Genomic DNA, 72,089 nt, shown 5'->3' with positions numbered 1-72,089 from the left:
GAACGTTAGAAAATTCACAAAATGGAAAAAAAAAAGACATCTCTCTAATCTTTACATCTGTGTCATTCTCATTTGTTCTAACTCACATTGAGCTATCAAATTTTGTGGCAAGCTATAAACTTGTTGAGTCATTAGCCTGCCTGGTTAATGGAGGAAAACTAAATTCCCGTTCCTGCATAATGACACTTATTCACTGTAGATATTTGCATCACTGGGAAACGATAAAACCTCATCCTTCATAATGAAGTTCTGGGCTGACAAAGAGAAAAATATAGTGTTGTGGGACAACTATGAATATAAAACAAGCTTAATAAAGAAATAGTGACAAATTATATTATGCAAAATGTAATGCAATAAAAAACATTACTAACTCATTGGAAATGTCATAAATAATCTAAATAGTTTTTGACTGTCAAGGCCCTGAAAAATATATTCCTTTTAAAAATGAGGTGCAGAAGAGATGTCAATTTAATTGCCATCATATTTTGACAAAAACTTGGAAATTCCTGTATTTGCCTTATTTGCTAAACTTAGATATTTGTTCATGGTGAAATGAAGTGGAGGTGAATAATTCACCATTAATCCTTTATTAACCATGAAGCCATTCTGCATAGCTTTTTACATCTTTTATTTTTGAAATTTTATCTCATGTCTAGTGGAGCAGCTTAGAAATAGACAACTTCAACATGTATGATATTTCAAAGAACATTCTCATTTTGCTAATAGATCATCAGGAAAATAAATATTCTGTAATTCAGATTACTGTTCAGATCTGCTGAGATTACTTTACCTCCCTCCCCATTACCTAACCAAAGCAAGAGTGGACACTAAACCTGTTTTTTCTTGCTTATCATAATGCACAAAATGGGGAAAAGAAGACAAGACTTACCACCTTGCTTATGGCACAATGAATTTATTTATCCATGAAATTTCTATCTTGGAATGTTTTGTAATTAAACTCTTGACTTATGTAGGATATGTTTGTTTCTGAGCATGCTTGATGGTTGAAAGGGATGCTGTGAGTATTCTGTCCCAAGGATTCCACTGCTCACCTATCACAGCTTTCTTTCTCATTGAGCCTTCTCAACTTTGCTTTCATTGGTACTTCCACCAAACTATTGGAGTTGACATTCAAGGGGTGGCCAGTATATCATTTGGTCCTAGAAGATTGATTGTAATTGTGAGACACATGAAATATTTAATTTCCTGTAAAATTCAAAAATTAGTTTCCAGACATACACCTTCTAATGACATTTTCACCACAGTGGATCTCCCCCCCACCCCACACACAGTGGTGGTCCCATGAGTTTGTATCACCTAGTGACATCAAACTATCTTATTCTGTGTAATTTGTGATCACACAAATCACCTAAATTTCTTAGACAATAGCCCTGTTGCTAAATGACTCATGACTATGTGTGGATATGTGTATGAGTATTGATATGACCTAATAACATATATGGTATATTTCATCTAATAGAATATCTACAAATATCTAATAGAATATCTACAAATATAGATTTGTTTTTATTTTTTACAAGTTGATACATATTTCTCAAAAAGCAATTTAAATTTTCTTATTGTGCTTCTCATTCGTTTTAGGTTCTCCTAAAATTGTTTGTAGAGTCAGTCTTCATATTTCTATGTAATTTTCTTGGACCATTGCTAATAATAGCTATGTCTTCATGCCATTGTCCTAAAATGTAAAATATTATTGTAGTTCAACATTATTAAAATAATTGAAGCATAATTTTCTTGATGCTGTGGCATTATTTAGCTTTTTATCCATTGTGAACAATTAAAATTAAAAACCTCTGTTCTGTGAGAGACACTGTTAAAAAAATGAAAAGACAAACCTCAGACTAGGAGAAAATATTTACAAAATACATATTGGTAAAACATTTGTATATTCAAAAATACAAAGTACTCTTAAAACAACAATAAAAAATCATATTTAAAAATGGCAAAAGAACTGAAGAGACATTTCATATATATTCACTAAAGTAACATATTGAAAACACTTAGCATAACTTTTCATCAGAGAATTATGAATTAAAAGAACAAAATATTACTGCACACTTATTTGAGTGGCCAGAATCTCCAAAACCTCTGTGACCAAATATTGGCAGAAATGGGGAGCACAGCCAGTCTGGAAGGCAGTTTGGCAGTCTCTTGTGAAGCTAAACATAGCTTTAACATAGGATTCAGCACCTGCATTCCTAGATATTTCCCCAAATGTGCTGAAAATTTATGTCCACACAGAAACCTACACACAAATATTTATAAGGAAGCTTTATTCATAGTTGTCATAATTTGTAAGCAATCAATATGCCCTTCAATAGGTGATCAGACAAACTATGGAACATCCTTAACAGCGCAATCATCAATGCCAAAAATGAAATGAGCTATCAAACCATAAAAAGACATGGAGGAAACTCAAATGCACATTACTAAGTACAAGAAACCAATCTTCAAGGACTCTTCACCATATAACTTTAACAAAATAATGTTCTGGAAAAGAGAAAATGATAGAGACCGTGGAAGTATTAGTGGCTGCTGGGGTTTGGAAAAAGGAAAAGAAAGACGGACCCTTGTACCTCAGTGGATTCTTCTAGGGTAGTTAAATTGCATTATAACCTTAATAGTAGCAAAATGGAATTGTCCATTTGCTACATTTGTACAAAACAAAAATAAACCATAATATAATCCGTGAACTTTTGTTAAAAAATACAATATTGGTTAATCAATTATAGTCATTTCCCATACTAAAGAAAGATGTGAATATTTGTAAAATAATTTGTGTAGGTGAGTGGGAACTCTCTATACTTTCTTCTCAGCCTTTTTGAAAATAAAAAAAATTAACTGTAAATAATAAATCTAATATAAAACAAGAACAAAACCCTGAAAAATTTAGTAAGTTTTCTTTTATTTCTATTATTACTTCAGTCTTTTCCAATACTGTCTCTTTTATTTTCATTTACTTACTACATTTTGACTAATTTTTAAGCTGTAAATTTGTATGCACCATATATATGTTGTATGACCAAATATTGCCTATATTTCATGTATTCTAGGTCCCAACAACCTTAATTCTAATTACTTGTAATTTCACAAATGTAGTACAAAACGAATTCAGTACAAAACTTCAATGCAAAATGTATTCACAAACAATATAAAATCAGAAAATATCAATTAACTGCAATTGACTTCAGCCTTTTGCTCTTTATCAGAATGGAAAAGTCCTTATCAACACAAAGTGATAAGCAATAATGAATGATTGATTGGAAATCATTAATGGGGATAAGATGCTAAGCAGCTACCATCTCAACACAAACTTCGGTATACAGTATGACTCTCAAGTAGCTTATGAAGGTGGTAATTCCACTTGCTATGGTATTAGTGGTATAATCACTAGTTGGCTAATAATAGGTACTGACAGAGGGTTTGGCAGGTATAGACCATTAACTCTTCACAATAATACTATGTGGTATAAGCATTTTTATTCCCATTTTACCGATGATAAAATGGGTAATGTAAATTAAATAAGCTAGAGCAAGCTTTCAGAGCTGAATGAAAAACAGGATGCCAATTTAAGCTTGGTCAGATGAACGCTGATATACATGCTCCTCTAAATACCAGAGAGTTTGGACCCAGATGATTATTGATTTGAAAACATAAAGGCCAGTTTGTCTTTTAACTGTGGACATTTATTGTTCAAAACATTTTTTTTTCAGTGTCTCTACATGCCTCTGTGTACAACCCCAATGTAAGAAGAGCTACTTACTTTACTGTGTTTTTGAGAGAAAAACAAGATCACAAGGTATTGCTGAGAAAAGCCAGCAAGATTGCCAGGTAGCTAGACAATCATGTGGGAAAAATGAGTATTTAAAAATACACAAAAGAAACTATTATTTATCAGTCAAAGCTACCATTTTTGCTTAATACCCTTTAAATTGGCTCACAGTGAATTTTAGTATTTCAAGTTTATTCTTTGTAAACTGCTATATATTCTAATTTTTTCCAGATTGCTAGTTATATATCAAGCAAACGTATCTGACAGAGACCTTTTCATAAGACTGAAGAAATTGAAATTCTTTTTCATGATAAATTGAAAGAAACTGAAAAACAACTGGGAACAAATACTGCAACTTTTTATTGTCTAAAGTTCGCAGAATTCTAAATGTAATCTTCTCACCACTCTTACAGAATACAAAGCATACATTGAAACATGAGGGAGGAAGCCATCACAAAGAAGGTTAAAGATCCTATGAAGCCAAGGAACAGCACACTCGCTGAGCAATTACTTTCACTTCCTCTTTGTAAAATGGGTAAGGAGATATAAATTATATATATATATATCAACTCCCTACAAATTTCTTGAATTGAGTTATAAGAATTTTAAATGGCAAAAGAAATACAGAAGTGCAAATATACCAAGCTATTTTATAGGCAATGACCATTAAATAAGATGACCACTGAAAATTTATGATCAGATACTAAGAATAAATTTGAAACTAAAGACCATAGGAATTTCTCTCCTGTTTGAGGGTGAAGGAATGAGACCTTCTGAATATTAAATAAGTATTTAGAATTCTAAGTGAGATTAAAGCAAGTTGGTGGGTAAAGACTAGGCAAATTAATCTAAGGTTATTTCTCAACCTACTACACAAGCATGACTCAACTCCAGACTTGCTTTGATTGTAATTTTTGGTTAAATTTGTAATCTTTGGTGCTCCTCGTACAAGTAACTATCTTAACACATCAAATATAATGTGCACCCATATGGAATGTTATATAAAATTAACTGGAGAGAAGGAAAAAGTTGTGTGGAGCATGGAAACATAAAAATGAAAAAGCTTTAATATTATAAATTCATGTGGGAATTTGACCCTTATGAATTATTAGTGGTAAATCTGAATCCACTCTGGATAGTAAGTTTAGGCAGACTTTTAGTGATATAATATTGGGGGGGAAAATGGAAGAGGAAGCTGGGCGTGGTGGTGCACGCTTGTAATTCCAGCACTTGGGAGGCTGAGACAGGAGGATCGCACAGGTTCAAAGCCAGCCTCGGCTACTTAGTGAGGCTCTCAGCAACTTAGTGAGACCCTGTTTCCAAATAAAAAATATAAAATAGGTCTGGGAGTATGGCCCAGAGGTAGAAAGCCTCTGGGTTCCACCTGCAGTACCACAAAAAAAAAAAAAAAAAAAAAACAAGAAAGAAAAAAAAAAAGAAAGCGTTAAAAAAGGAAGAAGCTGCATAAAATAAGCAAAATCAACTGGGCATGGTGCACATGCTTGTAATCCCAGCATTTGGTAGGCTGAGACAGGAGGATCATGAGGCCCTTTATAACTCAGCGAGACCTTGTTTTAAAATAAAGAATAAAAAATAGGGCTGGGGGTGTAGCTCAGAAGTAGAATGCCCTGAGTTCTATCCCCAGTACAACACACATAAAAAAGCAAAATCATTCCAAAAGTATAACAGTGATTGCATTAATGTAATTATACAAATAAACTGAACAACTACATTTATAGAAACTTGCCATTACTTATATTATTATATGGAATTATAGAGATATGACAGCCACTTATTTGTATACATGCTTGCATACATATGTATATATATATTCATGAATGAAATTAAAGAAATATATGTAAACATGTGAGAATCTGGACTATACTTGGAATAGGTTAAAAACTAGCAACTTACATATAAACTTACTATTTACAGTTTATACTATATTTGTTCATATCTATTTTGATTATTTCAAAACGTTTTCTCACTGAATAGTATAATCCATTTTACTTGTGCATAGCTAGAAACTGGAAAACCTGTGGCTCAGCCTAATTTACATGGCCAGTGATTGAAATATTTTTGGTCTATTGAACTGCTGTAGTCAAAATTTAATGTGGCAGCTGCCCCTCTTCTTTCCCCCTGGGGGCCCAGGAGTAGCATGAAACATCTCCAAACTAATTCTGGCCCTACCACATCTTGCTATAGGTCTTAGTTCTCTATATTACCCGATGCTTTAGTTCAAGAGATATAAGTACCTCCGGCCTTTCACAATTTGAATTTCCTGAACTTTCATATAGCATACTAAAACATTGGAGTTTGTTGGCAATGCCTCCATCCAAAGAAGATGGGCCACACAGCTTCTGCTAATGGAATGTGGCCATCCATGCAGATGATGGCAGATACAAGCAGATCACCCCAGTGGAGACAGTTGGTTTCTGGTTTCATTACTTCTAGCTTTATTTTTTTATGTATTTTTATTAGTGCATTGAAATTATATGTCACTGCGAGGTTCACTGTGATACAATCATACATATACACAGCTCTTGCTATACTTCACTCCACATCTCACTTCTCAAGTTTTTCTCCAGAGAGTACTAAATAGAGTCAGGACCAAACAATATGTTCACCAAACTGAAAAATATTAAATATATTAACTTGTATACCATGCATGTAAATGTCTAAATGGGCTGAAGTGGTAGATGGATGTAAGTTGTCTTGGGACAGAAGCACTGATAATTAAATGCACAGCCCTTCTTTTGCTTCTTTATTGTGTTTTTAAGAACCACAATTCTTAAATTGTACATGTGCCATGGAATTCCATTATTGGTTTTACATATTTAAAACACTAGAGAAATTTATTATACATTTTTGTCTGTTTTTACATGAGTGTAAAGGTTTCTACATAGCTCTTAGAAAGATACTGAAATATGAAAATCCATCCTGTATGACAAGGTGTCCTATGAAATGATCATTGAAATGACTCTCTGATGGCTGTATTCTCAGTTTACCCATGTTTTAAAAATTCAGGAAAAGAAAAGTACTAGACATTTTGCTGTGGTTTCAGAGCCTCTGGCAATTTGGAATACCTAAGTTGACTGTCACCTTTACTTTTTTTTCTTTTCCAAAATGTATTCTCACTGGGTTCTGTTGTGACATGTGCAATATCACCTTAATCTCAGCATCACCACTTCTAGCATGAAAACTTTGCTCTTCAAAGAGAAATAACTACATTGTTATTGGAAACAAAATTACATTAGGTCAGAAAACTGAGCCTCATGAGCCTGCTCTGGTTTATCAACTTTAGAGAAAAATCAGATACTGGTCATTCTGATTTGGAATGAGATTGTTTGGGTAGAGAAAGAAGATTTCAGAGCATGCCGGAGGGAAAATGTGCTGCTTCTTAATAATTTTCTTGTATTGTAGAATGAGTTTTACCAAGAAAAATATAAAATATCATAGTTTCATGTATTTTAATGAAACTGTAAGTATTCTGATGTGGTGAAATGCAGTTATCATTATATCCTAAAGATTAGAAGGTACACATTACATAAGCAGGCACCCAAATATAGCTAGTGGCATAGTGGTATATTGTTCTTTGGGTCCTAAAACCTCCGTACAGTATCTGCTATATGATAGATTTTTTAATAAATCTTGTTTGTGAAGTGCTAGGGATCAAAGCACTCTTAGCACTGAGCTACGCCCCCGGTACCATTGTTAAATAAAATTTTACTAATTGAAAATATTTGTCCTTCTCACTATCACACAATTGTACATGCAATCATCTCTGTAAAGACTCCTTTCTTGATTTTCCAGAGTTTCCATGGCAAACTTCTATATAACCTAGAGCCATGTATCCATGACTACCCCTTAAATCTATAACCTATTGTCATTCCCTCTACATAACTTCTAGAATGTACAGTTTCATATTCCTGCACTTCATTGTTTTCTACCTTGATGTTTCTGAGCTGAGTATGAGGTTTTGGAGGACACGGGACATCACCTTGTATTTTGAGTGCCTAGTGCTATGGCATACAACACAGCAAAGTGACCTGTCCCCTCCTGATTAATTCCAAGACCACTAAGATTCACTAAAGGTTCCATATTTGACCTCAAAGCACAAGATATACTGGGAAATCACTTAAGGTTGCAACTGTTTGTTATGATGTCTATAATGATAAAAAAATGGATTTTTTTCCTGAAGGTTAAAGAACAGGAATTTTCTATCTCCTATGTCCTGCTTCCCCCAGTAGAAAAAGAAAACTTCTCATGTCATCCCATATGGTAACTAACACAATTCCTGAGGGATTGTTTATTTTGGCAAATGGATGCTGCAAATAAACTAAACACCACAGATTGTTATTGAAAATGGCAGGTATTTCTCCAGAAGTCTGGGATGGCTGCCTCTTCTCTTGGGTTATCTGTGGGATGAAATAATGTTCTTTAAAACTTCTAATTTTTCCAAATTGTGTTAAATTGTTTTAAAATAAAAAAGAGCTGAAATCTTCTCTATATTACAATGGCAATCTATGTCACATGAAATAACTTATTAATGTATCACATTAACAGTTCATAATAAATTCATGTTTGCAAGTAGGATGTTTAATCATGTCAGTGACTAACTATCCAATCTCTGCAACTAAAATGCAAACTGTGATCACAAACAATGAGCTCATATAATACTATTAATATAATGATTTCGATTATATTATTTACTATTTATGGAGCTCTGCATGTTCTGAGGAAGGTTAAAGTATGATATTACACAGAAATAGAAAAACATCAGCTCATACTTTAATCTCCTTCTCCACTATTGCAGCTCCAAGAATTAAAGTTTATTTTTATTTAATTTTTAATTTTTTATTGGTGCATTTTAGTCATACATCTTAATGGGATAAAAGACTTGTGTAGAAACACAAGCACACATAACTCCATCACATCACTCTATTATCCCTTACCCAATCTCCCCCATTCACCCCCCAATCCTCCTTCCAATGCTTGGCTTAGTGATTGATTTTGATATGTTTATTTAGGTACATAATATGCTTTAGGGAGTTTTCCTCTCCTCCACTCCCATCCCCTCAGTTAGATTGCCTTATTTCTTTCTCTATAGGGTCTCCTTCTTCATATAGAGTTCCTCTTGTTACCCATTTCTCTTAGCTTAGGGAAGCACCCTATATCTTCTTTTTTGTGACTGACTTATGTCACTTAGCATAAATTCCTCCAGTTCCATCTATTTCCCTGTAAATGTTGTAATTGTGTTTTTCTTTATGTCTGAGTAAATTCCATCATGTACATATTCCACAGTTTGTAATCCATTCATTTATTGATAGACATCTTGGCTGGTTCCATAGTTTGGCAATGGTGAATTGTGCAGCTATGAACATAGATATGCATGCATTAGTTTGGTAGTTTGGTTTCCTTTCTTTTGGGTAGATACCCAGAAGTAGTATTGCTGGATCAAATGGTAACTTCATTCCCATTTTTCTGAGGCTCCGCTTTAGAAAGTTTTCCAAAGTTATTGTACTAATTTGCAATCCCACCAACAATGTTTTATAGTTCCCACCTCTCCACATTTGTTGTTGTTTTTTGAATGATTGCCATTCTAGTTGGAATTAGGTGAAATCTCAGCTTAATTTTGATTTTCATCTCTCTGATTGCCAATGATGTGGAAATTTTTCATGCATTTATTGACCATTTTAATTTCTTTTTTCATGAAGTCTCTAATTCACTTGCTCATTTTTTGATTGGGTCATTTGTTTTTGTGGTGCTGAGTTTGAGTCCTTTGTATATTCTTGATATCAGTCCTCTATCGGAGGAGTAGATGGCAAAAATCTCCCATTCTTTTCACTCTCTATTGAGGTTCTTGACAATTTCCTTTGCTGAACAGAAGCTCTTCACTTTCATGCAATCCCACATATTGATTTGCCTTTTAGTTTCTTGTGCCTTTGGGGTCTTGTTGAGAAAGATTTTATTTGTGCCTGTGTTTTGCAGTGTTGGACCTATGCCCTCTTCAAGTAGCCTCAAGGTCTCTGGTCTAATTTCCAAGTCTTTGATCATCTTGAATTGACTCCTGTGCAGGGTAAGAAAGTGGGATTTATTTCCATTTTTCTGCATATGGTTAGCTAGTTTTGCCAACACCATTTGTTGGACAGACTATTTTTCTTCTCCTTTTTGCCCCCTTTGTCAAAAATCAATTGGCTCTAGGTATGTAGATTTGTTTCTGAGTCTTCTATTCTGTTCCATTGGTTTATGTATTTGTTTTTGTGCCAGTACCCTGCTGGTTTTATTACAGTGACTTTGTAGTACAGTTTAAAGTCAGGTATTGTAATTCCTCCTGCATGGATTTTGTTGATGAGAACTACTTTGGCTATTTTTGTTTTTGTTCCAAATGAATTTAAGGACTAATTTTTCTATGTCTTCAGGGAATGATCTTGGTAATTTAATGGGTATTGAGTCAAATCTGTAGATTAGTTTTGAAAATATGGCCTTTTGATGATGTTTATTCTACCTATTCTTGAACATGGAAGATATTTCCATCTCCAAAGATCTTCTTCGATTTCTTTTTTCAGTGTTTTATCATTTTCTTTGTAGAGGTCTTTTACCTCCTTGGTTAAGTTTATTCCTAAGTATTTTATTTTTGTGTGGGAAATCATGAGTGGAAGAGTTTTCTGAATTTATTTTTCAGTGGATTTATGATTGGTGTACAGAAAAGCTTCTGATTTTTTAAAATTAATTTTGTTTGTTTGTTTGCTTGTTTTTTGGTGGTACTGGGGTTCCTGGAAACCTTTCTATCTCTGGGCTACACTCCCAGACCTATTTTTATACTTTTTTATTTGGAAACAGAGTCTCTTAAGCCAGCACATATGCCTGGCTTCGAACCTGCATGATCCTCCTGTCTCTGCCTCCCAAGCACGGGGATTACAAGTGTGCGCCACCACGCCTGGCCCTTAAGATTGATTTTGTAACCAGATATTTTGCTGAATTTGGTGATCAGTTCTTGAGGCCTTTTGGTTTAGTTTGTTGGGTCTTCTTAGTATCATGCCATCTGCAAATAGTGAAAGTTTGAGTTCTTTTTTTTAAATTTGTACTCCTTTGAGTTCCTTTTCTTGCCTTATTGCTCCAGGTAGAGTCTCAAGTACTATCTTGAAGAGAAGTGGTGATAATGGACATCCTTGTCTTGTTCCTTTTTTTAGGGGAATTCTTGAAGTTTTTCACCATTTAATATGATGTTGGCTGTGGGCTTATTGTAGATTGCCTATATGATGTTGAGGTGTGTTCCTTCTATTCCAATTCTCTATATAGTGCTTTTATCATAAGTGGATGTTGGATTTTATCAAATGTTTTTTCAGCATCTACTGAAACAATTTGTCTTTGGTTCTGTTTATATGATGAATTACATGGATATATTTTCTATGTTGAATCAGCCTTGCTTCCCTGGGATGAACCCTACCTGGTCATGGTGTACAATCTTGATTTTTTTTTTTTTTTTTTTTTGGTGGTACTGGGGTTCCTGGAAGCCCTTCTAATTCTGGGCTACACTCCCAGACCTATTTTTACATTTTTATTTGGAAACAGGGTCTCCTAAGCCAGCGCGCACGGCTGGCTTCGAACCTGAGCGATCCTCCTGTCTCAGCCTCCCAAGCGCGGGGATTACAAGCGTGCGCCACCACGCCCGGCTTGATGTTGTTTTGAATGTGTGTTGCTAGTATTTTGGTTACCAGTTTTGCATCCAAGTTCATCATAGATATAGGCCTGCAGGTTTTCTTCCTTGAAGTGTCTTTAATTTGTTTTGGTATTAATGTGATGTTGGCTTCATAGAATGTATTTGGGAGAGTCCCTTTTTTTTTTCTATTTCACAAAATAGATTTAGAAGTATTGGGATTAGCTCTTCTATAAAGGTTTTATAGAATTCACTTGAGAAATCATCTGGTCCTGGGCTTTTTTTACGGTAATCTCTTTATTGCTATTTCAATCTCTTTGATTGATATTGATTTGGTTTAAATTTTGTTTAGGAAGGTTTTATTTATAAAGAAAGTTGTTAATTTCCTCCACATTTTCTAATTTGTTGAAATGTAGTTTTACAAAATAGTTTCTGATAAATTTCTGGATTTCTACAATGTCAGTAGTGATATCTCCATTTTCATCTCCTCATAATTTGGGTTGATTTTCTCTTTTTTTAAAATTAAGTTGGCTAGTGGTTTATCTATCTTGTTAATGTTTTTGAGGAACAAGCTTTTGGTTTTGTTGATTTTCTGTATTGTTTTCTATTCTCTACTTTGTTGATTTCTGCTCTGATTTTAATAATTTCCTATCTTCAACTGGCTTTGGGGTTAGATTGTTTCTGTTTTTCAAGGCCTTGAGGTGTTTTATTAGGTTATTTATTTGATGATTTTTTATTTTTTTATGTGAGCACTTGGTGCTACAAATTTTCCTCTTAATACTGGCTTCAGAGTGTCCCAGAGGTTTTGATATATTGTATCTCTATATTTGTTTCTTTCTAGAAATTTCTTGATTTCACCCCTTAAGTGCGGTGTTCAGTCTCTACATGTTTATGTGGTTTTTCTGAGTCCTCTTATAGTTGATTTCTAATTTCATTCAATTATGATTGAAAGACACAGGGAAGTATGTCATATTTTTTGAATTTGCTAATGCTTACTTTGTGGCCCAGGATGTGATCTATTTTGAAGAAGGTTCTGTGAGCAGCTGAGAAAAATGTGAACTCTGCTATAGTTGGGTGAAATATTCTATATGTGTCTAACAGGTCCATTTGATTAATGGTGTTATTTAGGTCTGAGGCATCTTTACTGACCTTTAGTCTAGAAGATTTATCTAATGATGTGAGAGGGGTGTTGAAGTCTTCCAGTATTATTTTATTGGGATTTATAGTGACTTAATGTCACAAAGTGTTTGTTTTATGAAAGTAGCTGCACCTAAGTTTGGGGCATAAATGTTGATTTTCGTATTTCCTCTTGTTGGATTGTTCCTTTAAACAGTCAAAAATGACCTTTTTCATTGCTTCTAATAATCTTAGGCTTGAAGTCTAACTTATCTGATATCATACTTGCTACTCTGCTAGTCTTCAAGTTCCATTGACATGGGTTAACTTGCTCAAGCCCTTTACCTTAAATTTGTTTCTATCTTTACTTGTAAGGTGTGTTTCTTGCAAGCAGCACATAGATAGGTTTGGTATTTAATTCATTTTGCCACTTTATGTCTTTTTATTGGGGAGTTGAGGCCATTTACATTCAGAGTGATTATTGAGAGAGGATTTTTAATTTCTAATATGCTGAGATTTTACGTCTGCTTGAAATACTGTTTGTTCTTCTTTGCTTAGTTGTCTGCTGGATGGAAAATTCTTGTCTCTCTGGTTTTGGCATATATCACTCATTTCTTCTTTGTAGTTAATCTCTTTGAGTATTTTCTCTAGTGCTGATTTTGAAGACATAAATTTCTTCAGCTTATATTTGTCATGGAAGATTTTTATTTTCCCATCTAATATGAGAGAGAGTTTTGCTGGGTAGAAGATTCTTGGCTGGAAGTTGTTTTCTTTCAGAGTTTGGAATATGTTACTCCAGGCCCTTCTGGCTTTTATGACGGTTTGGAAAGTCTGGAGTGATTCTCTTTGTTTTCCCTCTGAATGTCACTTGGCCTTTTGTTTTTGTTGCCTTTAAGAGTCTCTCTTTGGCTTCTAGATTGTTCATGTTTACTATTATATGGTGTGGGGAACCTTTTCTCTGATCTTGTCTAATGAGGGTTCTATAAATTTCCTGTACCTTTGTGTCAAGCTCTTGCTCTATGCTTGGAAATTTACTGCTATTACTTCTTTGAAATGATTGTTGAGACCTTTGGTTTCACCTTCTTTTCCCTCCTCTATGCCAATTATTCTTAGGTTAGCTTTTTTAAGATGGGACCATATTTCTTCAATGTCCTATTCCAGCTGTCAATTTTTTTTTCTGAGTTATAAACTATGTGTTTATTTTTGGAGTGTTCATCTTCTGGGAGTGAGATTCTGTTCTCCCTGTGGTTTAATAGATTGTTTATAGTTTGAATATATGCCTTTACTTCCGTGATTGTATCCTTTATTTTTTTCAGACTCTCTCTAATTTATTTTTAGAATTCCTATATTATTTCTATAGTTACATTCCTGATTTGACCTTCTGAAGATCTCTGCAATTCTGTTATCAGGTTATGTTATTGTGGGGTTTTGAGAGCTCATTGATCCCTTGTTGTTCCTTCTTCTCATGGTTTTAGAAGTTTGTTTCTGTTGCTTTTGATAGATTTCTCTCAGTTTCTAGATATCAGCTGGTATATCCAAGAGAAGGTTTTATTGTATTCCACAGTGAAGGTTGAGTAGGGAAGGAAGTGAAGAAGTAAATGGAAGAATAGGGTAAAATCTCAGATAGGGTTGAATAGAATGAGAGTTTGAGTTTGGGAAGATCGTATATACTAGAGTTTAGAGTTAGTATAAATGTAGTAGTATTCTAGTAAACAATGTAGAGTTTGTGGTATAGTAATATGAAGTGGATTTAATACAAGGCAAGGGAGAGATAAAAAAAGGAAAAAAGATTGAAAAGGGATAATGAGAATAGAGTATGTATGTACAAAGGAAGAAGCTTGGAAGAGGGTTTGGAAAGAGAGTAAAAAAAAAAAAACAACAGAAAAACAACCAAACAACAAACCAACCAACCAAACAAACAAACAAAAAAAAAACAACCAGGCATACACACACACACACACACACACACACACACACACACACGGAGAAAAAAACAAAACAAGCCCAAGAACAAATTAATGCAACTCTACAAATAAATGACTATTCATTAGATAGGACTTCTGCAGTCACTCTCTGTGCAGATTCCGAATGCCCCTGGCACCTTTCCCACTGTAAGTATGATTCTCTAAGTCTTTCTTAGTCTATGCAGATGGTCAGCATCATTGAAGCTGGATTTAGTATTATGCACAGGTCACCCTCCATGTTTTCCACAGATTTGGAGTCTCAGTCTGTCCCTGCCACCATTGGTGGTATATTCCTCTGAGACCAAACTCAATTAAGGAGTTTTTGTTCTCCACAGGTAGGGCTGGGCTAGTCTGACTTCTCCCTGTTCACCACAATTGGGAAGTCTTTGGTGATCCCAGAGATGCTACTAGTTGGATCTAGTGTTAAGCACAGGTTTTCCCCCATGCTTTCCACTGATCAGAGCCTGAGTCTGTCTGAGTTTCTGTTATGTCCAATAGCAGACCCCTCTCACACTTTCTCTGGGTTGTATCAGAAAGTATCAGACCCAGGGAGTTTGTCAGAGCTACAGAAGTCCCTGGGTGCGCCAAGTTGGGTGCTTTCTTGCAGGAATCACTACTTCACTTACTTTGAGTACCACTCTGGATCTCTGGAAGGTGTGGTAATCTCTGCCACCCCTACTCCTTCCCTGGGTTGAACAACAAAATCTTAGACTCAGGGAGTTTATCAAGGCTGCACGAGTCCCTGGGGGCACAGTGCTGGGTGTTATCCTATGGGGACCGCAGTTTCACTTACCATTTTGGTACATGTTGGTCTTGATCTCTGGTGGGCATGGTGAGCTCGGCTGCTGATGGCATTATGGCACCACTGTGATGCCGTTGGCTGCAAGGCTGGCAGGTTTCTTTTCTGGTGTTGAGCTCTGCTCTGGATCCCCGAATGGCATGGTAAGCTCCTGGTAGTTGTAGCAGGTCTTTGCACAAGAATAACTGATTATTTATAACCTGTGGATCTGCAGCTGCTCACTTCAGATACTTGTTTCTGACTGCCCTGTTCTGTATCACAGGAGGGCTCATTGTGCTGCTGCAGGTGCCACCTCTGGTTATTTCAGGAGCTTCTGGATTATTTTCTGCATCCCTGAAGCCTGATGCTGGTCACTACTTAATATGTTAGAGTTCTGTGGCCACTTTTAATCTCTTGGAGTATTTTTCTGAATTTCTTGGGGCTGCCACACCAGTGTTGGCCAGAGCCAGGACTCATGGTTTAGGCCCATGGCCTATGCTCCAATGGCACCGGCAGTCATGTTCACAGAAGGTCTATTGTGTGTTCATGCTTTTTGCAGTGGATCTCGCAGTTCAGAGTACTGGATTTTATCTGCTGTAGTTTCTGGTTCTGATTTGGATCATGAGCTGTATTTATTTTGTTTGTCAGGATGCTGGCTTCTCAGTAGCTGAACTTTATTTGTTTCAGCTACTGAGATGTGCTGTGTCCCGCAGCCACCATTTTTCTACATCTAAAGTTTATTTTGATAATGTATTATGTCATACATTTTGATAATGTATTATGTGTCAAACTCAGTGGCGATAATAGAGTTAAAACTTAAATTATCTTCCACAGTGCCCTACTCCTCACCCTGCTTATTCCTAATTTTTAATTTTTCTTTGAAAGCCAGATGCCAGTCTCGTAGGATCTATTTTCTTTTCTTTCTTGATACTAAGGTGTTTCAGCATTCTCACTGCTATGACCCACATACCTGATTACCACAACTCTGATGAAGAAAGATTGTATTTTTTCACAGTTCTGAAGGTTTCAATCATGTTATGCCTGTTCATATCTGTGAAGCTCGGGGCTTGGTAGTGGAAAACAGAGAACGTTGAGAGTCATAGAGCTAGGGGAAGCGGTGAGGGACATATATACAGTCTCCAAAGCCACACCCCCAGCGATGTCCCTCCTTTAGCACTGCCCTACCTGTCTACCTTACCACCTGATAAAACTATTAATACATCAGTGGATGTATCCACTGAGAAGAACAGAACCTTCATGATTCAATTACTTCACCACTGAACATTCTACGTTGTCAGTACAGGAGCTCTTCCAAGAAACAGTCTATATCCAAACCATAACATAGGGATTGAATTCTGGGCCTGGCACCTACTAGGCAAACATTCCACCACAAAAGTGAGTTCTTAATTTAAATAAAATTAAAATAAATCTCTAATTTAATGTTTGCTCTTATAGGATAAGAAATATCCCCAAATGCCCATGTGCTGAAGGCATGGTCCCCTAATGATAGCATCATTAGAAGGTGGTGGGATTTTAGTAGATGGAAGTTGGGTCATCAGGAGAGATCTTTGAAGGGTATTATAGGGCTTTATCCTCTCTCTTTTTTCTTTCTGGCTCACATGAGGTGAACAGGTGCCACCCACTCTGTAATGACTTGTTGCTTTACCACAAGCAAAAGCAATGCGCCAACCAACCATAGACTAAAGCATCCAAAACTGTAATCTCAAATAAGCCTTTCCTCTTTTTAAGTTGGTTATTTTAGGTATTTTCTTATAGTAATGAAACACTAACACAAGTCCTTCTATGAGAAAGAAAATGCAGTATTTGTCTGCTAGGGCTTCTATGACAAAGTATCCAAGATTCGATGGCTTACACATAAGAAATTTCCTCACTGTCAGCCTAGAGGCTGAATGTTTAGGATAAAGTTGTCAACAGGCTTGGTTTCTGGTGAGGTCTCTCTCCCTTACTTGTACAAACCACCTTTTCTCTGTGTCTTCATCTGGTCTTTCCTCTTCACACATGCAGAGGGAGAGAATGAAAGTGAACTAACTCTCTGTTGTCTTTTCCTCCCCAGATAAGGACATCAGTCCTAGAGAATCTGAGAATCACCTTTATGAACTTGTTGCACCTTAATTATCTCACTAAAAGTATTGTTTAGAGCTTGGACATATATATTCTGGTAAGGAGGCATAATTCAGTCTGTGACAAATACAAATTCTTGAATAAAAAAACCAAGTACAAAAATGGGTAGAAATTCAAAGTGAGAAAATTAATCACAATGGCTTGCTGGAGATTTGGATATTTGATGTTTTTCTTCTTCTTTTTAGGCCATTCACCAAGAATATTTATTTAGAAATGCCTGAATGCAACTTCTTCTTTCTCAAAAGCTCTAAGTTAACAGCAGTAAGAGGGTTTGGTGCAAATGGGACCCTGAAGCTCTGCCTCTGAACTTCTTGATACATCATTTCTGCCTATTAAGGATGAACTATTATCTAATTTAACTTTGCTTGTAAAAAAAAGTGGGAGAAAAGAAAACTTAAAAGAGTTGGGAAAGACTAGAGGTTTTGATCTATTCCTCTGTACAGTCAAGCACTGCATAGTGTTTGTGTCAATGATGAACCACATATTCAATTATGGTGCCCAAAGTTGATAATAGAACTTAAATATGGCTATCATCTAAAGATGTTGTAACTTTTCTAACATCAATGACTGGGTATTGGTGATGCTGGTATCAGTTCACAATTTAAATAACTATATAACAGTTATTTAAAAGTAGAACACATCCAATTATGTATAGTACATAATACATGATAGTGATAATAAACAACTTGTCTCTTGTCTATGTATTTATTGTACTATATATTTTATCATTATTTTAGTGTATTCTGTCTATAAAAATATAAAACAGTGTGTTGTGTTGTACAGGAAGCAGCCTTATATAGTTTGTGTTTATAGAGCCTCTTGATTGCATCATTCCTCTTGTGTTTGATCTCATGTTGCCTTCTTCATTATGATCCTAGGAGCAACAGGGTCTAATGTGTGTGTCTGTGTGTGTATGCATATGGGTGCATATACATGTATATGTCTACATATATACATGCATAATATGCATGCATGTAAATTTACATATGCATACATATATGCACATATATACTTACATTTACAAGTTTATGTGCATAAACATACAATACACATATATGTATATACCAATACATACCTATATCATATAGTCTAGGTGTGTGATGGGCTATGCTGTCTAGACCTGTATAAGTATACTCTATATCTGCACATGGATGCAATCACCTAGTGATCCATTTCTGGGAATGTGTCCCTGTTGTTAGGTGACTGCTTGACTCCACAGTTTTCTCTAGATCCTTTTACCTCATCACTTATGTTCAGACTCTGGCCCTGAGGAGAGTTTAAAAAGAGTCAAGAATTGCTTTTTCATGTTCTTGCTAATAAAGAGATGAGGGTTTAAGTGAGTTGGTACAGGATTAGAGTTTTATTTTTATTCAGTTTTATGTCTGACCAAAAAGTCACAGTACCAAAACACTTTAAAGCAACTGGGATTTTTTTCCCCATTATGCCAGATGCTTCTCATTAGAACTGTATAAAACTGGGACACCATGAAGGAATTGGCCTACAGGTTTTTATTAGAGTCACAATGATAAAGGACTCTACCATGTTGGATAATTCACATACTTACACTTTTTCTACAGTCATTTTATGCCCTTTATGTATTTCTTACCAAGTCACATACAAAGGAGCTACCGAACAGTTTCTTCTATAGGTTTTGATAAATTTACTTTATTTTATTTTTTACTAAATTGACCAGTTGACTGGAAGTATCAAGCTGCTAAGTGGTTTTACTATCCAGCTCAAATATTTGTTTTTATTCAATCTAAGTTCTTTTTGGCCTAAGAGACAGAAACCCAATTCCAGCTGGCTTGGTGAAATGGAGAGTACACTGGCTTCTGGAATCTAAGGCGGTATTGGAGGAAAATCTCAGGCATTTCACCTCCCCTTTGTGTGTGTGGGGGCATAGCTAAACACTGGGTCACAAACTTTGCCAAAGCCAGAGAGACTTCCTATATTCTTCTTCTTTCTAAACATCTATGAACATTTCTTGAACAATATTACTCAAATCACTCAAATATTAAATATTATGACTTCATCTGAAAGAGAAGCCTGATTAAAAAGCAAACCCTCTAGTAAAACTATGTAGCTTAATTTGAGACTTGTTCCTTCTTGTGGACTGACTCATTATGATATTAATGGCTGGGATACTAAGAGTACTCCATCCTCTATGGGGTGCTAACTCTTGATGAAACAACTGTTCTTAGGGTGGCATGCATGCAGACAACCGTGTAAAGGTGGATGGGTGTGGAAGTATTATGGGAAGAGGAAGAAAAATCATGAGAATAATAGTGAGAATACTGGACAGAGGAGTGCTATACTATTCATAAATATCATAGCAATATTTAAGCTTTTTTTCAGTTGAACTTACTCTTATAGCATGTTCTTCCCTTTAAATCTGTGAATTTTTTTTTAATCTCTGGATGTGAATCAACTAAAATACACAAGAAAAAAATTTCAATCAAAATGAATATGTAAAGAAACTATTCCTTTTTTTTTTTTTTTTTTTTTTTTGCGGGTCTGGGGATGGAACCCAGAGGCATTTGACCTCCAAGCTACACTCCCTGCCCAATTTTTTACTCTTTGTTTTGAAACAGGATCTCACTGAGTTGCGAAGGGTCTCATTAAGTAGCTGGGCTGTCCGCAAACCCGATCCTCCTGTTTCAGCCTCCCAAATGCTGGGATTACAAGCGTGCGCCATCCACTTGTAATACCAAATGCCCGGCTCCATTTGGTATTTCTTAACCAATATAATATAAAATTATTTACTCATCATCTACATTGTATTATTTATTTTAAGTAATCTAGAAATTATTTAAAATACATAGATGAGTGTGGACAGCTTATATGCAAACAGTATGACATTTTATACAATGTACTCAATCATCTACAGGCTTTAATGTCCATAGTGTGTCTAGGAATGAATCCCCCTTGGATACTAAGGGATGACTGTAGTTTTGCCATATTATTTCAGATAAACGTATTTTTATTTAAAAATATATTTCCACACACTGGATTGAAGCTATAGTATAAAGATCATTTTTAAAGGCATAAGATGTTTGATGGTAGAACTTTCAATTATCTTAACCTACTCTATAAACTCTATTCTCTTAGCTCTATTGCCTTCAGGTTTTGTGAGGTTTTTTTCTTCAATTTTCTGATTCACTTGATAAATAACAGGGAATGTGATTGCTATAGTCTGGAAGTTGAATGTTCCTCAAAGGCTCCTGTGTTAAAGCATTGGCTTTCAGCTTGGTGCTGTTGGGAAGAGTTGGAACCATCTTCAGGTTGCTGTAAGCATGCCCCTGAAAACGATATGGGACCTGGCTCCTTTGTCTCTCTTGCTTCCTGGTCATGAGGTGTGGTTTTGCTTTACCACATGCTCCTTTTATAATGCACTCTATCACCACAGGTTGAAATCCAGGGAGCCAATTTGATCATATATTGGAACCTTCAAAGCTATGAGCCAAAACAAATCTTTTATCTTTATGAGTTGTCTCAGGTGTTTTGTTATAGTGATGGAAATCTGAGTAATATCATTATATTAAGTGCCTTATTTTTCACTTCTGAAAAGTTTCTATATGGCTTTCATATTATTACATATTTTAGTCCTAGAAGAAAAGAATGGTAACTTATTATAAAATTTTATGCAATTTAAAACCAACTTAATTTTTTTTTTTTTTTTTTTTTTGGTGGTACTGGGGTTCCTGGAAGCCCTTCTATCTCCGGGCTACACTCCCACGGGCTACACTCCCAGACCTATTTTTTTTAACTTTATTTGGAAACAGGGTCTCTTAAACCAGCGAGGCTGGCTGCGAACAAGCGCGATCCTCCTGTCTCTGCCTCCCAAGCGCAGGGATTACAAGCGTGCGCCACCACGCCCGGCAAACCAACTTAATTTTTGTATTGTGTAGAAAACAACCTATACAAAGCATATAAATAATATCCATGTAAATTAAGACATAACATCAATGCCTCTATCTGATAGAATGCTCACATTTGTCATGAACTTTGCTTAAAATTTTATTTGTAACTTGTGTTAAGTTTAATCATGTGTAAACAATTATGCCAATTGAGAGAGTACTCTTAATTTAGCCAATATATTTCAGAACTTCATTGAATAGGTCATGTGAGAACTAAAATAGGCTACCTTCCCAAATAAAATGTATATTGTCTTCTGATATAAAAATTCACCCATAACTGATCTCTCTCTCTCTCTCTCTCCCTCTCTCTCTCTCTCTCTCTCTCTCTCTCTCTCTCTCTCGCTTTTCCTTCCTTCCTTCCACTTTCTTCTACCATCATGGATGAAATAAGGTACAGATTTGGGGAAAATAACTTTTAAAATCAGTTACATCAAGAAAATTGAAGCTCTAGAAAATAAAATTTTCACTCTTTATATTATGCCATTGGATTTTCCCTCACTTAAAATAAGTAAAGTTCCTCTGGTATAGTACTTTAGAAAGCAAGAGATATGTTTTTAAAGACTAAATTCCTTGAGAGATAAAGGCATAAATCTTCAGACCTACTCCTGACTATACACAACCCGAAGATAGTAGTAGATGTTTGGTTGGTGAAAAGAAATTGTTTTCTCAAAAAAGTGTGATCTGATTAGCAAATGATAGCTTGCAGATGTTTAGGAAAGTTAATGTGAGTCTGAGAATGCCAAAAATGTTTAGAAGTCAATATAACATATATAACCCTTGCTAGTGATTACTATAGACCATAAGATGATCGATTCACACCTGAATTGCAAGAAAATATTTGATAATTATGAAGCTAGTTCCTAGGAAATAGCATTTTCAAAAATAATTTTTTTTTGTGGTACTGGGGATGGGACCCAGGAGCATTCTACCTTCGAGCCACACCCCCAGCTCTAATTTTTATTCTTTATTTTGAAACAGGGTCTCACTAAGTTGCAGAGGGCCTCACTAAGTAGCTGAGACTGGCTGTGAATCCGGATCCTATTATCTCCTATCTTGTAATCCTCCCAAGTACTGGGATTACAAGCATGCCACCACACTCAGCCCAGAAATAACAATATTTTTTAGTATAGCTTTTAGAAACTTTTTGATAGATATTAGAATAAATAAAATATTAAGACTTTTCAATAGAATATATTTCCAAAATTAATTTTATTTAACTTACTTTATGTTAATTTAATTATTCTCATAATTAGATTCTAAATTTCTGTGATTAAAATTTTAATTAAAATTTTTTTTTATTGATCCAATGTAGTCATACATCTCAATGGGTTACAAGATGATAGGGGCATACATGTACACATCACTCATTTAGCCCTTCTTCAATGTACACTCCATTTCCTCCCCCTTCCCTCCTTCTCATGTATGGATTACTGATTGACTTTGATATTTTGTGAATGTACATCATATATACTAGGAAATTTCCCTCTACTCCCCTCTGTCCCCCTCAGCAGGGTCACCTCATTTGTTCATCTATGGTTTCTCCTTCTTTGTCTAGATTTCCTCCTATAATCCATTTTCTCTCTAACTTCTACCTTTTAGGGAGAGAATTTTTTTTTTTTTACTTTTTGTGACTGACTAATCTCATTTACCAAAATGTTCTCCATCTTCATTCATTTCCAAACAAATAACATAATTTTGTTCTTTTTTATGGCTGAGTAAAATTCCACTGTGTACATATCCCATAGATTTGTAATCCTTTCATCTGTTGATGGACATCTTGTCTGGTTCCATAGTTTGCCAGTTGTGAATTGTGTGTTTCTGAACATGGATACACATGCATTAGTTTGGTTGTTTGGTTTCCATTCTTTTGGGTAGATACACAGAAGTGGTATTGCTGGATTATATGATATGTTTGCTACCATTTTTTGAGGATCTTCCATACTGTTATCCAAAGTGGTTTCATTAATTTGCAGTCCCACCAACAGTGTATTCAAGTTCCCACTTCTCCACATCTACATCCTCACCAACATTTTTGTTTGTGTTTTGAATAATTGCCATTCTAATTGGGGTTAGGTGAAAGCTCAAGGTAGTTTTGATTTGCAGCTCTCTGCCAATGATGTTGGATATTTCTTTCCTACATTTATTGGCCATTTGAATTTCTTCTTATGTGAAGTGTCTATTTAGTTCATTTGCCCATTTTTAATTATTTTTATTGGTGCATTGTAGTCATACATCTTAATGGGATAAAAGACTGTAGACATATATGCATGCATCACCAATTATCCCTTACAAAATCCCCACCCCAGTCCCTCCTCATCCCTATTTCCCATGCTTTGCTTAGTGACTGACTTTGATATGTTTAAGTACATCATGTGCTTTAGAGAGTTTCCCTCTCCCCCACTCCCAAACCCTCAGTTAGGTTGCCTTATTTGCTCCTCTATAGGATCTCCTTCTTCATCTAGAATTCCACTTGCTACCGATTTCTCCTTAGCTTTTGTATATTAGGGACAGCATTTGATTTCTTCTTTTTTGTGACTAACTTATGTCACTTAGAATAATTTCCTCCAGTTCAATCCATTTCCCTGTAAATGATGGAATTGTGTTTTTCTTTATGGCTGAGTAAAATTCCATTGTGTACATATCCCACAGTTTTGTAATCCATTCATCTGTTGATGGACATCTTGGCTGGTTCCATAGTTTGGCAATGGTGAATTGTGCAGCTCTGAAAATAGATACACATGCATTAGTTTGGTAGTTTGATTTCCTTTCTTTTGGGTAGATACCCAGAAGTGGTATTGCTGGATCAAATAGTAAATTTGTTCCAGTTCTTCTGATAATCCTTCATACTGTTTTCCAAAGTAGTTGCACTAATTTGCAATCCCACGAAAAATGTCTTCGAGTTTCCACTTCTCCACATCCTTGCCAGGATTTTTTGTTTGTGTTTTGAATGATTGCCATTCTAGTTGGAGTTAAGTGAAATCTCAGGGTAGTTTTGATTTGCATCTCTCTGATTGCCAATGATACTGAGCATTTTTTCTTGCATTTATTGGCCATTTGAATTTCTTCTTTCATAAAGTGTTTATTTAATTCACTTGCCCATTTTGTGATTGAGTTATTTATTTTCTTAGTGCTGCCCATTTTTTATTGGGTTATTTGTTTTCTTAGTGGTGAGTTTCCTGTGTTCTCTGTATATTCTAGATATTAGTCCTCTATCAGAGGATAGTTGGAAAAAATTTAATCTGATTCTGTTGGCTCTCAGTTGAGGTTCTTGATAGTTTTCCTTGTTGTACAAAAGCTCTTCAGTTGAATTTCTTGTGCCTTTGGTGTCTTGTTGAGAAAGATTTTACCTATGCCTATGTGTTGAAATATTGGACTTATGCCCTCTTCAAGGAGCTGCAAGGTATCTGATTTGATTTTTAAGTTTTTGATTCATATTGAACGGACTCTTGTGGAGAGTGAGAAATTGGGGTTTATTTCCATTTTTCTGCATATGGTTAACCAGTTTTGCCAATATCATTTGTTAAACAGACTATCTTTTTTTTGGGTGTATTTTTTGGCACCTTTGTCCAAAATAAATTGGCTGTAAGTGTAAGTATTTATTTCTGAGTTTCCTTATTTTGATCCATTGCTCTATGTATCTGTTTTTGTGTCAGTACCATGATGCTTTTCTTACTATGGCATTGTAGTGTAGTTTAAAGTCAGGTATTGTGATACCTCCTGCATGATTCTTGTTGCTGAAAACTACTTTGGCTATTCTGGTTCTTTTGTTGTTACAAATCAACTTACAAAATGATGTTTTATGTCTGTGAGCAATAACCTTGGTAATTTAATGAGTATTAATTGAATCTGTAGATAACTTTTGAAAAAATAGCCATTTTGATGATATTTTATTCTGCCTATCCAAGAACATGGAAGATTTTTCCATCTCCTAAGGTCTTTTTTCAATGTTTTATATTTTTGTAGAAGTCTTTTACATTGATTAAACTTATTTTTGAGTATTTTTTTGTGTGGAATATCCTCAGTGGAAGAGTTTTCTGGATTTTTCATTAGATTTATGTTTTTTTAATATTGGTTTGTATCTAGACACTTCTCTAAATTTGTTGATCAGTTCTTTAAGCCTTTTGGTTGAGATTGTTGGGTCTTTTAAGTATAGTATCATGTCATTTAAAATAGGAATAGTTTTAGCTTTTATTTTCCTATTTGTACTCCTTTGATTTTCTTCTCTTACTCTATTTTGCTAGGTAGAGTTTCAAGTAATATATTGATAAGAAGTGGTGATAATGGACATCTTTGTCTTGTTCCTATTTTTAAGGTGAATTCTTGCAGTTTTTCCCCATTTAATATAATGTTGCCTGTGGGTCTATTTTATATTGCCTTTATGATGTCAAAATATGTTCCTTTTATTCTGATGCTCTGCAGTGCTTTTAGCATAAATGCCTGCTCAATTTTTTGAATGCTTTTTAGCATCTATTGAAATGATTGTGTGATTTTTGTCTTTGATTCTGTTTATGTGATGCATTACATGTATTGTTTTTCTTTTTTTAATTTTTTATTGGTGCATTGTAGTCATATATCTTAATGGGGTACAATTAGCTTTATGTTGAAACAGTCTTGCATCCCAGGGATGAACCCTACTCAGTCATGGTGCTCACTTTGTGACCCAGAATATGGCCTATTTTGGAGAAGGTTCTGTGAACAGCTGAGAAAAATGTGAACTCTTCTGTAGTTAGGCAGAATATTCTGTACATGTCTAATAAGTTCATTTGACTTATGGTGGTTTTTTTTTTTTTAGGTCTGAGGCACTTTAATGCCAAACTTAATTTACTACCTATGGCAAGAGTAACTAAGAGGATATTATGAAGTCCATTTTCATTTTGTTCTGAGATCTTACATGCTTAAATTATTGGAATTTTTCAGATTAACAACAAGTAGACCACTAAAAGATTAGATATGAAACAACGGAATAATTGCTTTAAAATTTTTCAATTCATGTTTTGTATATTAAGGTTATTTGAAATGTATCTCTGCACCTATGATGTGATCTGCTTAGTCTGTAGACCAAGGCAACTTTTCTTGAGATAATATACATTCATAAAGGAGAAAAAATTCTCTCTTAAAAATGATGAAAGACAAGGGGTTAGGGATCTAGCTTTTGCCTAACATTCAAGAGCCAGATCTCCAGCACTGCAGAAAAAACAAATCTCAACTCGATCCAAAATTATTTCAGAGCTCACTCTCAGAAAAGAAAGACAATGGATAATAACTCAGTTTGTACAAGGTATCATTTTTTGTTTAAAAAGGGGGTGAGGTTAGGGTTTTTATTTTTATATGATGTCAAGATTTTCATGTTTCACAATTTTGTTTCCAATATTCCTTGAATCGATTTGGAAAGTTTCCTGAAAGTGTGCATTATAGTAAACAATAGCAAACTACCAAAAACAATTCTATTGACTAAAAATATCAGTTACTCCTTCTTTGTGCCTTTTTGAATATTAATTGTAGGAGAGTAATTATTACACAATACTTGATGGGGTGTGTCCATACAGCACCTAAGGAGATTCGGCCTGAGCGGCCTACGGCCTAAGGCAAAACTTTAAGTAAAGTGATTCAGCAGAAAAGGGGCAAAGATGGCACCTGGAGGAAGCTAGGAAGGCATGGTTTTCCCCATTCATTATGGGTGGGGAGACTGAGCAGTTTTTCCCTTTCTACCTTTAAAGGAGCTTTCTGCACACATGAATGGCTCATGTACTGGCCTGGGATTGGCTGTAAACTACTTGCTAGTGATCTTTATCCCGGATAGGCTAGGCTATTTCTCATGGGAATTCCCCTCGTGGCTTGGTGCTATATATTTAATTGTTTGGAGAGAGATAAATGAGATCTTGCTTGACTTGACTCCCGGCTCGTGGGTTTGTGTTCGAGTCGTCGGTACTCATCATCTCGCCAAACCCTGCCAGCTGTCGGGCTGGATTCCCGACAAATACTAATGTGTGCCATCAACTGGGACTTGAGCCTTTTCAAGGAAGAAACAGATTGAGTCAGAACCTCTATAATCACATTAGAAGCAAATACTGAGTTTGGGGGCAAAAATCAGAAAATGTCAAAATGTAGATATTAGAGCATAATAATTAGTATTCTAAAGGCTTGTGGCAGGCAGTTCAACAATGATTCTGGTAAGACTAAATACTCACATACACATACATGTATGCACATACACACAAACACACACACACACACAGTTGTGGTTCTGAGAGTTGAACAAATGAACTCAGCTACATTCCCATCCCTATTTTTTATTGAATTATCTTGAAACAGTGTCTCATTAAGTTGCAGAGTATGTAAGTAACTGAGGTTGGCTGGGAACCTATAATCCTTCTGTCTCAGACTCCCAGGTACTGGGATTACAAGCATGCACCACCACTTCTGGCCATAGATTTTAATAGTTAAAAAAAAAACAAATTTGTTATTTAGAAAAATGAATGCAGTGCATTTTCAGCAATATTATCACCACAGACTCTGATTATTGTCTATATATAGGTAGTAGTTGCTTTTCATGGTGATATGGCTTTTCAGCACTAGTTCGCATTAGGCTAAAAACATTAGGCTGAATTGTTGCACAAAGGAACTTTTACTCATCAGATCCCACTGGCCTCTTCTGAACCCATTTCCTGGGCACTTTTCTTGGCAAAGCTTAATTGATCTGATTCAAAGTTTCCCAAGGAATTCTATTCATGTCAACATCATTCTGACTTGACATACCCATTTCTACTTTCTGTTTGGATCTCTTGCATTTTTTAGATTCTAGAAGTTGATGAAGGCCAAAAACCCTGAAGTCTGAGACCAGCAAAAAAACATATACAAAAAAATTGTTTCTCTGTCTAACCCATCATCTCTTTTAATAATTGTAACCATTTGATTAAAGACAGTATCTTGGAATGCATTGCCATTAAAATCTTTGTAGTTTGTACTGATGACCAGGCCATAGGGTTGTCCACCCATGGTCTCTGCGGGAATGAAGGAATACTCAAAATTATACTGTCTCTGGGGCAGCACTGCTGTGTCCAGAAGAAGACCTGTGAAATTCTGAAAATAAAACTGGTAGTCCTGAAGATAACAAAATGAGGCATCTAGGGATTTGATGATAAAATCTTCTGTCCTGTTTGTTTGTAAAACCTACCAGGAACTTCACTATGCTATTTGCTGTAAAATCTCCTTTAAAACCAGGAGAGTTTTATCTGTACTTGGTGATGCTTCAAGTTCACCAGATGCATTCTCTTCCTCTTTATCTTCTGTCAAATCTGTGCATTCATTTTCTACCTCATTTTCAACATCTTCATCTTCAGTTACTGAATCTTCCACTGTTTCTTCATCCTCTATCAAATCCTGAGCTGCTGCTTCTGAACTTCTTGGGCCTCCTTGGAGCAGGTCTGTGTCTGAGAACAAGAGCAAGGGAAGCAGTAGCACACAGAAGGAGTTTCCCTGTCCAGTGACCAGTCCCTGTCCATGAATGCTTTCAGGCAGTCCAGCAATAATGGTGTTACTCACAACTTTGATTTTTTAATGCAAAATTTAAGTTTTTTCCCATTTTTTATTTTAAATTATTTATTATTGTATTTACTGACCTGAAATTTGCACTTTATATCACCTTTTTAAGGGTTAAAATAGGACAGTCAGAATTTTCTATTTTCAAAAAAGAGTTTCTTTTTTAATTATTAAACTTATTTTATTTTATTTCTTATTTTTCTGTGGATTATATTGGAAATGGCATTCATTTACACAGTGCTTGGTACCCTGTCCCCCTGCACTTTTTCTTTCCCTCCTTCCAACAATGAGTGTCCAGGTTGACCATGTTTCATTTACAGTTATACACATATTCTAATGTAGCTCCCCCAGTTAATCAACCTCAGCCTTATTCCTCTCCTATCCTTCCATTATAGCTTTATTGAGGCTTCCCCTCCATTATCTGGGGTCCCTCTGGCATCCCTAATACTCTCTAGTTTGGGCATATTAGAGAAAACATATGTCCCTTCTCTTTCTGTGCTTGGCTGATCTAATTTAACATAATATTCTCCAGGTCTTTTCATCTTCTTGCAAATGACATGAATTTTGTTCTTCTTTATAGCTGAGTAGAATTCCATTGTGTGTATTTCCCATAATTTTGCAGTCTATTCATCTGCTGATGGAGACCTAGGTTTGGTTCCATATTTTGACTATTACAAATTGTGCTGCTATGAACATGGGTATGCATATGTTACTGTAGTTCTCTGATTTTAACCCCTTTGGAAAGATAGCCAAGAGTGGTATAGCCAGGTCATATAGTAGATCCATTCCCAGTTTTCTAAGGAATCTCCACACTGATCTCCATAGGGGCTGAACTAGTTTGCACTCCCACCAACAGTGTAAAAGAGCTCCTCTTTCCCCATATCCTCACAGCATTTGTTGTTATTTGATTTCTTTATGCTTGCCAATCTGATTGGGGTTAAATGGAATCTCAGTGTAGTTTTAATTTGCATCTTCCTGATGGCTAATGATGTTGAAAAAATTTTCATGTATCTATTGGCCATTTGTATCTCTCTCTCTCTCTCTCTCTCTCTCTCTCTCTCTCTCTCTCTCTCTCTCTCTCTCTTTGAAGTATTTATTCAATTCATTTGCCCACTTTTTTGTGGTGGTACTGGAGATGGAATCCAAGGGACTTCTACCTCTGGGCTACACTCCCAGACCTATATTAGATTATATTTGGAAACAGGGTCTCTTAAACCAGCTGAGGCTGGCTTCAAACTTGTGTGATCCTCCTGTCTCAGCCTCCCAAGTGCAGGGATTACAAGCGTGCACCACCATGCCTGGCTGCCCATTTCTTGATTGGGTTATTTATTTTGCTAATGTAGAGTCTTTTGAGCTCTGCATATTCTGAATATTAACCCTCTATTTGAGTGGTGGCTGGTAAAGATCTTCTCCCATTCTGTAGGCTTTCTCTTTCGGTTCTTGATGGTTTCCTTTGATGAGCAGAAACTTTTTAATTTGATATCATCCCTCTTGTTAATTCTTACTTTAATTTCCCTGAGCTTTGGAGGTCTTGTTGAGAAAGTTATTGTCTATGCCTATATCTTGGAGTGTTGAGCCTACACCCTCCTCTAATAGCTTCAGAGTCTCTGGTCTAATTTATGTCTTTGATCCATCTTGAGTTGATTCCTGTGCACAGTGAGAGGAAAGGATTTAGTTCCATCTTTCTACAAATGGATAGCCAGTTCTCTAGCACCATTTATTAAAAAGGCTGTCTTTTCTCCAGTATATGAGTTTGCCCCTTTGTCAAAGATTAATTGACTATAACCATGTGGGTTTGTTTCTGTATCTTCTATTCAGTTATAGGCTATATAAACTATTAGTGCAGCTTCTTTCTAAACTCTAGCTATTTCTTTTGGTCATCATCATATGTCTCTGTTCAGTAATGTAAACTATTTAATAACAGTGCTCTCTACTTTTTTATAAAAACATATATTGTTTTTTCTCCAGATAACTGGACTTATTTTTCATATAATTAGATCTATATTATACTTAAATTTTGATATCAATTTTTTAGTTTTAGAACATTGTTCTCAGAAATATTGACTAGCATAAATTTTGGTTTACCACATTTTTTGAAATGTAACATGCTACCTGCCATAATTTCCAAATATGGTTTAATTTTTCCTTAAAATCTAGGATAGATAACTTTTACCCTTCATAAACCAGACTCAAGTTTCTACTTTATCAATTAGGCTGTTTATATCTTCCATTGTGAATATCAGTTTTGTCAACTTTAATATCTCCCAATTTATATCTTCCATACTGTTTTCTAATCTTTCAATGATGATGTACTAGTATTTCAAGAGTGTATGTTTTTCAGTTGTATAAAGAATCCAAATTTTTCTTTTACCTTTTATTCTAAATTATGTTGCCATTTTCTCTTAAATTATGCCATTTATAAGTCTTCTGGATTTTCATGTCTCTTGTTTTACACAATCTTTTTATAGATATCCCATTGTCCTTTCTTGTCTGCTCGTCTTCAAACAAGACAAAATAAAAGAGCAAAGAGATTTATAATTGAATTGATTCAGCCTCTGCTCACTTCTTTGTTGGTAGGTTTTTGAGGAAAGGTGTCTGGTTGGCATGAAGAATTCATGACTAGTTCTAATTGGGGAAAGAGTTTACTTCCTGTGACTTAACTCTACTAGTCAACAACATTTCTTCCTACACCCAATTCATTTAGAACAAGAAAAAACATAATATGCACCAAATATTAGTTCCAAACCTCTTGTTTTCTAAAGTGATTTACCTTTAGACATTATTTCTCACAGAATGCACTGATAATGATATGTTTCTTTCCTTATTTTCTGAACTGTTGTTTCATACAGTTGGTAGTGTCTTTATAAATACATGCGAGCAGAATCTCGCTTTTATAAATACATGAAAATGTCAGAGATAAAAATGGGGATGCTAATATGTGGAAAAGACAGAAAAATATTATGAAAAGAGTAATTGTTTTCCATTCTAAATATGAGAAAAAGGAATTGCAACTCAGTTTTCTAAGTGATAGAATCATTGATTTTATATTAATGAAACAAAGTATGGGAATATATGAAGAACTATGAGATGTGATATAAATAATAACTGAGTTATACATATTATTAGTAATGCCAGCTCTTCCTATTCTGATATTATACCTTGTGAAAGTCTAATTTTCTGGATTGTAGTTTCTCCTCTTTTCAAGAAAATTTAGGGAGTAATTGTGAGAAATTTTAATAGGACTGGAGTGGGGAAATACTACTCATCAGATACTGATCTAAACTGTAAGTCCTTATGACTGGAGAAAAAATGAATGGGGAATAAAGAACATATAATTAATGTTTAAATTCCAATCTCTTGTATTAACTACTAGAACAATCATGGCAGTCACCAGCTATAGCAAATTGGCCTCATCTAGAAAACAGGAAACTTTAGAGTTCATAATCTTCACATTGCACTTTTTTTTGCTTTGTTTTATTTTATATTATTTTTGAGGTATTGGAGATTGAACCCAAGGGCATTCTACCTCAGAGCTACATCCCCCTAGCCCTGTTTTTTAAATTTTGAAACAGTTTCTCACTAGGTAGATGAGAGTCTCGCTACTTGCTGAGGTTGTCCTGGAACCTGTGATTCTCAACATAGAGGACAATGATGGAATCTTAAAGGCAATGAGAATAAAAGGATGGGTGACATATAGAGGCAAAACAATAAGAATCACCCCAGACTATACAGCCCAGGTCATGAATGCTAAGCAAGACTGGTACGATGTGATTCAGAACCTGGAAGAAAATAACGTCCAAACAAAATTACATTATCCAGCAAAACTACTATTTAAAATCAATGAAGAAACAAGTGTTTCAGGATAAACAGAATCTTTAAAAATTCATGAATTCAAAGCCAACACTAGAGAAAATACTTAAAGAAATAAACCATAAAGAAGAAAAAAGAAGCAGACTTCGGAACCAGAGAAGAGAGGAAGTTAATAAGTGGGCTATTTAAGTAAAGAAGAAAGACCAAACAACCCAATAGTAGACAGAACACAAAATGGCAGAAAACAAAAATCATATTTCAATAATATCTCTTAATGTCAAAGGACTTAACTCACCAATCAAAAGACATAGACTGGCAATGTGGATTAATAAACATAATCCAAATATATGCTGTCTGCAAGAAACTCACCTCAGAGCCAAAGACATTCACAGGCTGAAAGTGAAAGGATGGAAAAAGATATACCATGCTATTGGAGACCAAAAAAGAGCAGGGGTAGCAACCCTGATATCCAACAAAACAGACTTTAAATTAAAGCACATCAGAAGAGACAAATCAGGGCACCTCATTTTATTAAAAGGAACAATACACCAAGAAGATATAATGATAGTAAATATTTATGCCCCAAATGCAGGTACAACCACATTTGTAAAACAAACCCTTCTGGACATCAGATCACAAATATACCCAAATATGATAATTCTGGGAGACTTTAATATGCCTCTCACACCACTGGATTGATCTTCAAGGCAAAAGATGAGTAAAGACTCATTAGAACTAAAGAAAACCATAAACCAAATGGACCTAATAGACATTTGCAGAATATTTCAGCCAGGAAGTTAAGAATACATATTCTTCTCAGCAGCCCATGGAACCTTCTCCAAAATAGACCACATCCTGGGACACAAAGAAAGTACCAGCAAATTCAAAAGATGCAATATAATTCCTTGCATCTTTTCAGACCAAAATGGAATAAAAGTAGAAATCAACAACAGGAAACTCAAAAGAAAGTATTCAAATACATGGAGATTGAATGATATACTATTGAATGATGAATGGGTAAGAGCAGAAATTAGGGAAGAAATAAAGAAATTTATGGAAACAAATGAAAACAGAGACACATCCTACCAAAATCTATGGGACACTATTAAGGCAGTATTAAGAGGAAAGTTTATTGCATTGAGTGCCCACATAAGAGGGACAGAGAATCACCAAGTAAAGAATCTAATGACACAACTCAAGGACCTAGAATCTAATGACACAACTCAAGGACCTAGAAAGTCTGCAACAGTCATAGTTCAGCCACTATGGAGATGTGTGTAGAGATTCCTAAGAAAGCTGGGAATAGATCCACCATATGATCCAGCTCTACCACTCCTGGGTATTTTTCCAAAGGGGTTGAATTCAGAGAACTATAGCAACATATACACACCTATGTTCATAGCAGCACAATTCGTAATAGCCAAAATATGGAACCAACCCTGGTCTCCATCAACAGATGAATGGATTGCAAAACTTTGGGAAATACACACAATAAAATTCTACTCAGCTATAAAGAAGAACAAAATCATGTCATTTGCAAGAAGATGGAAAGTCCTGGAGAGCATTATGTTAAGTGAGATCCACCAAGCACAGAAAGAGAAGGTACATATTTTTCCTCTAATATGTCCACACTAGGGAATGTAGAGGATACCAGTGGTAATCCAGATAATGGAGGGGAAATACCAGAAAGTTTGAATGGAAAGATAGGAGAGGAGGAAGGCTTATCTTGATTAATGAGGGTCTACATCTGAATATGTGTAAAATTATGAATATGGCATAGTTACCCTGGACAATCATTGGTGGGAGGGTGAAGGGAAAATGGGGGGAGGGAGAGGAAACCAAGTTTAGTTTAAATGCTCAGTAAAAAATTTAAAAAAATAAATGAAATTAAGTTAAAAAATAAAAATAATAAAAAATAAATTATTTGCTTGTTTATTTTATGACACACACAGGAGTGCAGAATGATTTTCCAAGATCCCACCTCTGTTTTGTGCAGGTAGGTATCCATCCCAGTGTCTTCCAGTATAAAACAGTGTGTATAATCTCTGTTGGGAAAGAATCAGGTATTATGTAATGCCATAGACAAAATAGTTTTTTTTTGTCACTTTTGATGGAAATATCACCAGTGTGACTTTAAAAATTATTATATATTTAAAGTTTTATGTGATCTGCAAGAGGTTATATTAAGAAAAGAAATTCATTTTGCAAATAAATCTCTACTAATCAGGAATAATGTGAATGTTTAAACATACTCGGTTTTGTGCTGTTCTCCATCTGAAAATGACTGCATTTTCATCTGGGTGGGATCAAGGCTGAGAGCAAGCTCTCATCAAAGACCATTTGAAGTCCTCATGAAAGTTGATGCCACTAACTTTTTCTGTTATGATTATTAGAGGGCAGTTATCACTCCAAATCTGAAGTGTTTTTATTATAAGTAACAATCTTCCAACAAACTCAAGTGTTTTTTTCATTTTAAGTGTTTTTCCCCCCTCAGGTGAATCAGTTAATACTTTTTCTCTGTTTTTCAGATTTCAACCAAGTGAAACTTAGTATTTCCCTAACAATCATTGCGCATATTTATTCTAAGTCAAAAAAGTCATGGAGAGAAACACATTTTCTAAGCCTATCTTGGTAATAATTATGCAAAATTGAAACAAAAAAGATGCAAGTTACTAAGGGAATAAACTAAACTTATGTCTAGGTAGAAAAGTCAGAAAAAATGTATAAGGTGAAAGGTCAATATTAGTCTACTTTAGGAGAGAAGAAAATGAATCGCTGAGGTTTTGTGAAAATGAGACTGATACAAAATTAATGGTCCATATTATAACTCAAAACGTACACATCTCCCAATCCATGTCTAAAAATTATTAGCTGCCAGATCAATAGAAAATCACCACGTGAACAAGGAGCAAGTTTTAAATCTTTGTGCAAATGGATGCAAGACTGTTAAATTCATAGAGTGAATTACTACTCTCTCAGATATTCAAACTGGATTTTCTTTGAAGTTCAAAATCCTTGTATTTGAACACTCTAAGAAAGAATGCAGTCTTGGGAATTCTAAACGGGAGACAAGACACCAAGAGGGCACATTAGGCCCTGTTTCTTATTGTAAGAGCCACTCTAAAGGTACTCATTTTTATTATATGTTGCTTTTTTATTGTGGTTAGACTATAATAATACGGAGCTATCCTAATTATTGAGTATCAATTGTGTATTCACCATTTCTATACCATATACAATCTTCATTATGCTGAAAAAAAGAGAGTTATCATTCCCTCTTTGCCAGGTAAGAGAACAGATAACCTGCCAAGTGAAGTGATTTGCACATGGTTACAAGGCTACATCACTAGGCACTATTGTTAATAAAAACTAAACTTAGTTAATAGAATAAAAAAATCTTCCATTCTAAAAAATAAAGCCAACTTGTAATCCCAGAATTTGGGAGCTGAGACCAGAGGATCATAGTTTGTGGACAGTCTCAGCTACTTAGTGAGGCTCTCTGCAACTTAGTGAGACCCTGTTTCAAAATAAAGAGTAAAAAATAGGGCAGGGGGTGTAGCTTTGCGGTTGAATGCCCCTGGGTTCTATCTTCAGACCCGCAAAATAAAAGGAAGATAATTATTTGTTGCAAATGTAAAATTTTATATCTAAGGCCAAAAACTATGTTTTAGAGAAGTGGAGACTAAGTACAAGTCATGTTTTAAGGCATATCTTAGAAAGAAAATCTTCATGTAACCAAAGTCTTTCAAGTTTCTCTCATTTCATAGAACTCCATAACTCAGTTCAAAGCAATTAGCAAATTTATTTCTATAACTAGGCATGAACCCTTACTGGTACAACTTTGAGGTGAACCATGGCTTAGTCAGTCAGTTCTCTAAAGGTCTTAGCAAGATGGCTAGTTTGTTGAATTGACTTAAATAATTATTACAATGGGAGGGGCACTCTTCAAATTCCAAATGAGTTAATGGTTTTGATGACAGCCAAAAATGAACATAAAAAATCATACATGATATAGTGTACTAATTTCTCATAATTTTTCAGTTTTCTATCAGCACTGGAATAGGACCCAAAATCTAAATTAACAAGAAGTTACAGGCCTGGCGATGCACACCTGTAATCCCAGTATTTGGGAAGCTAAGGCAGGAAGATTCCAGGTATGAGACCAGCCTCAAAAACGTAGTGAAGCCATCAGCAGTTTAATGAGACCCTGTTTTTCAAAATAAAAATATAAAAATAGGGATGAGGTATAGTTCAGAGCTAGAATGCCACTGGGTTCAATCCCTAGTACCCCCCCAAAGAAACATTAATGGGAAGCAACATAGAAAATGTCTTATTACTATTATAAATCTCATGGCCTCTAAACACATGCAGTTTGTGTTCAGTTCATCCTTTCAGCTAGTAAATAATCAAGATTACTAAAATTGCAAACAATAAATTTAACATCTGGCTCTTTCAAATTTAAGGTAGTATTTTATTAATATGAAATATATTAGATTGAAAAAATATTTGTAATGTAATTTGCACACTGGAATGGAGATCAGATTTCAATATGAGAGGTCAAATGGAATAAAATTTAAAACAGTTTCTTTTTGGTACTGGGAAGTGAACCTAGGGGCCATTCTACCCCTGAGCTACACCCCAAATCTTTTTATTTTTTATTTTGAAACTTGGCCTCATTAAGTTGCTGTGGCTGGCCTTGAACCTCCAAGCCTCCTCTCTCAGCCTCCCAAGTACTGAGATTACAAGTGTGTGCCACCATGACTAACCAGAATACAATTGTTATATGTATAACCTTTTGGTGAATGAGTAATTGAAATATGAGTGACTTGAAAATATTTTTTTGTTTTTTTATCCATGATTTTACGAATAGTTTTTGAAATCTGAAAATGTTCTGAGAACCACCTAGAGAGACAACTATAATCTGGCAAATAAAAATCCTCCTGTGTGGACTGTTTCAAGCCATGCTTCAGCTCTTCCACTTTTGTAAGAATTATTGCTCTAGTTTCGGTTTCCTCTTTTTTCCCCTCTCTCTGTCTCTGTTCTCTCTAACGGTATCTATTCTACATTTTAAAACGATCAAAGTACTCCCAACACGCATGCTCACACAAATGGAGTCTGACTCCTCTATCTTCCTCCAGGTCTTCTTTGGACCCCTTCAGCTATCTTCCTGAAAAACTTATTTATGTCCAGCAGGACCAGCTTCTTGTCTCCAACTGACTCCTCCCTCCATTTCAGTTTGACTTTCACCCACATGATTTCAACAAAGTGAAATTGATTAAGGCCTCTGAAGATCTCCATTAATCCCAGTTCACTGGATGCAGCAAGTTCCTACCGTACTTGAGTTCTCAGCAGAATTTGACCCTGCTTCTTCAAAAATTCTTTCCTTCTGTCATTCTGTCTAACCCGCCTATGCTTTCTTCTATATAATCTGCTGTAAACTTGTTCTATTTTATCTGATATCTAGATGTCAGGGGCCTTAAGACTTGCTCTCTCTTATCACAATACCTCCTGCCTTGACAAACTTAAGCCACCTAAAATTTCCATGTATATGTCATTAGTTTCGGACACAAATGAATCTGAATGTAATGGACGTAACACATATTTTAGTATGTATTTTAAGTTTCTATATATGCACACACTTGTAAAACCTTTAGCAAAATAAAGATAGTAAATATAGCAATGCCACCAAAAGTTTTTTAGCCATATTTTAATCTCTTCTTATTGAACTTCTCCCAGGGAGCCAGTGATCTCTTTTATGTCACTATAGATTAGTTTGCATTTTAAATAATTTTATATAAATAGGTGCATAAAGCAAATAAGATTTTTTTGTCTAGCTTATTTATTTTGAGACTCACCATTGTTATTACATGACACTCTATTTTGTTGCTGAGTGGTATCCTTTTATATTGGTGCATTGTAGTCGTACATCTTAATGAAATACAAGATGGTAGAGACATACATATACACATCACTCATTCAGTATTCTATTGTGTGGATATCTTAAAAACTGGTTTAGCCAGGCGTGATGGCGCACGCTTGTAATCCCCACGCTTGGGAGGCGGAGACAGGAGGATCGCGCTGGTTCAGAGCCAGGCTCGAGGGCTTAAGAGACACTGCTTCCAAATAAAGAAAATGTAAAAAATAGGTCTGGGAGTGAAGCCCGGAGGTAGAAGGGCTTCCAGGAACCCCAGTACCACCAAAAACAAAACAAAACAAAACAAAAAACTGGTTTATGCAGAGTTTGTTGATGGACCTTTGGCTTGATTTCAGATTCTTCACTATCACGAATAAAGCTGTTGTGAACATTTGTACAAGTTTTACATAAACACCAGCTTTCTCGTCTCTTGGGTAAATATCTAAGGATGAAGTAGTTGGATCATATGGTAGGTACATACTTTACTTTTTACTTATTTTACTATTTACAAAGCTGTGAAACTGTTTTCCTAAGTGGCTGTCTCTATTCTATTGCTACCAGAAGTATATAAAGGTTCTTTTCCCTTTTTGTCCTCATTAATGTTTAGATGGTCAGTCTTCTTATTTAGGTATTCTAATCAGTCTATTTCATTATGGTTCAATTTACATTTTCCTAGTAATGAAGATGTTGACTATCATTTCTGTGCTTATTTTCTCTCATCTTATTTGGTTATTTGCTATCACTATCTTATTTTGAGTATGAGTTCATATGTTTAGATATTTGTAAAAATTAGACTATTTTTAAGTCTTGGGAGGATTTCTTCTTATGTACTGGGTACAAGTTATTTATCAGATAAATTTTTGGAAAATATTTTCTCTAACTCTGTGGCTTGCCCTTTCATTTTCTTAACATTTTCTTTTGAAAAGCAGATGTTCTTAATTTTGAAAAAAATATAATTTATAATTTTTAAGGACTGTATTTTTGTTGTAATATAAAATAACTCAGGGCTGGGTGTAGAGTTCAGTGGTAAAGCACTTGTCTAACATCTGCAAGGACCTAGATTTGATCTCCAATACTTTAAATAAAAAACTAACCAAACAAAAAATTCTGTTAGGATATAAAATCTTTCACCTAGCTCAAGGTTATAAAAATTTTCTCCCAATAGTTTTTTCTAGAAGTTTTATAATTTTAGGTTAACATTTGGTATTATGACTCATCTTGAATTAATTTTTTATTATGGTATAGGCTAAGAATTGATGTTTTTAAATTCCATGTAGTTATGTATGTGTCCAACATATTTATCAAAAGTCTCCTTTACTGATTGGCCTTTGCAATTTTCTTAAAAATAAGTTGCCCATTTTTCTTGAATCTATTATTTCTGTACTTTCTCTTATGTTTACTTAATATGTTGATCTCTCTTGATGCTAATACCATAGAGCCTAAATTGTTTTCAAGTTAGTTTTTATAAAAGTTGCATCTTTGCTAGATTTTTGTCATTTTCCATAAATACTAGAATAAGCTTGTACTTTATACAATGAAGTCTGCTGGAAATTTGATTGGGTTACCTTGAATCCATATGTCAATATGGGAAGTAATGATCTTAACAACATTGAGTTATCTGATCAATGATGAAGATATATTTTCTCATTTATTTGTCTTTTTAATTTTTATCTCAAAATATTTTATAATTGTCAATGAATAAATCTTAAAATATTTTTTCAAATTTTTCACAAATTCATATTTTGTTATTTTAAGTGATATTTTATATCAATTTAAGTTTTTATTGTCAATGTGTAGGAATTTATGAATATTTATCTTGTATCTATCAATCATTAGTTTTCATAGTTTTATTTGTAGATTCCACTGCATTTTACACATTGGAAATCATGTAGCCTGGGAATAAATTAGTTTTAGTTTTACCTTTTTAATGTCTGAGTTTTACTTATTTTCTTTTCGCTACTGTCCTAGTTAGAGCCTCAAGTACAAAGTTAAATGAAAAGGTGAGAGGAAAAAATCTTTGTCTTATTCTTCAATTAATGGAAAAACATTTAGGCTTTCATTGTTACGGTATAACAGCAGCAGTAGAATTTTTTTTTTCTTTTTTGGTATTGGGGATTTTCTACCTTTAGGCTACACTCCCAGACCTATTTTACACTTTATTTGGAAACAGGGTCTCACTAACTTGCTGAGAGCCTCACCAAGTAGCTGAGGCTGGCTTCGAACCTGTGTGAACCTCCTGTCTCAGCCTCCCAAGTGCTGGGATTATAAACGCGCACCACCATGCCTGGCTAGCAATGGGATCTTTACCACTGCAATTTGGGAAGTCCCTCTTGATATTTTTCTATTCCTTTTCTATCAAGTGCTTCATCTCTTTTTATGTGTCCATTCTGTTTTATTTGTATGTGTGTTTGCATGTGTGTGTGGGACTAGGGATGAAATTCAGGGACATTCTACCTCCTAACTACACCCCTAGCCTTATTTTTTATTCTTTTTATTTTTAAAAAGCATCTCACTAAGTTTCAGAGAGCCTCTCTACCTAGGTGAAGCTGTCCTCAAACCTGTGATCCTCCTGTCTCAGTCTGCATTATCATTTTATGTAATACTGACTTGATTATTAAACATTTTGTGTTTGAGTCTATGTTAGTGTGTGATATTATAGATCTAAGGTATCATTGTCTGGTTTTCTCATCAGAGTAATGACCACACAGTATGAGATGAAAAATACTTTCACCTCTGGCAGGGTTTACATACAGTTGGTCTTATTTATTTCTTAAATTATTGGTATAGTTCACTAATAAATTCACCAGAATTTGTAACTTACTTTGTGAGAAGTTTTAACTACAGGATCAAAATGGTTTCCAGTTATAGAGGTATTCCTTTTATGTCTTCCTAAGGGAGATTGGAAGGTTTTATCTTCTAAGGGGTTTGCCAATTTTATAAAAGTTTGTTTATCAAATTGTTTCTAATAACCCTGTTGGTACCCATTTGCTATCTGAAGATTTTGTAGTGATGTGTGATGATTCCCCATTTATTTCTGATATTGTTAATTTGTGTGTGCATTCTTTTTATGATTACTCTGCTAAAATTATGAAAATATTGACTCAAAGAACCAGATAGTGCTCTTTTCTCTATTATTTTTCTGCTTTACATTTTATTAATTTACAATTAGATGCTTCAATTTTTTATTTGTCTTAATTTCATCCTTCCTTCCTTCCTTCTTCTTCCTTCCTTCCTTCCTTCCTTCCTTCCTTCCTTCCTTCCTTCCTTCCTTCTTTCTTTATTTCTTTCTTTCTCTTCTTTTTTGCAGGTCTGGGGATGAAACCCAGGGACATTTGACCTCCGAGCTACAGCCCCTGCCCTATTTTTTATTCTTTTTATTTTGAAACCGGGTTTCACTGAGTTGTGGAGGGCCTCACTAAGTGGCTGAGGCTGTCCGCAAACCGCGATCCTCCGGTGTCAGTCTCCCAAATGCTGGGATTACAAACATGTGCCACCACGCCCAGCAATTTCATCTTTAGTTTTACTTTATTAGAATTAAAATAAAGATCCTTTGTTTGTAACTATTTTTCATTTTGAACAGAGCCATTCAGAAATTTAGGTTTCCTTAATCACTAGTTTAGGAGCACCCAACAAATTTTGATAAATTATGTGTCTTATTTTTTGTTCATTCCAGGATCTTTTCTAATTTCCATTTTAATGTATCCTTTAACTTATGAGTTAGTTGGAAATGTATTATTTTCCAACTTGTGAAAGCATTTCTAATAGCTCTTCTTTCATTAATTTTTAATTACTTTCATTGTGGTCAAAAGCATAATTTATGTTACTTGGATTATTTTAAATTTATTGAGACTTGTGTTATGGCCCATTTTATAGTGAATTTTTCATACTCACTTGAAAAGTTTATGTGTTCTACTAGTTTTAGCCTAAGTGTTCTATAAATGTTAATTAAATTAGATTGGCATATAGTGGTCCACCATTAGGTACCTGTGCTACTTTGCTATATTCTTGGTCCAACAATTATTAAGAGAATCATTGCAATCTTCAAATGTAATTATGGATTTGGTTAGTTTTACTTAAAGTTCTATCACCTTTTACTTATTGTAATTTGAATTTCTAGTGTAGGATACATACATTCATGTATTAATAAGTATGCTTACTAAATTGGTCCAGTTATCATTATGAAATGACTCTTATTTTTATTAGCTATATTTTCCACTAAAATTTAGTCTTTTGGATATTACTACTTTACTTCAGCCAAATTTTAACTTTTGCTTTTAACTTATTTGTGTCTTATATTTTAATTACATGTCTTATTGGCAGAATACTGTGGTGTCTTTTTTTATCTAATTCAACAACCTCTATTGTTTAATTGAAATGTTAGTCCCTTTATATTTAATGCAGTTGTTAACATGTTTACTATCTTGTTCTTGGTTTTCTGTTTTACTCTTTTCTTCTTTATTTTTTCTTTTTTTCCAATTTATTTTATTTATTTATTTGTGTAGTACTAGGGATTAAACCCAGGGGCATTCTACCTCCATGCTAGACCCCTAGCCCTTTTTATTTTTTGTTTTAGAAACAGGGTCTCACTAGGTTGCTGAAACCCTATTTCCTAATAGGATCTTACTACTTGCTGAGGCTATCCTCCAGCCTGTGATCCTCTTGTTTCAGCCTCCCAAATTACTGAGATTACAGGCATGTGCCACCATTCCTAGCCTCCCAGTTATTTTATATAAACTGAGTGCTTTTATGACTTCATTTATTTCATTTTCTTTGCATAATAGCTCTTATTTCAGTATAGTAGTTGCATTAAGGTTCAGATTATACAATTTAATTTAATTTTGTCTAACTTCAAGTAGTATCATGCCATTTCACATATAGAACATTAATTTGCAAAACATTTCCATTTATCTCCTAGTCTTTTATGCTACACATTTGCTATAATCCCACAATACTTTTGTAAATAAATTTTGTTTAACTAGTCTGCTATCCTTTATTTTATTTTATGTTTTTGAGGGGAAAATGGGATCTTTAATGCTTTTCTTACGGTCTAGGAGCAGAAAAGGAGACGAGCGAGAAAATGGGCAGAAATCAGCTTGCGGAGCCAGAAGTTCCCCTCTAAGCACTTAGTGCTAGTGCTTGCCATTCTATCTGGAGCTAAAACCAGAAGAACCCAGGTACAAAACAGAAGGAAACAGAAGAGCAGCTGTCGTGGTGGACGACGGAGAGACGGACGTCCAGGAATCCAGGCATCCTATTTACTCTGCTATCCTTTAGAAATACTAAATGGTAGTGTTGATGACATGGACACATGAACATACACGCACGCACATACACCCTCACGCATGCACTCGCACACACACGTGAGCACATGCACCGATGTGGTTTTCATCTCTCACGTGCTTTGTGTCTGTGTATATTTCTTCTTAAGTAATTTTTATTCTGCCTGAAAAGGTTCTTTAACTCTTTTTCATTTTGTAATTTAGATGTGCTGGAAATAAATTGTTTCAACTTCCTTGCGGCTGATAAGGCCTTCCTTTTGGAAGATAGAGGATTCTCCGTTAAGGGAATGATTTTTCCTAGTGAAGATTGTGTTTTACTGTCGTTTTTGTTTTTTTGCCTCCAAGGAAATTTGAGGTCACCTTTGTCTTTGTTCTCTTATATGCACTGACTTTTCGTCTTTATTAAAGACTTTCTTTATAATCTCGCGTTAAAGAATTTTGATTGTGGTGTGTCCTGGTGCGGTATTCTTCATGCTTCTTATACTTGAGTCTTACATTTCTTGGATTATTGAGTCATAATAGTCATAATTTTTATTCCAGTTTGATAAAATTTGGTTATTATTTTTCAATACTCTCTTTTTCTCTATCCTTTTTTTAGGGGCAACAATTATATATGCACAATGATGTCTGAAGTTATTCAATAAATCACTGATTTTCTTTTTATTTATCTTAATTATTTTTTGTGTGTGCTTCATTTTGGAACATCCTAAGCTATTTTTTCAAGTTCAGATCTATTATTCTTCCTAATTCGTCCTTTAATCCTATCTAAAACCATCTTATATACAATAGTTTTGTGTGCTTTCCTAAATCTCCTATGTCTCTACTTAAATTTTGGACATGTTATTCAATATTAATAACTCTTTGGTTGTTCTTGCCTGCTAATTTGAACATCTGGGCCAGTTCTGAAGTAGTTTTGATCAACTGATATTTTTTCTTCATTATAAATTACATTTATTTGTAAAATTACAAGATTTAAAGCTGGGTGTAGTGGTGCACGATTGTAATCCCAGTACTTGGGAGGCTGAGATAGAATTGTGCAGGTTCGAAGCCAGCCTCAGCTACTTAGGCTTTCACCAACATAGTGAGACCCTGTTTCCAAATAAAATATAAAATAGTTCTGGGAGTATATCCTGGATGTAGTAAGTCCCTGATTCCATCCCAGTACCACCAAAAAAAAAAAAAAAAAAAAAAAAAAGCAAGAGTTTTCTTGTAAATCTTTGATTAAATGATAGAATTGAGCATTTTACCTTGCTTAATATTATGCCACTGTAAATATTCAAACATTGTTCTGGGATATAAGTAAGTCACAAGAAAAAATTGGTAACTTCGCATGTTGATTTTATAACTTAAGTGAGCATAACATTTTGAATAGGGCTGATTATCCTGTACTAAGGAACTAAGGGTGTTGTGAGGACTCTATCCAATGCTAGATGAATGAAGAGGTTTCTCCAACGGAGAGTATTTCTAGCCCTGTGTGGACTCTAGGCAGCCCTCTCTTTTTACCTTGGTTTCTCTGGACCTTGACCTCTGTGCTTGCCACTCAGATCTGTTGGGCTTTCTCTCAGCTCCTTCTGCTTGCACTCTAGCCAGAATATCCCTCAAGATGGTAAACTATATAATCTTAGAGTTCACATTGTTTTACTTCCTGTCTCCTACTTATTTATATATTTAACTCATACCAAGTGTCCCCCAAACTACTATTTATCTTTTGTTTTGCCTGTATGTTTCAAACTGGAGTATATTTTAATCTGTGTTTCTCCATCTTATCTGGAAGCAGAAATTGCTGATGTATTATAATTCTTAAATATGAGCATTCAACCAGGACTGCAAGGTCATCTTATATATACAATAGCCAAGTTTACATCATTCCAATTGGTACTAGCCATCTCAAACTTGATTGTTTTAAAAATGAAACTCTTGATAACTGATGCATCCTCCCTCTTTACCTCCTCTCCCACCCCTCTGTCTATTTTTAGGTAAGTGGGAATGCTCCAGTTTGTATTCTGACTTCCATGTGAATTTATTTTACAGGATTCAGCATATTACTTCATGTTTTCATGGCTTAATTTCTTTTTAAATTAAGTAGAGGTAAACTATTGAAAGTGGTGTCCATATTATATGTTTGCTATATTTTTTTGTGGTACTAGGGGGGTGGAAACCAGGGGCTTTCTACCTCCGGGGTACACACCCAGCCCTATTTTATACTTTATTTGGAAACAGTGTCTCACTAAGTTGTTGAGAGCCTCACTTAGTAGCTGAGGCTGGCTTCGAACCAGTGTGATCCTCCTGTCCTCAGCCTCCCAAGCACTGGGATTACAAGTGTGCACCACCACCCCTGGCTTTATGTTTGCTATTTTTTTAAATTGTGTTAGTATTTGTAAATGGATCAATACACATTAAGTGTCTGGTTTAAATTAGCTCCCCAATCAATAACTGCTAGCAATGATTGGCTTCTCCTATGGATCTTGAAATTCCTAGTTCTGCCTAGAGCATCTGGTGCTCCCTGTAAATGTATAGATCCTCTCCGAACTTTGACTAGTGAGTTTAATCTTGTCATAAAGCCCAACTAATATAATTTCTCTTTAGCTAGAGTGTAGACCCCTATCCAAAGAAACTGACCTCTTCCCGTTCCTAGAAGCTGTTTTCTAATAAGATGCAATGGTGATGTCTTTCTAGCCATTACAACTTTTCATTATTATGTTCCTAATTATTTTTTGCTTTTGTGTATTGTACTCATTCATATAAGCTTCTGGAACCCAGGAATATTATTGATACTGTTCCTCACTTTTGTCAGGCATATAATAGTCATTTTATCAATATTTGTAGATTTAATATTTTAAATTTTATTTGTGTTCCTTTTATCCATGCATTACATCAATATTTATACTGTGTATTTCTCTAATCCTGATAATTTATAATTCCTCTCTTCTATTTCCTCCAGTTCTCTTTCCCTTTTTCTTTTTGGCACTACTAGAAATTGAACCCAGAAGTATTCCACCTCCAAGCTATACCCCATCCCTTCTTAAGTTTTTTGTTTTGAAAAAAAAAAAAAAAGTCCCACTAGGTTGCTCAGAGTTTTGTTAAGTTCTTGCAGCTGTCCTTGAATCTGTGATCCTTCTCTTTCAGCCTCTAAAATACTAGGATTACAGTCATGTGTCACTGCATCCAGCTCCGTTTCATTTTAAAGATAATTTATCTGCTTTTCTACTTGCATTGCTTATATGTTTTTTGAAAATTCTCAAGCCACTCCTTCAGCTCAACCTAAACTTTAAGTTCCATAGACAAATACAGCTTTGTTGCCTTTGTGATGAGTTCCTCACACTGTAAACTGAGCTGAAACTCACCATCATAGTAAACAATTTTTTTTTTTGTTTTTAATTCCTTCTCTGGAAGTATTTGGTGCAAATTGTAAAGAAAGAGATGCTATAAGGTAAAAAATATTTTAAAGGAAAACAGCTGCCAGGAAATCTAGCAAATTCATGTGGATTCATCACACTGATAATAGTGAAGGCTCATAATTATATTTGCTGGACTTCTACAATGATACTGATTTTACTGACTTTCCTAGTTCATATGGGAAACTAGTTAGATGTGAACATGCTCTGTCTTTTGTGTTTCTTCTTTAATTTGTTTTTAGTCAGCTCACATCATAAAATAGAGATGACAATAGAGATAGCAACCTTAGTAAGAAGACTGAATACTAAAATATTCCATCTAGTTTGGATAAAAATAGATTCTTTCATCAATTTTTATATTATTGTTCAGTACAGAAGTTCAGCAGAAGCTTTTATTTTCAGGAACAGATGTTTATCTGTTTATTTATTTACCCTTGTATAAGTAAATGTAGCTTCACTTTTTTTTAATGTCATGTTAGACAGCCCTAGGTGAAGGACCTTTGATTTTTAGCTAATGTACTATATGGGCAGAAAACATCAGGGGGAGAAAAGTTTTTTCTTTGTCTTTTTTTGTAAGTAATTTAATAATACTAATGGCTCCTGTAATTCAGAAACTCAGAAACAAGAGCTCTGGAGTCCATTAGAGCCCTTCATTCAGTAACCATTGCAGCACTTACCTCTACTCTTTGTTCATACAATCCACACTGGTCACGACAGAGAAGGGCTGCTCTTCTGCTGTGTACAGAGCTGCAAACACAGAGTTGTGCAATAAGAAGGTAGTCAACAATTGTTGGTTCAATAAAAATGAAATATTGATTAGAATGAAGAAATAAAAGAGATGGGTAGATTTATTAAGGTTCAGATCAATAAGGGTTTGGTTTGCTTTTTGTCCTAATTCCAGGCAGAATGTTTACTCTGCTTTGCTGTTGCTGATGATGGTCAAGATTTGTCCTGATAGCCAGGCATGGTAGTATACTCTCAAGGCTGAGTCAGGAGGATCACAGGTTTGAAGCTAGCCTCAGCAACTTCGTGAGACCCTGTTTCAAAATAAAAAGTAAAAAAGGACTAGGGGTGTAGCTCAGAGAAAGAATTATCTTGGATTGAATCCCCAGTGCCAAATAAATATGTATCATCTTCTGACATCCCTGGTAATGTGTCAGCTCTAGAATCATCCTTGGATCATCATGGTTTAAATCAATGACCACAGTCTTCTCAGAGATGGGTAAGGCCGATATCATTTCCCCTTGAATCTGGGCATGCGTGTGACTCACTGTGACAACAGATTTTAGTAGAAGTGAGGCTGAATGACTTCTGAAGTTGGTTCAGAAAGAGTGACACATTTTCGCCATTGTTCTCTGGAACACTCAAGTTTTGGAGCTGAGTTGCCAGCTAAGGAGACTAAATACCTTGAAGCTACCACCACCATGCTGTGAGGAAGTACATGACAGCTGGTCATGTAAACGTGTTCAGTTGACAGCCTCAGGAAGATCTTAGGTGAAAACAGTATCAAGTGTAGTATGTGTGAGTGAAGACACCAGAATCTTTTCAAACCCAGTCATCCAGTTATCCTTAGACACTGGAGTTTTCAAGTTGTGTTTCTTCATGGAGCAGAGATGAGTGATAAACACCCCTGTTAGAATTCCTGGTCCACAGTATTAAGGATAAAATAAAATAGCTATTTTAAGCCATCACCTTTAATAGTAAGTTGTTACACTTTATCTGAAATTTCAATAGTCTCTTATTACTTTTTTTCCCCCTGAGAGTAAAGCCTAGTATTCCTAAACAAAAGCTGGGACTTTGTCATTTTTAGGATTATCTTTGGATAATAATGGCTTGTCTACTACCTGGACCCAAAACTATTAATATGGTAAGGGTTTCCAAGTAGGGAATCTCCAAAACAAATGAGTTCATCCATATCAGAACATAGTAAGAAACATAATTATTTCAGTGATTATAAAATTAGTAAATTATGCCTATTTTGACATTTCAGTCTTTTCCATGATATATTTTAATTAATTTTCTGGAGATTGCTTTGGCTGTGATCTATGGATGTAGGAGAAAAGAGCAGCATGATATAAGTCTCCTCAAATGGGTAAGGGCTGATAACCCTTGGATAACCATCAAAAATCCAACGAACAGCTACAATTGTCAGTCTGACAACTCCATAAAAACTTGAGATTATTTCAGGTTTCATATTTATGTTCCAGGTTTTTCTCTAGAATGATTCCCTAGCTACCTATAGATGAGCCAGATTTCCAGTACATCAAGTGAAATTTGAGGGCATTTTTAAAAACTTACTGCTTGGGGTTGGCGCTATTTTAAATTCAATACACAAAATACATCGAGTGCTGTCTGTGTACATGTCATTCATGCTCAAGAGAGCTCCATTAAGGTAAATATCTCTTCAATGTTAAAAGCCGTGTTAGTTAGCTTTTTGTCACTATAGTAAAATGGCTGATATAATCAACTTAAAAAGAAGAAAGTTCTTTTTCACTCAGAATTTTTGGAGTTCCTCTCCATGTTACTAGGGAGCACATCAGGGTGGGACGGTGCAGAGGAGCAAACCACTAACATTATGAGTCAGAAAACAAAAAAAGAGAGAGGAAGGGACTTGATTCCACAGTACTCTTCAAGGGTACACACCTAATACTCTAAAGACTACCTTTGTATCAGCCCCATCTGTTGAAGTTTCTACCATCTCCCAGTAGCTTCCTGCTGGGAGCTGTCTGAACTCATGGGCTTTTGGGGTACAATCCAGATCCATACTATCAGCAGAAATCAAGTTATGATTCTAAGTCTTTATACTTATGCAGGGAAACAGTATATAAAGGTAGATTTCACTCTATGAACTCCTGCAAGCCTGGGAGTTACCTAGAATGGTCCATTTCTCTAAATACTAGAGTGCTGTGGTTAAAAGCTATAATTTAATCTGGACATGGTTAGGAATTTTAAGCATATTTAGACAAATGATCTCTTACCTCTATTCTAATATCATACTCCAAGAAGTGTACTATAAGATTTGAACTCAGGTAACTGATTTGTTAGGTGAACCTAATTTGCCTTCCATCAGGTTGTACCCTTTAATTGAATTTTAAAATTCATTTATTCCAATGAATCATTTGTGTGTATGTGTGGTACTGGGGGTTGAGTCCAGAGGCATTCTACCACCAAGCTGCACCCCAGCCCTATTTTTTGTTTTTTATTTTGAAACGGTGTCTCACTAAGTTTTGAAGGGCCTCACTAAGTAGCTGAGACTGGCCACAAACCTGTGATCCTTCTGTCTCCCAAGTACTGGGATTAGAAGCATGCACCACCACGCCTGACTTTCCAATGGATTCTTGACAAGCAAGGTAGCTGATACAAATGGATGAAAGTCACCATAATCACCTTAGTCAATCACTAAGCCAAACATGAGAAGGAGGAAGGGGAGAAGGAATAGGGTGGGAATTGGGTAAGGGCTAATGGAGTGACCTGTGCATGTATGACTCTACAATCTTGTACTCCATTAAGATGTATGACTACGATGTGCCAATAAAAAAATTTAAAAAATAGGTAAGGATTCAATAACTTCTGAATATCTCATAAGATCGGAAAACCAGGTTTAGCCTTCAAATGAAAAAGACCCACATGAAAGATCACTTAAAAATCAGGGTCTATTGAATTTTAAGTGTACTTACCGGAGAATGATTCAAAGGCCGAAAATATGTTGTGCTTTTTTAAATTCGAGTAATTTTAAGCCATAAGAGCATAAAAGAGGCCCAGATCCAACATTTAAAGTTATTCTGGCCGGGCGTGGTGGCTCACGCTTGTAATCCCTGCGCTTGGGAAGCAGAAACAGGAGGATCGCGCAGGTTTGAAGTCAGCCGCGCTGGCGTAAGAGACCCTGTTTCAAAAAAAATATAAAATAGGTCTGGGAGTGTAGCCCGGAGGTAGAAGGGCTTCCAGAAACCCTAGCACCACCAAAAAAAAAAAAGTATAGATGCTATAAGAAATGCTTTTTAAAATTGTTTTTATTTTTCCTTTTAAATTTTATCATTTATTTAAAAATAACTTTTCAGGTACATTATCATCACATACTTTTTAAGAAACTATGTCAAGAAAGAATAAATAATATAACACACTTTGACTAAATAAAAATCATAATTATTTAGTATGGTTAGTGAATATCCACAAAATTTTTAAAGGAGTTCTCTGGAAAATGCTTTTAATTAGTCGATAGGCATAATGAGTATAGACATTTGGTTCCTGTGGAGTATAGCACCTTATAAACACCAAGAAAGTATCTTAGCTTTGCTGAAATCCAGAGCAAAATTTAGGATATAGCAAATATTGTCTTAATTTGGATATAATGATCAGACCAAAACAAGAAATTTCTATCAATACTGTGGAAACTATTATTTGGTTATGTTCTCTTTAGTAAATACTGCTCAATTAAAGAATAAAATGGCATACCAGTTGAAAATTTATAAATTCTATTTGACATTCAAAGTATATTATCATTTCTTTCAGTATAGAAAGATAATTTGCTATTTTTAACTGTGTTGAGGTGATATCAGTTCGGAATAATCTGACATTTTCTTTTGTATTTTGCTTTTATGCCATTCTGAAAGTTATAAAGAAGATTTTCTGTCTTTTATTATTAAAAATCCAGCTCTGGCTCTGGCCATTGTGTTTCCTAATTACGCCAGGAGGATGGCTTCTTATTAAGGTAGTTTACTTATGAATAATGTTCTTTGTGTGGTTTCTGTATTGGACAAGTCAGATTACTTCTGACATCAGCAAGCAGTAAATGACCTTCCAGTCTGGCTATGTTCTAGAAGACTGAAAGATTTACTTTGTCAACATCCCTGCATTCAGATTAAAACAATTTCCTTTAAGTTTGATTTGTTTTTTACCTGAGGTGCCTGGAGTTTCTAGCATTCCGAAGCCTCTTGTACTTCCCATTTAAGGAGCTAAACCATATACTATTCCTCAAGTTATGAAATTTGTTTTGCTTTTTTGGCATTTTATTTTATTTATGTAAACCAGTGGCGATTAATTTGATCATTTGATAATAAATTATAGTTGAGAAAAAAGTGCTTAAGAATTTTGCAAAAGTAAATTCTATAATATGTAAAATGATTTAAGTTAAAACATTAGATTCCAAGTAGGTACTGAAATGAGAAACCATCTGAAAATGCAAAATAGAAAAAAATATATCCATTTCCTTATGGAGATTGTATGGGGAAATAATTTTGATGAAATGTGATTCATGCCAGCATGCTACTTCATAAAAGAAATTAGTGGCACAATGACATTTTTTCCTGTGGTTTTTTTTGGGGGGGTTGAACCCAGGGTTATTCTACATCCCTATTTTATTTTTTATTATGAAACAGGGCCTCTTTAAGTTGCTGAAGGCCCTGCTCAGTTGCTGGTGCTGGCTGGCTTTAAAGCTGTAATTCTCCTATCTCAACCTCCCATGTATTGGGATTACAGGAGGCATGCACCACCACCCCTGTCTTCCATGACTGGGAGTTTTGAAACCATATGTGGCAGGGATAAAATCTCCTACTCTGTAGTATGAAGATTTTAAGTTTTATTTTAAATCAAGCTTCCCTGAAATGTTGGCTCAAAAATGAATAGAATAGTAGTTACCAGAACCTGGAAAAGGTGTGAGAAAGGGAGGGAGGAAGGGATGACAGTTAAGGGGTCCTGGAGTACACTTGGACAAATAACTTCTTTTTTTCTTTTCTTTTTTCTTTTCTTTTTTTTTTTTTGGTGGTGGTACTGGGGATGGAACCAAGGGCCTTCTACATCTGGGCTACACTCCCAGAACTATTGTATATTTTTTATTTGGAAACAGGGTCTCTTAAGCCAGCTGAGGCTGGCTTCGAACCTGTGTGATCCTCCTGCCTCAGCCTCTCAAGTGTGGGGATTACAAGCGTGTGCCACCATGCCCAGCCAAATAACTTCTAAGGTTGCACATCAGAGTAGAACAGCTATGGCTGATAACAATTAAATGAATATTTCAGCATAGCTAATAGGATTTTGAATGTTCCTAACTAAAAAAAATTGGTAAGTATCTGAGGTGGTAGATATACAAATTGCCCCAATTTGATTATTGTACATTGTATATATGTATTAAAATGTCACACTTTATCCCATAAATACATACTGTTGCTATATATAAATAAAAAATAAAATAGATTCTAAAAACTGAGTTTCTTTGTAAAAAGGAACTGAAAAAAGTGATATAAAATTTTTTCCTTGAAAGTACATTATTTATAGAGAGTGGACTTCTTTGTTGAGGTAAAACAATCATTGAGAAGAATACTTTCTACCGATAGTACTTTTTAATTATTAGTGGATCAATTCTTTATAATAGATAAAAACTTATAAGATAAAATAAGTTATGATGCTAAATTTGTTCTTATAGACTTAGGAGTGTGCATGTCTTTTTATATTGCTTTGAACCACATTATCATGTATAATTACAATGTGCCAAAATATTTTTAAAAAGGAACCAGTGTGGCAATCATGGCAAGAAGAATTTCAGCTAATGCAGAGGATAAAAACCCTAACAACCTCAACTCATCTTATTTCATCTTATTTTACTTATTTTTCATGTTAAATAATACTGAAATCATGTTGACTTTGTTTCTAAGTACATCCTTTCTCTTTCATTCACCGATGAAACTAGGGGCTGTACTTGAATTTCTCAGAACTTCTCTTTGGTTGCACACTCAGCACATCTTTACTTAGTGGAACAGAGGTGGTTCCAGGTAAAATAAAATTATCTATGCATTCCTGAAAGAGTATCTAAAAAGCCAAAATATCTTGATGTTAAAAAATCAGACTAAATTATAGTAGAAGACATGATCCTTCAGTTTAAATGATGACCCTGTACCAAACTGGATGGTTTGTTTTCATTAATCCCACAGCTAAATGATCTGTCTCCATTGATCCCTACCCTTGTTTTTACATGTGTCTGTCACTGTCAGCATTTGTTCCTGGCACAGAGCTAAAAGTTCATCACTGTGCAGTGCAAGCTGAGCAAAAGGCCAAGCTGCAGGCTGGAGCTAGAAGACCATGATAAAAGAGAACTGTAGCATAGAATGTAGCTAAGACCAGAAATTCTAGGCCAAGCAGAAGAAGGCCTACAGTTGGAGAAAAGTCAAAATGACGGTAGGCAAATATAATCCAAGGAAGTCTCAATGCAGAAGGGCATGCTGGGATACAACTTCCGAAAAGCAAAGTAGATTTAAAAGTATTTAAAAGTAGACCGAGTTGTCTGAGAACTCCATCTCATGAGTGAGAGGCTAGGGAGAACGGGCACCATTATTGTTTCAATCATAAGCATTCCTCTAAGGTACAAATATCAAAGGCTTGTCATCAGCCTGTTGTGCTACAGGGATGTTACAGAACCTTGAGAAGGTGGGCCCTACTGAAAGGAATTAGACCATTCTGGGGATCACTTTGGATGGGCTACAGGGATCCCAGTCTCAGGCTTTGTGGCGCTCTCTTGCTTCCTGTCTGTCATGCGGTGAGCAGTATCACTAACCCCATCCTTCTTACCACTGATGCTATGTGCTACCACATGCCCAAAGCAGTGGAGCCAAGTGACCATGAAAACCAAAATAAATCTATCCTGTTTTAAATTTGCTTTTCTCAGATATCTTGTAACAGAAATGGAAAGCTTACAAACAGGAATTGAGCCCATTAGCTTAAAACAGGCTGGCAAATGAAGCAAAAATCAGAAATCACGGTCAGTGAACTGGTCTGTCTAGAAAGCTTCCTCTCTAAACTTCAGTGCTCTTGGGTAAAGGACGAGCAAAAGACAGCTGAGACAGTAAGCTATGGGTACATAAAGTACCTTCAGTAAAGGATTTAGGGAGGATATATATAAGGACAAAGGAGGCAAGTTCTGTTCGGTCCATAATTTTTTTATCATATTGCTAATGAGTTGCAAGGTCAAATACTGAACTCAGGTTTTGTGACTATGGTCATCCTTCTGCACTCATGGGGATCTGTTTCAGAACCCTCTCCCCCATAGATACCAAAATATGTGGCTACTTGTAATATTTGCATATGAAATTTGCAATATTCCCATATACTTTAAGTTCTCTCTAGATTACTTAATATACCTTATGCAAGGTAAGTGCTATATAAATAGTTATATTATTTACAGAATAATGACAAGAAAAAACTTTATACATGTATATCACAGACACAATTTTAAAAAGTATTTTTGATCCTAGACTGATCAAAATCTGTGGATGTGGAAGCTAAGGATATGAAAGTTTGACTACTTTCTTTTGCCTTGCACCTAAGTAACTGGGAAGAGCTCATCAAAGAGCTTTTTTACCTCATATATTGGGAAACAAGAAAAACTGAAGAGTGGCCCTGGGCTTGCTGTTCTCAGATGGAGGAGAGCTGGAAAGAGCTGGAACAGGGCAACAGGAATATACAAACATAAATGGGACCTGAGAGGAAGCTGAGCAGGCAAGACAGGGAATCCAGCCAGTATCCCAGAGCTGGGGACTTAATTCCTGTTTCATCTTTTCAGGGATATAATAATTTTTTCAATACAAATTTTGTATCTTCTATTTTTGAAGCTTCTAATAACACACACACACACACACACACACACACACACACACACACACACCACAAACACAATAAGTGCATGTATTACAATAAATGCATATATTATTGTTACTTGTACTGGGAATCAGATCAAGAAAATTCTGCCTCTAGGCTATACCCCCCAGCCCTTTTTATTTTTATTTTGAGTTAGTGACTCCCTAAGTTACCAAAGCCTTGGCTAAATTGCTGAGGTTGGCCTCAAACCTGTGATCCTCCTGTCTCAGCCTCCCAAGTACTGTGATTAGAAGCATGCATTTTCCCAAGAAAGAGTTTTGGTTTGTTTTTAAGGAATTGTTGAAGAATGTTGAGATGGTTCACTATTATTGTTTTCTTTATCTTGCACAGAAGTTCCATCCCGTTTCCTGTCAGTGTGGCTCTGACAACTTGATCCAGTTCCATGATACCATCTTGGGTAGTTTATTCTACTTTTGCTCTTAAAGTTTTTAAGTTTGAATACATAACTTTTCAAATTTCACAAAAATGATTTATTAGCTATATTGCAAAACAGCAAAATTTTTACATTTTTATTTAAAATATTTGGTGGTTATTAAACAGATCAATTTTCCCTTACTACTTAACCTGAAACTATAATTGCATTAATGTAATTCTTATAATTACCTCAGATCATAAAACACTGGGAGAAAAAATGTATTAGGTAACTAGCCAAGCATGGAGTACATGGTTTGCTACAAATATCAAGGGTGAATTTATCATAAATTACTAAAAAGAAAATATTCTTGTGCATAAAATATCATAAATTGTGGTATTCTTACATTACACACACGTACAACAGAATAGTAGAGAGCTCAGTTTCGCAAAACTTGCCAGATTTTCATTCCAATTATCAAGAACCAAATGTTAGCTTTCATTTCTTAAAACATCTTCAAAAAGGAATAACTTCCTAAGTACAATTCAGTTTTATGATGAACTTATATATATATATAACACTGCAACAGACAATTACATATATGTGTCAGTAACGAAATATCTTCTGGAAGATGATTATAGAAATCTGCATTTATTTTGTACATTGATTATGATATTATCTTCAACCAATAACTCAAGAAATCAATATTGTTGTTTTTGAACAAAAGATTGAAGAAAAAAATTCAATTTACTTAGGTTATTATTACTATTAACAGTTCCATTTTTATTAAAGTTTTTCAGAAACCCCAGGAGGAAATTTGTGAATTTATAGATCACAATTTTGTTATACATAGACAAACTCCAGTTAAAAAAATTAGAAGACATTATATAAAATCATGAATATTAAACCCAAACAGGATTGGCTATCAAAGAGAAATTAAGCTCTTTACTATAAAGAGAGTATGTGATTTTGCAACTGTCTATATGTTTACTAAGTACTAACTTTGAAACAGAACAAATTAATTGTTTAAAATTGCTTAACTCAAGAATCTTATAAAAAGCCTACTGAAAATATTTGGTATAAGAATTATACTTAGAATTCTAGATCTGAAAAATCTAGTGATTTGGCATTCCCCCAAAAGTTACAAGTGCCCCTGAAATGACTATGTGATTACTTCCCTCCAAGCTCATAGGCAGTTGAAAATGCATCTAATACACCCAGTCCACAGATGATCACAGTTCAGTAGAATGACTTGTTTCTCTTCTGCTTCTGGGGCTTATTAGGAGCTGTGGCTCATTGCCACTCTCCAGCATTGCAATGGAGTATCATAGAACATATCAGTAGCCTAGAAAAAGATCAAAATTCCAAATCCCAAGTACTGTTTCTACCAAATGCTAATACTTTCACAGCATCAAAAAGTAGAAAAGTCAACTAATCCAAACATCATGAAGTCAGGCATTGGTTATACAGAGTCAAACAGGATGTTTTCCCACCATGTAAAACTAACTGAGGCCTAGGCATGTGTGAATGTAAGAACTTAAAGCATGGGAATGCAAGCACTTTTTTCTTTCTTTTATTATTAATTTTTAATAAGTAGAAGAGAGAGGTAGAATTGAGGGTAGGGGGAATGTGAAATTATTTCACATTCATATAACTTATGTTCTAGCTAGGAATAGAAAATTAGGCAGGGGCAGCAACATGCAGCCTCACAGTGGATATATATTCTGTTCATATATAGTCTGTTCAGGCACATTTGTCTCCACCACTTACTATTTGAAATGATTGAATTGAAAAGAAAATACACATCCCTCTTACCCTTTCGGTACAGTCAGCTTTAATGTAACTAGCCAAAATAAGGGTAGTCAGAAATATATTCATAAGCTTTTAAAACGGAGGTAGACAAAGTTTAATATGGTGTCATTATGTTTTATCTTAAATATGGATTTGTGCCTAAAAAAAGCTATTACTTCATTTAGAAACTTAGAATTATTTTAAGTAGATGATTTTCACTTTAGGATCTAGTTCTTAGTATGATCACATGTTCAGGAGAAGATTCTAGAACCGACTTAAATTTCTACCTCATTAATTGCTATTTCTAGCACAATACTGGGAGTTCATGCAGTTATATTTTCTGAATTAAAGCTAATCGGGTTTATATAAAACTTTATTACAGCTTTTTAGTGTCATAAAATGACCTTTATATATGAATCTACATTGCCATAGAGAAAAGATAGAAAATGAATTTTTTCCCTTCACTACTTTATAGAAATACAGTAATCTGTTGATAAAATAAATAGAAAAAATATTCACATAATTTTAAGCTATTTTATTTATTTAAATGTCAAAATCTTTCTTACTAAAATTTTCTTAGATTGAAAGAGAATATTCACACTGCTTATATGTTTAATATAAGCTATGAAAATTATGGGAAACAAAATTTAATTTATTTTTGCCACTTAGAAATACCTCGTTTTTATTGTTTAGGATCAATACTTTACTGAAGATATATTTTGACTGCATTTAGCTCAAATTGTCTCATTGGCATTTTAAATGTAAGGAGTGTTACAGAACATTCACTTAGAAACAAGAAAATTTTTTTATAAAAAAAAAAGACTTTTCATTCCTGCTGCTAGCTGTCCCTCTTACAAAGCAACTCTTCTCACATATTGCAAACAGGCCAGTATGAAATTAGTTTCTTCCTTCTGTCTTATATCCAAATCTCTCCTATTGAAGTTAAAATAAAAAGTAATATCACTTCTTTCTTTTTTAATTCTTCTTTTTTATTTTTTGGTATTGGAGATTAAACTCAGAGGCATTCTACCTCTGAGCTATACCTCCAGCCTTATTTTATTTTTTTTTATTTTTGAATAGGGCCTCTCTGAGTTGCTGAGGGTCTTGCTAAGTGGCTGAAGCTAATCTCAAAATTTCAATCTTCCTTTTTTCAGGCTCCTAAGTATTGAGATTACAGGTGAGCATCACCATACTGGTTTACAAGAACTAATATAAGCCTAATTTTTACTTATTTAACAGTAAGCAATTAAAATATTTTCCAATATCCCTGCATTTAAAGTTTTTCTACTATGAGGATATTCAAATATAGAAAACCAAAAACGAAGAGCAAACAATTGAAAAGAAAAATTCCGAACTTAAAAAATATATATAATTTCAGAATTTCCATGAAGAAAAAGATTAAGAGAAACTACTAATTGAAAGAGTTTATCACATTTCCTAGAAAAAATAAGCACAGGGCTATGGTAGGTAACTTCTAAAATGGCTCCAGGAACCCCTACCCCTTGGTATTCATGTCTTTGTTTTCCCAACCTCCTGAACTTGGGATTCAATCTAGGGTGTCACTTCAAACAAACAGACTAAAGCTGCCAAGATTAGGTTACAAGAAGAATGTGATTTCATCTTCTTCTCTGTTACATACATACTCATATGTAAACACATTCTATTAGTAGATTTAAACTAAAATAAAAAGGCATGAAAAATTCAACATGTTAAAAAATACCCAAAAGAATAATGGAGTTATTAGAGTAATATTTGGCAAAATAGATTGCAGAACAAAAAATGTTGCAAAGAATAAAGAAGATTATCTTATTTTTAAAAGGAGCACTGAATAAGAGAGATTAAAATAAAGCAATAGTTTATGGAAGTATATGATATATAAATAAAAAGAGGGCAGAAATTTCTCTGGGCATTTCCCAAATATATGTAAACAAGATAATACTATTCTATACAATAGATATATTGAAGCAGAAAATCAAAGGTACATAAAAAAATTTAAAGTGGAATAAAAATAAAAACACAAATTGAAAGAAAATATTATTCTGGAAATTTTTTCATCCTAAATCAAAATGTCTATTAGAGAAGAAAAATATCTAAAATTCTTTAAATTTGTACTTTGGGCAACTAGAAAATTTAAAGAAAATTAAACCTAGTAAGTATAATAAACATCAGATCTATAGTTAATGGAACAGAACATTGAAAAACATCAAATTAAATCAATGACAACAAAAGCTGCACATTTCAGGATATCTATAAAGTTGATAGACTTTTAGCCAGACAGGTCAGGAAAAATATGGAGGAGGCAAATATTATAAACATCATGAATAAGAGATCACTATAGTTTTCTAATAGGATAACAAGGAAACATGTAAACATATTTACCCAAATAAATTCAGTAACTTAGTTGACCTGAACCAATTCCCTGGGAGACTTAAATCTACTAAAGCCTGCTAAAATCAATCAATCAATCAATCAATCAATCAATAAAGTGAATAGTCCAGGAATGACCTGGAAAAAGATATAATTAAAAATGTGTAAGTTCTTAATACTGAAATCAGCAAAACTGTGAAATCTATCAGGAGTGGTACCGGTTGTATTGTTCAGTGTGGTTGAGCTGGGGTGAAGAGAGTATTATAGATAGCATAGTTTTTGATCCAAAGCTTTGCAATCACTGATATAGAGGGATTAGGAGACAATATCAGATGTGGCTTAATCAGACCTACAACTGAGATGGGGAAAAAGAAGAAAAAATCTATTTAGAGAAAGAATTGATGGACGTTTAAGCATAACAAAAATAATTATTGAGCTAGGCATGGTGGAACACACTTGGAATCCCAGTATTTGAGAGGCTAAGACAGGAGGATCCAGGTTCACAGCCAGCCTCAGCTACTTAGTGAGGACCTCTGCAAATTAGTGAGATCGTCTTTCAAAATAAAGAATAAAAATTGGGCTGGGAGTATAGCTTGGAGGTAGAATACCCCTGGGCTCAGTACCAAGCACCACACACAAAAATAAAATCTCTAACCAAGCATCGTGGACAAACCTGTACTTGGGAGGCTGAGGACAGGAGGATCCTAGGTTCAAGGACAGTTTGAGCAACTTAGTGAGACCCTCTCCAACTTAGAAAGATCCTGTCTCATAATAAAAAATACAGTAAGGCTTGGGGTGTGGCTTAGAGGTAGAATGCCCCTGAGTTCAATCCTCAGTTAAAAAAAAAAAAAAAGAAATTACCTACAAAAGAAGTCCAAGCCAACATAAAACTGTGATTTAAATGTACTTATAAATCCTCAGATACTTATAAAAATTTAATATTTTGAGAGCTTACTACATGCCAGGTATGGTGCTTTGTGGGCCTAGAATTCAATTATCCCTCTTATTTTAGAGATAAAGAATGAATATTCAAAGGATTAAGATAACTTTTTTCAAAATTCACAAGACTCAAATCAGAAGGTGATGATGCTAACAATGACAAATTAACATAGGATGTGGCAGCACTTTATGTTCTTTACTTTAATCTTCAAAATACCATATGAGAAATGTGCTATTCTTAACTTTTTTTATAGATGAGAAAAAACAAATGTAGGGCTTAAATTTTTTCCCCACAAACTCATCAATGTTTATCGACTTTTCCATGCTAGGAAAAAACACTTAGGGAAAGATGGTCTGCTTAGATTAGGGATTTGTCCAGGATTGAAGGATAAAGTATTTTTATTACCAAAATTGTGAATTATTTAATCATGTATGTTTTCATACAAACGTTATGCAAATTAATTCTAAATGAATTCTTCAGAAAATTTCTTAACAAATTTTATAAAATAAACATTGCCCACTTGCACAGTATATTTTATAATTATTTACTATTAAAATGAGGATTTTTATTGAAGTCATTTGAGGGAGAGGTTTATGACATAGGTAGAAGGGTAGCCTAGCTGTTTAGAATGATATTTTTTATTAGAAAAGACAATAAAAGGAAAAACAATTTTCGAACCTACGATGTGGTAGGTACATTTGGTAAATTGCATCTAGTAACAAAATTTGAGAAGTGTTATCTCAGTTTTACAAAGAAAGAAAGTGAAGTTCAAAGTGGATAATCTTTTATTTGAAGTTCAGACAAGTTGTGGGTAAAGTCTGGACCTGAATTTTGGTTGGCCTGACACTTAGTTTGGGGATTTCTACTATACTCTATTGCTTTCCAAAAGAAGATTCTGCTCCATAACTAAGTTTTCCTTAAAAAGTTCACTCAACTTAGTTTAAACATTAGTGATGGATTGCTTTAAAATCAAAGAAAGAAACATATTATGGTCACTCAGGAGTTTACAATTCTTAATCAACCATGAATAAAACATTATTCAGATGATGTTAGGCTCTTTTCAAGAAAACACTGATAGACTGAGTTAAACTAATAGAGTTCGTTTTTACAAATCAATAAAAATCACAAGTATAGTACACTAATTGTTTTATATGTTTGCTTTACATTTGATGCTGTTGGGTCATTTATACTTAAAAGTGAAACATATAGCATTGAAAATAAACATTTTTATACTTGCTGGGGAAATATTCTAAGTTGTGTGGTTACAGCTTTAGGATTAGCACTGCTCAGCGTTTTTATCCTTTATTTTGCCATCCTTGGACACATATTCAAGTGCTAAAGTTTGGAAAAAATCACATGATCACCAAGTATCAGAAAATTAGAAAAACAATAATATGGGAAAAGTTCTTAGTCTTTTGGGTAATTGTCAAAGCTTGGAATGGTAGTGGAGCTATCATTGTGCTCATATGGCAGAAATCCAAATGCTTCTAAGCAGGGATCCGGATAAGAATATAGGATGTTTTCAGGTTTCAGTGTTTTGGAGATAAAATTTCCTCCTCAAAATATCACAGCCGACACTTTTTTGAGTTCTAAATATCCTACAAATCTTTACCTAAGCAGGAAATCCCATCCAGTTAGTCTGACACTTCTTGTAAACATTATCCATGTTTACTATTCATCTTTTCAGTTACAATAATGTAAGTCTATCTACTTAAAAGTAATTAAATAGGTTCCTAGGAGCCATCTTACATGCATTTCCAATCACAGTAAGTTGAGCATAGCCTCAGGGTGATGAAGGGCATTAGAAATACAGCAAGAAGCCTTCCTTCTTTTCTGGTTTTGATGCACGTATCAAATTATTTCATCTTCTCTATCAGTTAAAATATAAGAAAATAAAGGAAAAAAGTATATGCAAAGTGTTCAGTACAAGGATACCTCCAAATATATTAAAATTAATGATTAAGTTAAAAGAAACAATTTTAATTATAGTAAATAATTTTACTTTTGATCTTATAAAATTAATTCTCTATTGAATGTGGATGCCAATAAGAAAATGAAATGTCTTCAAGTTTGGTGAATAAAAGTTCCTCCTCACAATCTTTTAAGCTGATACTTTTTGGTTGCTGAGTTCTGTGTTTCCTAATCTACCTGCTTAAGCATGCAAAGTATAATGAAGTTTGGATAATTTAAGAAGTATCTAAACACATTCCAAAATATTCTAATATACTTTGAAAATGTATATATTTGTATTCCTGTACTCACATTTTAAGACAGCTTTAAGATGATATTCTAAGCTCGGAATATATATAAGCACTAATGGTATATGTAATGGTAACTTAAATTGTTTTTCCTCAGAGCCTTCTTCAAAGAAACTTTAATATATGTATCTTTGCTTTTTTCACATTTTATTTTAGAAGTCTTCACTGAGTGTTATATTTTCTTGGTTAATTCCAACACTTTCTTTCCTCAAGTGATTCTATAGCTTTAGAAAAGACACAATCCAATCTCTTATAAAATGGCTTTTGTTATAAAAAAAAAAGTCCTTGTTTCCTTCTGTAGGAAAGAACCACTAAAAATAAACCTACTTTTTTTGTCACCTTCCCATCCTCTTTACAGACTCTCCTCTTTCTCCTGGCAATCGAGAGCAATGTAGGCAGAATTCTTTTACTCTCTTTGAAAATTGGTTTTATTATTTACAGTGCTCTCTCTAGAGATGAAATTTTTTCTGTTTTAAATATTAAATGTTTGTTTTTCAATTTTTTATTTTCCCCCATGTACATATATTTTCCCAGATTTCTCAGCCAAAAGATTGAAAAATAAACAAATATAAATTGAGAGCTTTACATTCTTAGAAATATGTTTTATTTGGTACTGTCGAATGTTACAAATCTGTATTTGGTTCACTCAAACCCATTACAGTTATCTTTCTCTCTTACCTGCCTTTGTGGTAGAAGCTGGAAAAGTAAATCCTAAACTCACAGGTGGTACAAGATGAATAAAGAAATAGTGTAAGTGACTGACAAAGTGGTGGACTGGCTGCTAAAAGACAGAGTGATGGTGTGATAAGGACGTGCACACACAGGCTGGGGGAGCACCTGGGGCTACTGACCACTCTCCACTTAGTTTCCTTCATGTCCATGCTGTCTGGAGTGAGTCTCTCTCCCTCCTTCCTTTATTTTATATTTTATTTTATTTGCTGTACTGGGGATTGAACCCAGGGACACTCTACCACTGAGGTATATTCTCAGCCCATTTACTTTATTTTTGAGTCAGGGTCTCATTAAGTTGGCAAGGCTGGCCTCCAACTTTCAGCTACAGTTCTTTTAAAGCTGAACTTGACCGTTCTTCCACAAAGTCTTTTCAGGGACACTAGTGCTGTGAGTTTCAAGATGTTCTATTGATTTCTGTTCAAGTTGTGCTGTACTTATTAGTATTGTTTGTAACCACATAAATTTTTAATGTTAAAAAGTTCAGTGATGCAGTAAGGAGCCAGAGTTTGGCTGGTTCCATCCTTAACCAATTAAGGGGGCTTTTAGTGAGTCGTTTTTTTTTTTTTTTTTTTTTTTAGCTTTCACTCTTTAGCTTTAAGTTGGGGATACAAGTCTCTACCTAAAAGAGATTCATAAGTGTTAGGTTTGCGTGGTAAGTAAAAAGGCAGCGAGAGAGAACAGGGAGCGCGGTACCAGTTTTACTGCGGTCCTCTCGGGGATGGGGGGCTGGACAATCCTGAAAATCTGCAGGCCCATCCGATGCTAGAGGGAAAATGCCTCTCTTTTTAAGATATACGTCTTGGGGGTGGGACTACGTGTGGGAACACCACTTTTCTTGCAATATCACCTGCCTCGCGATACTGCCCACATGCCTACCTAGCAGAGTCTCCTCCTTCTTCTCCAGGGTACCCGCTTCCTGCTGGGAAGCGGGGAGGGACCCAACTTGTCATCCCGTCCTTTTGGTGATAATGGGTGGAGATTTGAATCTTGAACTACTTCCTGCTGTCAAGGGGCATCGTAAGGGGGTCCCTTGGCCAAGAGAGGTCAGGTCCTCCAGGAATGGGCAGGTGGAAGTATAGCTGCGGTATGAGTTGGAGGTTACCCTGGACAGCTTGGTGATGTGTGCTCGAGGAGACTTTAGCAGATGAGGAGTTATGACAGTACGGCATCTGAAGAGGGAGAACACCATAGTATGTAAACAAGTGGACCTGCTAAAATAAAAACATCAAAGAGAATTATGTTGAGAAAAATGAAGCTTAGTAGGCCTCAACACTGTGCAAGAGAATCTGTCATGGGACTGTTGTAACAGAGCCCTTTTTACCCGGGTAAGATGATGCCAGTTGAGGTCCCCCAGCAGTTTGGCTGCAGTAGGTGTGGTCAGGATCACTATGAAGGACCCAGCCCACCATGGTTGAAGATGTTTTGGTTGAAGCAATTTGAGGAGGACTTGATCCCCTGGCTTAAGGGCTGTGACTGCAGGGTGTGGAGCTGCTTCTTCAGTCCCGGGTTGGGGAAGATATCGGTCAGCATGTTCCCTAAGAAGGTGCCTGAGAAAAGACAAGTATAGAAGATAGGAAGACAAAAGAGGGGAGCCTGAAGGGAGAGAGTGATTAAGCAGGAAAGGGTGACCATACAGCAATTCAAAGGGACTCATAAAGGTGGGGCTTTGAGGGGTGGCCCTCTCATGGGCCAGAGCTAGTGGCAGGAGTTCAGGCCATGATACTCGAAGCTCTAGAGAGAGTTTTGTTAGGTGGTTCTTAAGGATCCCATTTATTTTTTCTATCTTTTCTGATGACTGTGGTTGATATGGGATATGGAGCTTCCATGAAATGCCAAGCGCTTGTGCCACATGTTGAGTAATTTTAGAAGTAAAAGCTGCTCTGTTATCAGACTGTAAAGAATTAGGGAGTCCAAACTGAGGGATGATGTTCGAGCATAGAATATTGGCCACTGTGATGACTGTCTTGTCCTTTGAGGGAAAAGCCTCTACCCAACCTGTTAGGATATCGACCATGGTTAAGAAGATATTTTTTTATGAGGCGGCATATGGGTGAAGTCGATTTGCAAGTCCTGTCCTGGCAAGTGTCCTCTCATTTGGTGGGTAGGAAAGGAGAGGCAAAGGCTTCTTTGGGGAGACACAGTAGCTCAAGAAGAACAGGGGGCACTGAATTTACTAATCAACTGCTACAGGAGAAGAGAATAAAACAAGGGGCTTAGGAAATGCTTCAGTGCCATAGGTCCCACATGAAGAGAATTGTGTATTAGGCTAATGAACTTTTTGGCCTGAGCCTCAGGCAGAGCAATCTTATCCTGTATCATGAGCCAACCATCCCCTGTGCTGGATGCCCCAAGTTTGATCAGGTGTTTTTATTCAGCCAGGCTGTAATTAGGTGCCATTGAAGGTAGGGTTAAAAATAGTACAGAGGCTGGTGGTCTTCGTTGAGATTATTGTGTCATCTGTCATGCTGTATAATCAGCTTTATTGTTTCTTTTGGCCACTAAGGAAGATTCTGTCTGGTGGCCCCAACAGTAGATGATGGCCAGCTCAGATGGTAAAGAAAGGGAATCTAGGAGCTTCTTAATCAAGGTGGCATTAACAATGGGTGAGCCCTTGTTGGAAAGAAATCCCCTCTCTCTCCAAATTGAGGCATGGCAATGTGCTATTAAAAAGGAATATTTAGAATTGGTATATATGTTTACCCACTTGTTTTTTGCCAGGTGTAGAGCTCAACTTAGGGCAATCAGTTCAGCCTTTTGAGAGGTAGTATCATCCGGTAACCTGGCAGCCTCAATGACTTGAGTTAGGGTGACCACTGCATAGGCTGCCCTTTTCTTACCTCTGGCATCAGGAACAGAGCTGCCATCAACAAAATAAGTAACATCTGGATTAAGAAGGGGGGTGTCCTAGAGGTCCGCCCAAGGTTGAGCCAAAGCTTCAGTCATATCAACACAAGAGTGAACATCATTTGGTGCGCACGAATCAGGGCCTGAACCCTGGCTCACTGGTAAAAATTGGCCTGGTTAAGGGCTCACTGGTAAAAATTGGCCTGGTTAAGGGCTGGGGAATGAGACAGTTTAACATCTGGATTTTCCATAAATAATAAAGTTCCTGAATGCGAGAAGGTGACAGAAGAGGAAATACTCCAGGACAGAGCAAATCCTGGAGTCTATGTAGGGAAAAAAACCTGCAGGGACATCCGAAGACAAATTTTAAGAGCCTCTTTTGTGGGCGTGGCTGCTGCCAGAGAGACAGGGTGGCCACCCACGAGTGGTAGAGTCAAGCTGTTTAGATAAATAGGCCACTGGTGCCTGGGTTGGTCCCAGGGGTTGAGTGAGCACTCCTGTGGCTATCCCTTGCCTCTCATCAGTATATAACAAGAAGGCCTTATTGGGACTGGGGAAGAAATTTAAGGAGGGCTTCTGGAGAGCCAGGAAGGATTGATGAATGACCAAGGGTAAAGTGAGGGGACCAACCAGGGTTTCCTTAATTGCTTCAGGAAGTGGCTTAGCTAGAATGGCAAAGTTGGGGATCCAATGCCAGAAAAATCCTACAAAACCCAAGAAATATTGGATCTGGTCAGCTGAGATGGGCTGCTGTAAGTCTCATAAGGCCTTGACCTGGTTAACAGTTAAGCCTTGGGTGTTTGGGGTGAGATGTAGGCCTAGATACCACACCTCAGGCACTGATAACTGGGGTTTATGTGGGGCCATCATGTAACCCCTGCTTCCAAGGAAATTAAGGAGAAGGGCAGTGTGCCATTTGGACACTTCCAGGGAGAGACTACAAAGTAAAAGTTCATCTACATATTCTAACAGAAAACTAGGTTCCAAGGGGCACTGGAGAAGGTCATGTGCTACAGCCTGTCCAAAAAACTGTGGGCTATCTCAAAAACCCTGGGCGAGGACAATACAGGTTAGTTGTTGAGAAACCTGGGTATTGGAGTTCTCCCAAGTAAAGGCCAAAAGGGGGTATGACTCAGGATGCAGAAACATTATATAAAATGTGTCCTTAAAGTCAAGAATTGAAAATTGGGTGGTGTTGGGGGGAATCTGAGATAAGAGGGTATAGAGATGAGGGACAACTGGGTGGATTGGGCCACTGCAAAATTAATTAAATGGATATCCTGAACTAAACTATAAGTCCCTTTAGGATTTTTAACTGGGAGAATGGGAGTATTATAAGGGGAATTAGTAGGGATAAGCAGTCCCTTGGCCAGGAGATGAGAAATAATGGGTTCAAGCCCACATCGGTGAAGGAGGGATATGGGAAACTGGGAGCAGGCAGGGAAAATAGTGGGGTCACTAAGACAATCTGGATCAGGGTGTGGTGGGGGTCGCCACAACTGGGGTGCTGGTATCCCATACTATTGGGTTATCCAAATCTATTGGAAGGGGAGATTTGGCTTCCCTGTCATCAACTTTATCTGCAGCCATTAAAAGTATATTAGAGGAAAGAGAAGCCGTGGGGAAATTAAATGAAAGTTCAGCACCAATTTTGGTTAAAAAGTATCTACCTTAAAGGAGGATAGAACATAAAGGGATAATCAGGAATGTATGCTTAACCATAAAGGTTTCCAAATGGCATAAAAGAGGGCCTGTAGTACGTGGGCAAGAGGGCATGCCATCAATCCCCTGAAGCGAGATTTGGGAAGGGAAACTACATCCTGAGAAGGAAGGTAGGGCAGAGTAGGTAGCTTCCATATCAATCAAGAAGGAGACTGGAATCCCCACTACCTGGAGAGTTACCCTGGTGTCAGCTTGAGTAATATGAGTGGCTAAGGCCGGCGAGTGTCAATCTTCAGCCAGGCCGAGTAGGGCCAACGGTGGGGCCTGATCTGGAAGGGTGGTTCCCCTGTGTTGAAGTACCTGAGACTCACCTCTTTTCCAAGGGCCCTCACTTTTCCAGTGTCCCTCTTGGCCACATACTGGGCACGGTCTGGTCAGTGGACGTGGCTGGCGGCAACCACATGCCCAGTGACCAGTGAGTCCACACTTACAACAGGCTCCTGGAGGTGGCTGCCGTTGCTGCCGTCCTCCCCTAGGTGGCGCTCGTCACCCTGAGGGCTGCTACCATGGCTTGGGCCTGTAAATCTGCCATCTTATGAAATCAGAGTGTATGCTCCACTTCCGCCTGTTCTTCTCTGGAATTAAAAACTTTAAATGCCATGTATACCAAATCTCGGATAGGGGTTTAGGACTGTCCTCAGCCTTTCTTAATTTTCTCCAAATATCAGGGGCTGATTGCCCAATAAAATGGGCTGCCAATACTACTGAGCCTGCCTCAGAAGATGGATCTAAGCGGGTATAGAGGGTAAAAGCCTCTTGCAACCAATTAAGAAAAACCACTGGGTTTTCATTTGGACCCTGAGTGATTTCCTTAAGCTTATCATAATTAACCACTTTGTGGAAGGCATCTTGCCTGCCAACAAGAAGGCATAGTATTATGTGATTCCTCTTTTTTTATTCCCTCACCCCTGTCATTATAATCCCATTGGAGATCCTCAGAAGGAACTGTATCTATTCTGGTAGGGAGCTGTGGATTGGTTAGGTGAGCCTGATTGGCTCGATCCCTGGCAGCCTTAAGAATACAATCTCATTCATCTGCAGTTAAAGAAGAGGTTAAAATGACATGAAGATCCAGCCAAGTTAAATCATATGCTTGTACAATATGTTGGAATTCCTTAATAAAATCTGAGGAATTGGCAGATAAAGAACCCAGTCTCTTTTGAAGTTGAGCAAGGTCAGGAAGGGAAAAAGGAACATGGACACAGACTATACCTTCTGCACCAGCCACCTCACATAGTGGGGCCAAGAGAGAAGGGGGGTGGTCTCTGGAATGGGTACAGTGACCTACAGGAGTAGGCGAGGGGGAGGTAACGGTTGGCCCCTTAAGGGAGGAAGGCAGGGGAGAAAGGAGTGGGTTAGAGTAGGAGGCTACCCCAGAATAAGATGAAGACCACAGTGGTAAGGAGAGGTCTTGTGGGTCAGGGTCATCAGGAAATGGGGCCTGTAACTCCACCAGGTCAGACTCCAGCATCCATGTGTCATCACAAAATGGAGACTGTGAGTCAGCAGAATTCCAGGCCTGTGACCCAGAAAGACCACCAGGTGTCGCCTGTGAGTTTCCACGTGGCGACCAAGATGGTGGCTGTGGCTGCAGCTGTTGGGAATACCCAGCCAGCATGACTCGAGCAGTAGAGCCAGGAGGGGTGGAAAGGGAAATCTGGGAATGAATGCACAGAAAAGCCTGGATATTCAAAACCTATGACCATTTACCTGCCCGTTTGCAAAAGTTACTGAGATCAGTCAACATTTTAAGATCTAACATACCCATATCAGTCCACCGAGAACCGTTACCCAACTCATAAGTGGGCCAGACCTTTTTGAAGAAAAAACTGAGCTACTTGGGGCACAGTTCCCCAAATAAACCTAGAGTCTGGAGATTAACCAGAACATGGCCTAGTGCGGACTGGGAGCCTAACTTTGATGGCTGGCTTCCCCCCATGACTAGTCAGGGGGCGAGGACGAAAACAGGAATTTGGCGTCCCAAGATCCTGCCTAACGTCCAGAAACAACATGGTTGTGTTAGAGAAGGACATCTCTGTTCCCTTTACACAACCGTAGGGCAGCCTGGTTACCCCCGGGGAACTTGGGAAACAAATATTTGGGTTTATTTAACAGCTGGGAGCCCTAGTCCGGAAGAGGCTAAAAGCCGGAACCCTCTTGCCCAAGGAAGGGGAAGCTTACCACAGTGTAGTGTTATCACCCAGTGCTGACTGAAACTGAAGCACAGAGAGGCTGCAGAGCTGGGAGGGCACGCTGTGGAGCTGTTGGGTGGAATCAGGGCTGATGAGATTCAGGATGGCTGTCGGGGCTTGGCTAGGTGGTCCAGAGGTGCTGGCTTTCTGGGTTGGATGGAAGTCAAGATGGAGGATTCAAAGTGTCTTCTGGCCCTGTGCGGAGCATCTGACTGGGTAAGACAGCCGGCTGGTCCCAGGATGAGCATCTGGCTGAGTAAGATGGCCTCAGGCTCGCAGGGCAAGCATGTGGGGGGTAAGATGGCCGCCGGCTCTTCGGGTGAGCATGTGGCCGGGCAAGATGGCCATCAGCTCTCAGTACGAGCGTGCGGCCAGGTAAGATGGCTGCCGGCTCTCAGGGTGCATGTGTGGCCGGGTAAGATGGCCGCTGGCTGGTCCTAGGACAAGCCACTGGTTGACCGGCCTGGTTACCAGGTCCATGGTACAAAAAAAAAAAAAAAAAAAAAAAAAAAACAGCTGCTAGGCGCCCACCAGAAACTGAGGCTGGGCCACGTGGCATGCGCCCCCTCGAGTCTTACCAGGCAGGCGGGATGGCCAAAGTCAGGGCTGAATAGGGCAGGAGTAGTAAGAAGGGAGAACATTCCAGAAATCTGCAGCCTTCCAAATTGAATGAATCTAACATCCTTCCCAAACCACACAATTATTGAGAAGTGTCAGAGGCCAACTAAGCTTGCAGGGGAGGTTTTGGTGGTGAGATATTCAGAAAGAATAAATCATTCAGAGTTTGATTCCCAGCCTGCGCACTGATCACAGCCACACTCTGCAACTACTGTCCCAAGGAGAGCACGGTGGTTATACTAGCCAATCAGGTCATTTCAGTGGGGTGCAGTCAGTATTATCAGCCCTATCATCCCACAGGTTCAATAGTGATGCAGGGACCATTT

General features: G+C 36.1%; 1 pseudogene across 1 annotated transcript; it reads right to left on the bottom strand.

Annotated features, from left to right (window-relative positions):
• Nucleotides 1-27,995: 27,995 nt before the first annotated feature.
• Nucleotides 27,996-65,337, bottom strand: LOC308262328 (translocon-associated protein subunit alpha-like; annotated as a pseudogene). Its single transcript has 5 exons — nucleotides 65,264-65,337; nucleotides 58,115-58,142; nucleotides 54,257-54,365; nucleotides 48,004-48,054; nucleotides 27,996-28,914 (listed from the first exon to the last, which is right to left on the bottom strand). The product of its transcript is annotated as a translocon-associated protein subunit alpha-like (transcript).
• Between the last annotated feature and the right edge of the window lie 6,752 nt (nucleotides 65,338-72,089).

Source organism: Muscardinus avellanarius (genome assembly GCF_963383645.1).
Source record: "Muscardinus avellanarius genome assembly, chromosome: 4".
Taxonomy (NCBI): Eukaryota; Metazoa; Chordata; class Mammalia; order Rodentia; family Gliridae; genus Muscardinus; species Muscardinus avellanarius.
Note: the sequence above shows the minus strand (reverse complement) of the source record. Positions and strands in the feature narration are given on the sequence as shown.